Source organism: Oncorhynchus kisutch, linkage group LG15 (genome assembly GCF_002021735.2).
Source record: "Oncorhynchus kisutch isolate 150728-3 linkage group LG15, Okis_V2, whole genome shotgun sequence".
NCBI classification, from domain to species: domain Eukaryota; kingdom Metazoa; phylum Chordata; class Actinopteri; order Salmoniformes; family Salmonidae; genus Oncorhynchus; species Oncorhynchus kisutch.
In genome coordinates this window covers 51589954-51662042 of record NC_034188.2, presented here as the reverse complement: position 1 = coordinate 51662042, position 72089 = coordinate 51589954, and the positions used below count along the sequence as shown (strand labels likewise).

The window sequence follows — 72089 nt, the reverse complement described above, 5'->3', positions numbered from 1 at the left end:
ATTCGGCCCCCTTGAACTTTGCGACCTTTTGCCACATTTCAGGCTTCAAACATAAAGATATAAAACTGTATTTTTTTGTGAAGAATCAACAACAAGTGGGACACAATCATTAAGTGGAACGACATTTATTGGATATTTCAAACTTTTTTAACAATCAAAAACTGAAAAATTGGCCGTGCAAAATTATTCGGCCCCCTTAAGTTAATACTTTGTAGCGCCACCTTTTGCTGCGATTACAGCTGTAAGTCGCTTGGGGTATGTCTCTATCCGTTTTGCACATCGAGAGACTGCAATTTTTTCCCATTCCTCCTTGCAAAACGGCTCGAGCTCAGTGAGGTTGGATGGAGAGCATTTGTGAACAGCAGTTTTCAGTTCTTTCCACAGATTCTCGATTGGATTCAGGTCTGGACTTTGACTTGGCCATTCTAACACCTGGATATGTTTATTTTTGAACCATTCCATTGTAGATTTTGCTTTATGTTTTGGATCATTGTCTTGTTGGAAGACAAATCTCCGTCCCAGTCTCAGGTCTTTTGCAGACTCCATCAGGTTTTCTTCCAGAATGGTCCTGTATTTGGCTCCATCCATCTTCCCATCAATTTTAACCATCTTCCCTGTCCCTGCTGAAGAAAAGCAGGCCCAAACCATGATGCTGCCACCACCATGTTTGACAGTGGGGATGGTGTGTTCAGGGTGATGAGCTGTGTTGCTTTTACACCAAACATAACGTTTTGCATTGTTGCCAAAAAGTTCAATTTTGGTTTCATCTGACCAGAGCACCTTCTTCCACATGTTTGGTGTTTCTCCCAGGTGGCTTGTGGCAAACTTTAAACGACACATTTTATGGATATCTTTAAGAAATGGCTTTCTTCTTGCCACTCTTCCATAAAGGCCAGATTTGTGCAATATACGACTGATTGTTGTCCTATGGACAGAGTCTCCCACCTCAGCTGTAGATCTCTGCAGTTCATCCAGAGTGATCATGGGCCTCTTGGCTGCATCTCTGATCAGTCTTCTCCTTGTATGAGCTGAAAGTTTAGAGGGATGGCCAGGTCTTGGTAGATTTGCAGTGGTCTGATACTCCTTCCATTTCAATATTATCGCTTGCACAGTGCTCCTTGGGATGTTTAAAGCTTGGGAAATCTTTTTGTATCCAAATCCGGCTTCTTCTTCACAACAGTATCTCGGACCTGCCTGGTGTGTTCCTTGTTCTTCATGATGCTCTCTGCGCTTTTAACGGACCTCTGAGACTATCACAGTGCAGGTGCATTTATACGGAGACTTGATTACACACAGGTGGATTGTATTTATCATCATTAGTCATTTAGGTCAACATTGGATCATTCAGAGATCCTCACTGAACTTCTGGAGAGAGTTTGCTGCACTGAAAGTAAAGGGGCTGAATAATTTTGCACGCCCAATTTTGAAGTTTTTGATTTGTTAAAAAAGTTTGAAATATCCAATAAATGTCGTTCCACTTCATGATTGTGTCCCACTTGTTGTTGTTCTTCACAAAAAAATACAGTTTTATATCTTTATGTTTGAAGCCTGAAATGTGGCAAAAGGTCGCAAAGTTCAAGGGGGCCGAATACTTTCGCAAGGCACTGTATGTCCTGAAGTGTAGGGGACATACACTACACGGCCAAAAGTACAGTATGTGTCTCATTCCAAAATCATTGGCATATGGAGTTGGTCCCCCTTTTTCTGCTACTGTATAACAGCCTCCACTCTTCTAGGAAGGCTTTCCAGGAGATGTTGGAACATTGCTGCGGGGACTTGCTTCCATTCAGCCACAAGAGCATTAGTGAGGTCAGGCACTAATGTTGGGCGATTAGACCTGGCTCGCAGTCGGCGTTCCAATTCATCCCAAAGGTGTTTGATGCGGATGAGGTCAGGGCTCTGTGCAGGCCAGTCCAGTTCTTCCATGCCGATCTCGGCAAAACATTTCTGTATGGTCTCGCTTTGTGCGAGAAATGGCCTTTCCCATACTGTTGCCACCGAGTTGGAAACACAGAATTGTCTCGAATGTCATTGTATGCTGTCGTGTTAAGATTTCACTTCACTGTAACTAAGGGGCCTAGCCCGAACCATGAAAAACAGCGCCAGACCATTATTAATCCTCTACCAACCTATACAGTTGTCACTATTCATTCGGGCAGGTAGCGTACACCTGGCATCCGCCAAACCCAGATTTGTCCACGTGATTCATCACTCCAGAGAACGCATTTCCATTGGTTCAGAGTCCAATGGAGGTGAGCTTTACACCACTCCAGCCAACGCTTGGCATTGCGCATGGTGATCATAGGCTTGTGTGCGGCTGCTCGGCCATTCAAACCCATTTCATGAAGCTCTCGATGAACAGTTCATGTGCTGACGTTGCTTCCAGAGGCAGATTGGAATTCGGCAGTGAGTGTTGCAACCGAGGACAGACAGTTCTAACGCTCTACATGCTTCAGCACTCGGCGGTACCATTCTGTGAGCTTGTGTGGCTGAGCAACTGTTGCTGCTGGACGTTTCCACTTCACAATAACAGCACTTACGGTTGCCCGGGGGAGCTCTAGCGGGGCAGATCTAGCAGGGCAAAAATATGACAAACTGACATTTAGGAATGGTGGCATCCTATGACGGTGCCATGTTGAAAGTCAATGAGCTCTTCATAAGGCCATTCTACTGGCAATGTGTGTCTATGGAGATTGCATGGTGGCGTGCTCGATTTTATACATGTAGCTGAATTAGCCAAATCCACTAATTTGAAGGGGTGTCCACATACTTTTGTGTATATATAGTGGGGCAAAAAAGTATTTAGTCAGCCACCAATTGTGCAAGTTCTCTGTAATTTTCATCATAGGTACACTTCAACTATGACAGACAAAATTAGAAAAAAAATCCGGAAAATCACATTGTAGGATTTTTTATGAATGTATTTGCAAATTATGGTGGAAAATAAGTATTTGGTCAATAACAAAAGTTTATCTCAATACTTTGTTATATACCCTTTGTTGGCAATGACAGAGGTCAAACGTTTTCTGTAAGTCCTCACAAGGATGGGGAGGAGAGAAGGCCCTCACCTCAAGGAACCGAGATCTGTATGAGCTCTTAATAATCTTAAGCATGAGCGCCGGATTAGGACCACAACGCCGCCCTTGGCAGAGGTCACGACAAGTAACAATGCTGTCTTTAAAAATAAGATCCTCAAAGAAATCTGAACCAAAGGCTCCAACGGTGGTTCACACAACGCCAGGGTGTGAAAAGCAGGAAATCTCACCCCCCCCCCCCCCTTGGCGGTTTACGTTAGCCACTGTGGTCCAGTTGTCTGACCACACTAACAAATTGCGTCCTTGGACCATGGGTGTGAAGTGCAGTAACACCAATAGAACCATTTCCAGTTCCAAGAGCTTGAGGTGACACTCTGTTGTAGACCACACACCCCCCACTGCCAGAGCTTGACACTAGCCACCCCATCCCATCAGAGATGCATCTGTAAAGACTGGGATGTGCGAGGACACTCTGCCCATGGGAACACAGCACGTCAGAACATGTGGGTCTCTCCAACGATTCCGTTCTACACAGAAACACCAGAGGGACCACTGTGTGGGCCTCTGACATGAGACCCAGAAGAGACATGACAGAGTGCATCATTACCATGCACATTGGATGTAACCGGTTGAGGGTCGACAAGATCGCAGACTTCTGTGGATCCAAAAGCCAGGGTGTCATAGTCGCGGTGTCTAGTTGTAGACCCAGGTAGACAATCCGCTGACTCGGCCAAGGCGTGCTCTTTTTCCATTTCACTGCAAACCCAAGACGTGTGAGGTGAATCACCAGTCGGGCCAGTTCTGCTGACGGGGCGAGAACCAGCAGGTCATCCAAGTATCCAAGCCAGAATCCTGACTCCCTGCTGACGCAGCGGCTTCAATGCAGCCTCCGCACATTTGTGAAAGGTTCGAGGGGCTAAGGCATACACAAATGGCATTCTTGTGTACTCGTACACCGTTCCTTGAAAATCAAAACGCAGAAACTCCCTGTGACAAGGAAGCACCTGCACATGACAGTACGGGTCCCTCAGGTCGATGCTCGTGCATAAGGATATGGATATGGATACATTCCAACAGACATTTTGTCTGCATGCGAAAAGTCAGTTTGGCTACAGACTTGTTGAAAGTCCGCAAATCCAGAATCAGCCTCACGCCCCCGTCTTCTTTGGTACAAGAAAGTAAGGCGAGAAAAGCCTACTTCACGAGCAATTCTGCAGTCTCTTTGTTTAGAGCTTCAACCTTCCCCACAATCCCCATAAAGGGTGGAGGGGATCAGTAAAATTGAATGGCGTAACCCCGTCTCAACGTCTGGTCTGTCCAGGTGGACAGAGTACAGCTTTGACGCCATTCCCAATAATGCTCTGAGAGCGGGAAGCGCATAGCCAATGAGCATTCAGTAGGACATGTCTGTAGTCCTCCATGGCCCCCTCCACCGCTTGCCGCCGCCCCTTGGGTGGCTCCGGTGCAGGAGCGGAGGTGTGTCTCTGGTGGTCACCTGTCAGCAGGCACGACGGCGTCCCGACGCTCCGAGTCGTGGCCCGAGAAGAAGCGGAAGCATGGGGGGGGGGGGCTGAGTCTCAGTGCCGGGATGCCGCTCTTCTAAGAGGAAGGGTGCTTTAATAGCTCTCTTCCCTCCGACTTTTTGAAGCACTCCATGGTCTCCACGACAACGACTCCAAAGAGGCTGTTGTCAGAGATGGGAGCATTCAGAAGGGGCCTTTTTTTCAGCTTCTTTGATGGCTGTCATATAAAGGCGAAGGTGCCTCTGTTGGGGCGGAGCTCCACAGTTTAGAACTGGTAGGTCTTCGGGGATGGGGTTATGGGCCGATATTGAACTGGGTCATTGTGTTTTGTGACCTGGCATGAAGATGAGGCTGTGTCCATGTCCAGATGTGACCAATGATGACCATCACAATTTGCTTAGGTCAGATCGACTGTCGCCAGTAAGATATATCACCACTAGGTGTCACCAGATATCTCTGATCCATATCTCTAACTGGGCCGTTATAGAGGCACATATCTTCAGTGCCCACCTTCCTGTCCATATTTTCTCTGTCTTTATCAGAGAGTATATGTATAATTCCCATATCTTAGACACATTTGAGGATTCTAATAGATATGTTGTGAAGTGTATTTCTAGGATGTCATTCATTGCAGTCTGATGCACTGGACTGGATCCATATTGGACCTACAGAGATTGGCTTAAATGGCGGCCATATTGCATGTGGTTTGGACAGTACCCGAACATTGTGTTTTTGTCTGTGAGCTGTTGTTAGCCTCAGGGACTGCTAATCATTTGCGTCAGTCGCCATCTCTTTTTCCTGCTTCCTTTTTCAATCTCATCATCTCAACCCCCCCTACCCCCCATCTCCCTTCCCTCTTTCCCTCTGTCTCATGCAGAGATTCTCTAATGTATATATACATGCAGAAAAACAAGGGAGGGAGAAGAGAGAGCGAGAGAGAAATTAAGAGAGAGATGCGCATCGTACAGGACGAGGTAGCCCCCCCCCCTCTTCCTCAATACCCCTCCTCTTATTATCCTCCCTGGCTCATTTGAATATATTAACACCCCCTGACTTCTCGCTTAAGCCACCCCACCACCACACCCCTCACATTGGGCTGTAGGGACTGAGAGGCACCAGAAATATTCTCCGCTCCTCTGTGCTCCTGCATACACATGCACAGTGCTGTGCGGACATACAAGCTCTTTTATATCTAACAAAAAAACTTGGTTAAATGCATACGCGCATGGTGCCTTCCTTGAACGCGTTGCGGCAAAAGAGGCACAGTTCTGAGATTCATATTAGCCTAATGCAGATGAATCTAATCCAGCACACGACACAGCGGCAAGGCGTTCCCCTCACTGGAGCATGGAGAGATCTGCGGCAGGCAGTCTGGCAGAAACACTGACTGGGGGAGCTGAGCTGGAGCCTGGCTGGAGCAGGGAGGTGGTAGAGATGGGGAAGTGCACTAGGCATTCCTACTACCTGTTCACAATAGTCAACATTTTTTGATATTGTATCATTGTCGAGTCCAAATGGACATTCGTGTTAATGAAAGTGGGCCCTCCACAACATTTGATTATCCAGTGCCCATGTCATTACCTTCCCCCATCCCAACCCTCAGGCCTAACTGACCCAGTGGACCAGTGATGTGGTGTGTTCCCCTCCACCTATCCCCCTTTCCACCCACCAGCGGTGACCTTGCGTACTCCACGGGGGCTGGGGCTGTGCATTAATACCAGATACATTAGCACTAATATGATCCTAGCATGTAGTCATAGCCTGCGGGTCCCTCTGATTGGCTGAGTTTTAGCATTAGCATTAGCATTAACATTCACATTAACCCACCTGCCTCATCACTCTCTCTCTCTCTCTCTCTCTCTCTCTCTCTCTCGCTCTGAGCTTCTCCTTCTCTCACAGCCTCTCTTTCTCTCACAGCCTCTCTTTCCCTCATAGCCTCTCTTTCACTCACAGCCTCTCTTTCCCTCACATTCTCTCTTTCTCTCACATACTCTCTTCCTCTCTTTCTCTCACATCCTCTCTTTCTCTCACAGCCTCTCTTTCTCTCACAGCCTCTCTTCCTCTCACAAGCTATCTTTTTTCCTCTCTTTCAGACATATTTCTCTCTTTCTTTCTATCTTTCCACCAGCTTCTCCATAGCTGCTCGCTTACTTGGGCTCACGAGTGGCGCAGCAGTCTAAGGCACTGCATCTCAGCGCCAGTAGGTGTCACTACAGACACCCTGGTTCAAATCCAGGCTGTATCACAACCGGCCTGTGATTAGGAGTCCCATAGGGGAGCGCACAATTGGCCCAGCGTCGTCCGGGTTTGGCCATGGTGGAGGCCGTCATTGTAAATAAGAATTTGTTCTTAACTGACTTGCCTAGTTAAATAAAGGTTCCATAAATTATTTTTTTAAACTCTGTCTCAGCTGCTCTCTCTATCCTTGTTTTCCTTGTACCCTCTTTCTCTCTGCCTCCCTCTCTCTTTTCCTCACTCAGCCTGTGTATCTCCAGGCAACAAATGAAGAGGGAGAAAGAGGGGATGCAGATGAATCATGTGGTGCGCCGTGGACGGCTTGACTCTTGTCCAAAGCGATATCCAATGCTGGCTGGGAGCTTGCCATTTTACTGGATTGTCACATCACATGATGATCACCACTTGAAGTACACTATAACCTGCTTTGTGCTGTCAGAAAGGGTCAGATCAGACCTAAGTAGAGAGGATTGCAGCCTTTCCATGTGGTAACATAGCCTTTATGTCACTCACTGCCCACAGCAGGTTGGCTATTTCTGTGAATGGAGCTGGATCTGGTTATTGTGAAGTCCATGACTACTGTGGGTTGATGGGGAGATACAACTGGATCTAGAAGTGAGTCAGTGAAGTTGTAATAGGCCGGTTGAGAGGTGAGGGAAGGAGACAGACTTCAGTCCCCTGTACTAGTCAGATGATTTGAAACCCAAACAGTACATTTTCACTGGGTTACATTTCTCCAAGCCCACTCATGCATTTTATTTTGTAGTATTTACTTGACCATGGACACATAGAGTGTGTGTGTGTGTGTATGTGTGTGTGTGTGTGTGTGTGTGTGTGTGTGTGTGTGTGTGTGTGTGTGTGTGTGTGTGTGTGTGTGTGTGTGTGTGTGTGTGTGTGTGTGTGTGTGTGTGTGTGTGTGTGTGTGTGTGTGTGTGTGTGTGAGCGCTCTCACTAATCTGTACGTGGGAGTAGTTAGGTGGCGAACAGCGTCTCTCTCTCCACTTGTTACATAATGGAGAGAGGAGGCACAGTTGCTCGTTTGCTACGCTACAGGAGATGTTCTGTGGAAGCGACAGACCACAGCTAGTGTAAGCTCACATTTAGTTCAATCTAACAACTATCCTTTCCTATTTCTCCCACTGAGTCAAGCTTACATGTAGATTGACTAAGAGCCTGGTTACTCTTCTGTGACTGTTGTGGCGATTGCCACTGCAAAAGCCTTCACCTCCATTGCTGCAAATCCTTGTCTCAAATAGTGATGATGCTGAAGTCTCTGGGTCTGATCCATGCTGACCTGAAGACCGAAAACATTTTCAAGGTGACACATACAGTGCATTCGGAAAGTTTTCAGACCCCTTGATTTTTCCACATTTTGTTACGTTACAGCCATATTCTAAAATGTATTACATCTTTTCTTCCCCTCATCAATCTACACACAATACCCCATAATGAAAAATAAAAAACTGTTTTTTAGACATTTTAGCAAATATATATATAAAAAGTATAAGTATTCAGACCCTTTACTCAGTACTTTGTTGAAGCACCTTTAGCAGCGATTACAGCATTGAGTCTTCTTGGGTATGACGCTACAAGCTTGGCACACCTGTATTTGGGGAGTTTCTTCGATTCTTCTATGTAGATCCTCTCAAGCTCTGTCAGTTTGGATAGGGAGTGTTGCTGCACAGCTATTTTCAGGTCTCTCCAGTGATGTTCGACCAGGTTCAAGTCAGGTTCACTACTTTGCTCCGTTCATCTTTCCCTCAATCCTGACTAGCCTCCTAGTCCCTGCCGCGGAAAAACATCCCCACAGCATGATTCTGCCACCACTATGCTTCATCGTAGGGATGGTATCAGGTTTCCTCCAGACGTGAGGCTTGGCATTCAGGCCAAAGATGTCAATCTTGGTTTCATCAGGTGAGAAAATCTTGTTTCTCATGGTCTGAGACTCTTTAGGTGCCTTTTGGCAAACCTCAAGAAGGCTTTCACAACAAATCAAATCAAATGTTATTTGTTACATTAGCCGAATAAAACAGGTGGAGACCTTACAAGCCCTTAACGAACAACAGAGTTTTAAGGAACATAAGTGTTAAGTAAAAATAGATAAGTAAAAAATAGATAAGTAAAAAAATGTAAATAACAAATAAGCAGCAGTAAAATAAGAGTAGCGAGACTATATACAGGGGTTACCGGTACAGAGTCAATGTGGAGACTATATACAGGGGGTACCAGTACAGAGTCAATGTGGAGACTATATACAGGGGTTACCGGTACAGAGTCAATGTGGAGACTATATACAGGGGTTACCGGTACAGAGTCAATGTGGAGACTATATACAGGGGTTACCGGTACAGAGTCAATGTGGAGACTATATACAGGGGTTACCGGTACAGAGTCAATGTGGAGACTATATACAGGGGGTACCGGTACAGAGTCAATGTGGAGACTATATACAGGGGTTACCGGTACAGAGTCAATGTGGAGACTATATACAGGGGTTACCGGTACAGAGTCAATGTGGAGACTATATACAGGGGTTACCGGTACAGAGTCAATGTGGAGACTATATACAGGGGTTACCGGTACAGAGTCAATGTGGAGACTATATACAGGGGTTACCGGTACAGAGTCAATGTGGAGACTATATACAGGGGTTACCGGTACAGAGTCAATGTGGAGACTATATACAGGGGTTACCGGTACAGAGTCAATGTGGAGACTATATACAGGGGTTACCGGTACAGAGTCAATGTGGAGACTATATACAGGGGTTACCGGTACAGAGTCAATGTGGAGACTATATACAGGGGTTACCGGTACAGAGTCAAAGTGGAGACTATATACAGGGGTTACCGGTACAGAGTCAATGTGGAGACTATATACAGGGGTTACCGGTACAGAGTCAATGTGGAGACTATATACAGGGGTTACCGGTACAGAGTCAATGTGGAGACTATATACAGGGGTTACCGGTACAGAGTCAATGTGGAGACTATATACAGGGGTTACCGGTACAGAGTCAATGTGGAGACTATATACAGGGGTTACCGGTACAGAGTCAATGTGGAGACTATATACAGGGGTTACCGGTACAGAGTCAATGTGGAGACTATATACAGGGGTTACCGGTACAGAGTCAATGTGGAGACTATATACAGGGGTTACGGTACAGAGTCAATGTGGAGACTATATACAGGGTTACCGGTACAGAGTCAATGTGGAGACTATATACAGGGGTTACCGGTACAGAGTCAATGTGGAGACTATATACAGGGGTTACGGTACAGAGTCAATGTGGAGACTATATACAGGGGTTACCGGTACAGAGTCAATGTGGAGACTATATACAGGGGTTACCGGTACAGAGTCAATGTGGAGACTATATACAGGGGTTACCGGTACAGAGTCAATGTGGAGACTATATACAGGGGTTACCGGTACAGAGTCAATGTGGAGACTATATACAGGGGTTACCGGTACAGAGTCAATGTGGAGACTATATACAGGGGTTACCGGTACAGAGTCAATGTGGAGACTATATACAGGGGTTACCGGTACAGAGTCAATGTGGAGACTATATACAGGGGTTACCGGTACAGAGTCAATGTGGAGACTATATACAGGGGTTACCGGTACAGAGTCAATGTGGAGACTATATACAGGGGTTACCGGTACAGAGTCAATGTGGAGACTATATACAGGGGTTACCGGTACAGAGTCAATGTGGAGACTATATACAGGGGTTACCGGTACAGAGTCAATGTGGAGACTATATACAGGGGTTACCGGTACAGAGTCAATGTGGAGACTATATACAGGGGTTACCGGTACAGAGTCAATGTGGAGACTATATACAGGGGTTACCGGTACAGAGTCAATGTGGAGACTATATACAGGGGTTACCTGGTACAGAGTCAATGTGGAGACTATATACAGGGGTTACCGGTACAGAGTCAATGTGGAGACTATATACAGGGGTTACCGGTACAGAGTCAATGTGGAGACTATATACAGGGGTTACCGGTACAGAGTCATGTGGAGACTATATACAGGGGTTACCGGTACAGAGTCAATGTGGAGACTATATACAGGGGTTACCGGTACAGAGTCAATGTGGAGACTATATACAGGGGTTACCGGTACAGAGTCAATGTGGAGACTATATACAGGGGTTACCGGTACAGAGTCAATGTGGAGGACTATATACAGGGGTTACCGGTACAGAGTCAATGTGGAGACTATATACAGGGGTTACCGGTACAGAGTCAATGTGGAGACTATATACAGGGGTTACCGGTACAGAGTCAATGTGGAGACTATATACAGGGGTTACCGGTACAGAGTCAATGTGGAGACTATATACAGGGGTTACCGGTACAGAGTCAATGTGGAGACTATATACAGGGTTACGGTACAGAGTCAATGTGGAGACTATATACAGGGGTTACCGGTACAGAGTCAATGTGGAGACTATATAGAGGGGTTACCGGTACAGAGTCAATGTGGAGACTATATACAGGGGTTACCGGTACAGAGTCAATGTGGAGACTATATACAGGGGTTACCGGTACAGAGTCAATGTGGAGACTATATACAGGGGTTACCGGTACAGAGTCAATGTGGAGACTATATACAGGGGTTACCGGTACAGAGTCAATGTGGAGACTATATACAGGGGTTACCGGTACAGAGTCAATGTGGAGACTATATACAGGGGTTACCGGTACAGAGTCAATGTGGAGACTATATACAGGGGTTACCGGTACAGAGTCAATGTGGAGACTATATACAGGGGTTACCGGTACAGAGTCAATGTGGAGACTATATACAGGGGTTACCGGTACAGAGTCAATGTGGAGACTATATACAGGGGTTACCGGTACAGAGTCAATGTGGAGACTATATACAGGGGTTACCGGTACAGAGTCAATGTGGAGACTATATACAGGGGTTACCGGTACAGAGTCAATGTGGAGGACTATATACAGGGGTTACCGGTACAGAGTCAATGTGGAGACTATATACAGGGGTTACCGGTACAGAGTCAATGTGGAGACTATATACAGGGGTTACCGGTACAGAGTCAATGTGGAGACTATATACAGGGGTTACCGGTACAGAGTCAATGTGGAGACTATATACAGGGGTTACCGGTACAGAGTCAATGTGGAGACTATATACAGGGGTTACCGGTACAGAGTCAATGTGGAGACTATATACAGGGGTTACCGGTACAGAGTCAATGTGGAGACTATATACAGGGGTTACCGGTACAGAGTCAATGTGGAGACTATATACAGGGGTTACCGGTACAGAGTCAATGTGGAGACTATATACAGGGGTTACCGGTACAGAGTCAATGTGGAGACTATATACAGGGGTTACCGGTACAGAGTCAATGTGGAGACTATATACAGGGGTTACCGGTACAGAGTCAATGTGGAGACTATATACAGGGGTTACCGGTACAGAGTCAATGTGGAGACTATATACAGGGGTTACCGGTACAGAGTCAATGTGGAGACTATATACAGGGGTTACCGGTACAGAGTCAATGTGGAGACTATATACAGGGGTTACCGGTACAGAGTCAATGTGGAGACTATATACAGGGGTTACCGGTACAGAGTCAATGTGGAGACTATATACAGGGGTTACCGGTACAGAGTCAATGTGGAGACTATATACAGGGGTTACCGGTACAGAGTCAATGTGGAGACTATATACAGGGGTTACCGGTACAGAGTCAATGTGGAGACTATATACAGGGGTTACCGGTACAGAGTCAATGTGGAGACTATATACAGGGGTTACCGGTACAGAGTCAATGTGGAGACTATATACAGGGGTTACCGGTACAGAGTCAATGTGGAGACTATATACAGGGGTTACCGGTACAGAGTCAATGTGGAGACTATATACAGGGGTTACCGGTACAGAGTCAATGTGGAGACTATATACAGGGGTTACCGGTACAGAGTCAATGTGGAGACTATATACAGGGGTTACCGGTACAGAGTCAATGTGGAGACTATATACAGGGGTTACCGGTACAGAGTCAATGTGGAGACTATATACAGGGGTTACCGGTACAGAGTCAATGTGGAGACTATATACAGGGGTTACCGGTACAGAGTCAATGTGGAGACTATATACAGGGGTTACCGGTACAGAGTCAAATGTGGAGACTATATACAGGGGTTACCGGTACAGAGTCAATGTGGAGACTATATACAGGGGTTACCGGTACAGAGTCAATGTGGAGACTATATACAGGGGTTACCGGTACAGAGTCAATGTGGAGACTATATACAGGGGTTACCGGTACAGAGTCAATGTGGAGACTATATACAGGGGTTACCGGTACAGAGTCAATGTGGAGACTATATACAGGGGTTACCGGTACAGAGTCAATGTGGAGACTATATACAGGGGTTACCGGTACAGAGTCAATGTGGAGACTATATACAGGGGTTACCGGTACAGAGTCAATGTGGAGACTATATACAGGGGTTACCGGTACAGAGTCAATGTGGAGACTATATACAGGGGTTACCGGTACAGAGTCAATGTGGAGACTATATACAGGGGTTACCGGTACAGAGTCAATGTGGAGACTATATACAGGGGTTACCGGTACAGAGTCAATGTGGAGACTATACAGGGTACCGTACAGATCAATGGGAGACTTACAGGGGTTACCGGTACAGAGTCAATGTGGAGACTATATACAGGGGTTACCGGTACAGAGTCAATGTGGAGACTATATACAGGGGTTACCGGTACAGAGTCAATGTGGAGACTATATACAGGGGTTACCGGTACAGAGTCAATGTGGAGACTATATACAGGGGTTACCGGTACAGAGTCAATGTGGAGACTATATACAGGGGTTACCGGTACAGAGTCAATGTGGAGACTATATACAGGGGTTACCGGTACAGAGTCAATGTGGAGACTATATACAGGGGTTACCGGTACAGAGTCAATGTGGAGACTATATACAGGGGTTACCGGTACAGAGTCAATGTGGAGACTATATACAGGGGTTACCGGTACAGAGTCAATGTGGAGACTATATACAGGGGTTACCGGTACAGAGTCAATGTGGAGACTATATACGGGGTTACCGGTACAGAGTCAATGTGGAGACTATATACAGGGGTTACCGGTACAGAGTCAATGTGGAGACTATATACAGGGGTTACCGGTACAGAGTCAATGTGGAGACTATATACAGGGGTTACCGGTACAGAGTCAATGTGGAGACTATATACAGGGGTTACCGGTACAGAGTCAATGTGGAGACTATATACAGGGGTTACCGGTACAGAGTCAATGTGGAGACTATATACAGGGGTTACCGGTACAGAGTCAATGTGGAGACTATATACAGGGGTTACCGGTACAGAGTCAATGTGGAGACTATATACAGGGGTTACCGGTACAGAGTCAATGTGGAGACTATATACAGGGGTTACCGGTACAGAGTCAATGTGGAGACTATATACAGGGGTTACCGGTACAGAGTCAATGTGGAGACTATATACAGGGGTTACCGGTACAGAGTCAATGTGGAGACTATATACAGGGGTTACCGGTACAGAGTCAATGTGGAGACTATATACAGGGGTTACCGGTACAGAGTCAATGTGGAGACTATATACAGGGGTTACCGGTACAGAGTCAATGTGGAGACTATATACAGGGGTTACCGGTACAGAGTCAATGTGGAGACTATATACAGGGGTTACCGGTACAGAGTCAATGTGGAGACTATATACAGGGGTTACCGGTACAGAGTCAATGTGGAGACTATATACAGGGGTTACCGGTACAGAGTCAATGTGGAGACTATATACAGGGGTTACCGGTACAGAGTCAATGTGGAGACTATATAGAGGGGTTACCGGTACAGAGTCAATGTGGAGACTATATACAGGGGTTACCGGTACAGAGTCAATGTGGAGACTATATACAGGGGTTACCGGTACAGAGTCAATGTGGAGACTATATACAGGGGTTACCGGTACAGAGTCAATGTGGAGACTATATACAGGGGTTACCGGTACAGAGTCAATGTGGAGACTATATACAGGGGTTACCGGTACAGAGTCAATGTGGAGACTATATACAGGGGTTACCGGTACAGAGTCAATGTGGAGACTATATACAGGGGTTACCGGTACAGAGTCAATGTGGAGACTATATACAGGGTTACCGGTACAGAGTCAATGTGGAGACTATATACAGGGGTTACCGGTACAGAGTCAATGTGGAGACTATATACAGGGGTTACCGGTACAGAGTCAATGTGGAGACTATATACAGGGGTTACCGGTACAGAGTCAATGTGGAGACTATATACAGGGGTTACCGGTACAGAGTCAATGTGGAGACTATATACAGGGGTTACCGGTACAGAGTCAATGTGGAGACTATATACAGGGGTTACCGGTACAGAGTCAATGTGGAGACTATATACAGGGGTTACCGGTACAGAGTCAATGTGGAGACTATATACAGGGGTTACCGGTACAGAGTCAATGTGGAGACTATATACAGGGGTTACCGGTACAGAGTCAATGTGGAGACTATATACAGGGGTTACCGGTACAGAGTCAATGTGGAGACTATATACAGGGGTTACCGGTACAGAGTCAATGTGGAGACTATATACAGGGGTTACCGGTACAGAGTCAATGTGGAGACTATATACAGGGGTTACCGGTACAGAGTCAATGTGGAGACTATATACAGGGGTTACCGGTACAGAGTCAATGTGGAGACTATATACAGGGGTTACCGGTACAGAGTCAATGTGGAGACTATATACAGGGGTTACCGGTACAGAGTCAATGTGGAGACTATATACAGGGGTTACCGGTACAGAGTCAATGTGGAGACTATATACAGGGGTTACCGGTACAGAGTCAATGTGGAGACTATATACAGGGGTTACCGGTACAGAGTCAATGTGGAGACTATATACAGGGGTTACCGGTACAGAGTCAATGTGGAGACTATATACAGGGGTTACCGGTACAGAGTCAATGTGGAGACTATATACAGGGGTTACCGGTACAGAGTCATGTGGAGACTATATACAGGGGTTACCGGTACAGAGTCAATGTGGAGACTATATACAGGGGTTACCGGTACAGAGTCAATGTGGAGACTATATACAGGGGTTACCGGTACAGAGTCAATGTGGAGACTATATACAGGGGTTACCGGTACAGAGTCAATGTGGAGACTATATACAGGGGTTACCGGTACAGAGTCAATGTGGAGACTATATACAGGGGTTACCGGTACAGAGTCAATGTGGAGACTATATACAGGGGTTACCGGTACAGAGTCAATGTGCGAGGGCACCGTTTAGTCAAGGTAATTCAGGTCAAATGTACACTACCGGTCAAAAGTTTTAGAACACATCCTCACACCTCCTCCTCCATGCTTTACGGTGGGAAATACACATGCGGAGATCATCACTTCACCCACACCACGTCTCACAATGACACGGCGGTTGGAACCAAAAATCTCCAATTTGCTCGTGTTTCTAGGCCCAAGCAAGTCTCTTCTTTTTATTGGTTTCCTTTCGTAGTGGTTTCTTTGCAGAAATTCGACTAGGAAGGCCTGATCACACAGTCTCCTGTAAACAGTTGATGTTGAGATGTGTCTGTTACTTGAACTCTGTGAAGCATATATTTTAGCTGCAATTTCCGAGGCTGGTAACTGTAATGAACTTATCCTCTGCAGCAGAGGTAACTCTGAGTCTTCCATTCCTGTGGGGGCCTTTATGTGAGACAGTTTATTCATAGCACTTGATGGTTTTTGCGACTGCACTTGAAGAATTTTCCATATTGTCTGACCTTCCTGTCTTAAAGTAACGATGGACTGTCATTTCTCTTTGCTTATTTAAGCTGTTCTTTGCATTACGTGGACTTGGTCTTTCTCCAAATAGGACTATCGTCTGTATATCCCCCTACCTAATCACAACACAATTGATTGGCTCAAACGCATTAAGAAGGAAAGCCATTCCACAAATTAACATTCAACAAGGCACACCTGTTAATTGAAATGCATTACAGGTCACTACCTCATTAAGCTGGTTGAGAGAATGCCAAGAGTTTGCAAAGCTGTCATCAAGGCAAATGGGGATTATTTTAAGATTCTCAAATACAAAATATATTTTGATTTGTTTAACACTTTTTTGTTTACTACATGATTCTCCATATTTGTTATTTCATAGTTCACTATTATCCTACAATGTAAAACATAGTAAAAATAAAGAAAAACCCTTGAATGAGTAGGTTTTCTAAAACTTTTGACCGGTAGTGTACATGTAGGTAGTGTTAAAGTGACTATGCATAGATAATAAACAGAGTAGCAGCAGCGTAAAAGAGGGGGGGGGGGGGGGCATGCAAATAGTCTGGGTAGCCATTTAATTAGCTGTCCAGGAGTCTTATGACTTGGGGGTAGAAGCTGTTAAGAAGCCTTTTGTCTATGACTAGGGTGGCTGGAGTCTTTGACAATTTTAGGGCCTTCCTTTGACACTGCCTGGTATAGAGGTCCTGGATGGCAGGATGCTTGTTCCCAGTGATGTACTGAATCGTACGCAATACCCTCTGTAGTGCCTTGCAGTTGGAGGCTGATCAGTTGCCATACCCGGCAATGACGCAACCAGTCAGGATGCTCTCGATGGTGCAGCTTGTAGAACGTTTTGAGGATCTAAGGACCATGCCAAATCTTTCCAGTCTCCTGCGGGGGAATAGGCTTTGCCGTGCCCTCTTCACGACTGTCTTAGTGTGTTTGGACCATGATGTGATGTGGACACAAAGGAACTTGAAGCTCACAACCTGCTCCACTACAGCCCCGTCGATGAGAATGGGGACGTGTTTGGTCCTCCTTTTCCTGTAGTCCACAATCATCTCCTTTGTCTTGATCACGTTGAGGGAGAGGTTGCTATCCTGGCACCACACGGCCAGGTCTCTGACCTCCTCCCTATAGGCTGTCTCATCTTTGTCGGTGATTAGGCCCACGACTGTTGTGTCCCCTGAAAACTTAATGATGTTGTTGAAGTTGTACCTGGCCATTCAGTCATAAGTGAACATGGAGTACAGGAGGGGACTGAGCACACACCCCTGAGGGGCCTTCGTATTGAGGATCAGCGTGACAGTGTTACCTACCCTCACCACCTGGGGGCGGCCCGTCAGGAAGTCCAGGATCCAGTTGCAGAGGGAGGTGCTTATTCTCAGGGTCCTTAGCTTAGTGATGAGCTTTGAAAGCACTATGGTTTCATGTGCCTTTTACTGAGGAGTGGCTTGTGTCTGGACACCTTACCGTAAAGGCCTGATTGGTGGAGCGCTGCAGAGATGGTTGTCCTTCTGGAAGGTTCTCCCATCTCCACAGAGGAACTCTAGAGTTCTGTCAGAGTGACCATTGGGTTCTTGGTCACCTCCCTGATCAAGGCCCTTCTCCACCGATTGCTCAGTTTGGCCGGACTGGCCGGGCAGCCAGTCTTGGCTGTTCCAAACTTCTTCCATTTAAGAATGATGGAGGCCACTGTGCTCTTGGGGACCTTCAATGCTACAGATATTTTTGGGTACCCTTCCCCAGATCTCTGCCTCAACACAACCCTGTCTCGGAGCTCTACGGACTATTCCTTCGATCTCATGGCTTGGTTTTTGCTCTGATATGCACTGTCAACTGTGGGACATTATATAGACAGGTGTGTGCCTTTCCAAATGAGTTCAATCTTATTTTTATATTTTAATACATTTCCAAAAATGTATTGTGTGTAGATCGCTGAGAAACGTAAAATATTTAATCAATTTTAGAATGAAGCTGTAACGTAACAAATGTGGGAAAAGTAAAGGGGTCTGAATACTTTCCGAAGGCAGTGTAGGTGACATTGTAGTCTGAAGATGTCTAGCCTGTCCTTTCATATACAGTCACTAGGCGTGGTCCTGTGTTTTGGAGCTTGGTTTATTTGGTTCGTTCTGTATGTAGGCTTCAGTATGTGGGGGAGGAGGATGAGGGTTGACAGATATCAGGATTCATTTGTTTCTGGTGACTGTGCCTCGTATACCCTATAATCAATAACATTACAGTTCGTGTAGCTATTCGATAATTACAGGCGAGATGTGAAGTGGCGTGGATAGTGCCCACTGCGGAGGAACTGAGCGGACCAATGCAGAAGGCTACAGTGGAACCACTGAGGTATAGCTGGGTTTCTCTCTAGAAGTGCCTCCCAAATGGCACCCTATTCCATTTGTAGTGCACTTCTTTTGACCAGCGTCCCTAATAGGGGCCCTGGTCAAAAGTAGGGCACTGTATAGGGAATAGAGTGCCATTTTGGACAGATCCTATGTATTGTTGTAACTGGCTCAAAAAATGACATTCCACGACTGCAACAATAATTCTTTATGAAGCTATTCATCATCATCTTACAAATTAAATTACAGTAAATCAATGTCATTTTTTAAAAGTTATATTTGGACAAAAACTATGAAACAGTTTGTCTGATTTCATTATTCATTATTACACCCTACTTTTTGTTGAAAATGTGTAGACTGTGGTAATAAAACAATAACAGAATATATGTAATACGTTTGTGTGTGTGTGTGTGTGTGTGTGTGTGTGTGTGTGTGTGTGTGTGTGTGTGTGTGTGTGTGTGTGTGTGTGTGTGTGTGTGTGTGTGTGTGTGTGTGTGTGTGTGTGTGTGTGTGTGTGTGTGGACATGTTTAACCAGAAGGCCCCACAAGAATAGTAAATGAACACATATTTGACCAACTGGGGCTGTTTTGTTAGGTCCACGAGGTCAAATGCTATTTCTAGGGGATTTATGGTTTAGGTTAGAATTAGTTTTAGGGTTAGAATTACGTTAAGGGTTAAGGTTAGGCGCTAGGGTTAGGTATAGGGTTAGGGTTAAGGTTAGGTTTTTGGATTAAGGTTAGGGTTAGGGTTATGGTTATGGTAAGGGTAAGAGTACGGATTAGGGTTAGGTTTAGGGGTTAGGTAAAATTGAATTTTAAATGGGACTGAATTGTGTGTTTGGAGAGAGTGCGGCAGAATGTTGCCCACAGTCTCTAAGGACGCGCTGAGCCGTGTGTGGCTCCGCGTCTGTGCCAGAGCGAGCGAGAGTGAAAGAGAGAGAGAGAGATTCATTGTTTGATCTTCATATCGATCTGACAAAAAAAATGCTTCTTGAGTCTCTCAATTCTGCATATATTAGGCTACCCAAGCATAAAAAAATAGCACGCAAAAATAATAACACCTTTATCTTTAAAGTAGCCTACCAAACGTAAATGTATCTATATCCATTGTGCCAAGCTGACACAGTCACTGAATGAGTGAACTCCTTTGTGCGCAAAGTGGAGACGGATGTGAAGTGAAGACCCCAAAAGTCCACAGGTGCGCGCGTCCATGGACCTTTACAGATAAATAGCAAACCTATTCTATCACACCTCGAGAACCACACACCTGAGCCCCCATAAACAAACACCCACTGCTGCAGAATCATACACAAACCACCCCCCACAAAAGAAGCGCTCCATATTCCATAGCGCTCTGCCACGCCAAACCCCTCTCCCGGGCTCTCTGTGCTTGTGATCTTCGTACAGTAGATGCACTGCCTCACTTCTCCATCACCGCGCATCATTAGAATAGCAGGGGAGGGGCCCTCTCGGATGACAGTCCCGGCTAGGGGAGGGTGCGGGAGGCGGGACCAGATCAGTGGCCGTTCCACGGCGCTGGCGAGTCTGGGACTAGGGCTGGAGAGATCGCCGGTGAGCATCGTCACCACTCCAGCACCGAGCCTCGTCTGGCCGAACACTGCGCCGTGCACTCGTCGGGATTGCACAACATTCCTGAGAAATATACCTGCTATTTATGGCATGTGGCTGGTAACTTTATTCCTGCTGTACTCTTTCCAAGAAGGTACGTGAAAGACACGCAAACTTTTTCTCTCTCCAATGCAACGTTGAAGTTGTGGTGCATATAGTCTATTTGTGTTGAGTTGTGCTTCAATACATGAGATCGGGTTGGAATGCGCTAATTTACTAAAGTCACAACTTTAAATTCCCCCCTTTTTTTAAATGTCAGTTAAAGTCAATGGCCTATCTTCACTTGAAAAAAAAACTTGATTTGGATGGGCTTCATTTCTTTAAGCCCACTTAGGACGGAGGATGACAATTAGAAGCACTTTTCAGCCCCCAATCCCTCCTTTCAAATGTATTGATAAAACCAAGGACACATTATGCAGCTGCGAAAATATGTTGACTTTATTTCGAGAAGTAACAGACAGATTAGCAGTGTGGTCCATATCCCCCTGAACGCCGTCTGTGGCAGTTTCGATAGGGGAGGTAACACCATTTGCGTGTATGCACATCTCGAGTTGTCATGAATATGGAGACACAACAATAGGAGAGGAAGACATGCAGGCGCAAAGATTGCGAGCTGCATGCTGCTACATACTCCAACTGCGTCTCTGAGCTGTAGGACTTTTACCAGAAAAGTAGAAGGGTCGAGTGTACATGTGTTTGCACATGTGTTTGCTCTCTTTCCTCTGTCCCATAACAAATAACAGAATGTGTCAGGCTTATGTGTGATTTGTTAATATGGCTTCTTTGGCGTTCCAAATTAGTGCGTGTCTGTAAATGATCGTACATTTGAGTGTGTCTGTAAATGAGCGCACCTTTTTGTGTGTTTGTAAATGAGCGCACCTCTTAGTGTGTCTGTAAACGAGCGTATCCTTTAGTGTGTCTGTAAATGAGCGCACTTTTGAGTGTGTCTGTAAACGAGCGTATCCTTTAGTGTGTCTGTAAATGAGCGTAACATTTAGTGTGTCTGTAAATGAGCGCACAATAAGGGCAACAAAAAAATTGATAGGAGATGTGTAAACTGATGCTGGGGATATTGAACGCTGGGATTTTAGGCAGATAATGTCTCCACTGTTGGCAATTTGCTTCACTTTCTAGAATGACACGGGTCAGCGCATGCAGACACACTCGGATGTTATTATCAGTAGTGTAATTATGCATCCTCCATTTTTCTATGGCCCCAGATTCTACATACTGATTGGATGGAAAAATACTGCAGATCGAGAGGAAGGTTGAATATGGTTTTGATTAAATACTTGCTTCAGATTGAACGCTTGTCAACAATTTCAACAACTTGAACTTAATCTAGTCGATACAATTCAGTCATAAACCCCAAGATATGTTCAAATAAATAAATACATAAATAATTGTAAAAAAACAAACAAACAAAAAACGTAATTAGGTCTAGGACCACATGCAGATAGGCCCTATCTGTTCATTTTTGTGTGTCCATGAGTGGATGTTCTTTTAGACATCTGAAATACATGGCCTATATCCTTGCAGGCCAACAGTCGGGGATGGTGTGGTGTGTGTGTGCGTGGTGCTGCTGTTGTGACTAGGGCTTTTTGTGGTGTTTTTGTTGTGTTTAATTGGATTACAGGGTCTTTTTAGATGATGTACTGCACATCGCCTTGTCCCGTGACTGAACAAGATGTACTGTGTGTGTGTGGTGAAAGGAGGGAGGGAGGGGTGGGGGTTTCACCTAGGCAGTGGAGCGGAAAGAGTACAGGCAAGAGATGTAGATAACCAACTTCCATTTTGCATCGTTTTTTCCTTTATTCATTAATTTTTTTGTCAACAATCAATTTTGTATTGACTGACTATGCGATTTAACGTAACTCGTATTTGTGTTTTGATTTTAAAGATAAGAATTGATCAGAGAGACATTTTAACCAACAATCTCACATGCATATGCATTAGGACTGCGTATTTTCCTGAGTCGGCCGCGCCTCCATGATGGTTCTCACTTTCGTGGAACGGCACACAACACCCTGTGTTAAATTTGATGGATATCGCGTCCAAACATTCTTGCATGATTTGGTGTTTTCAGACATATACGTTTTCGTTGTAGTTGGTTTCCAGTAGGCTAATTAGTCATTTTAGTGCAATATGAATAACCAGATGTCCCTTAATTGGTGCGTCTCGGCCATACCAGCACACATCAACTGCTGGTTGGAAAGGGGGGGGGGGGGGGGGTTGCGCTCGTTCTTCTTTGTCATGATCTGGAGGGTCGCTTGTCATTTTATGGAAATGTGTGACACATGTGAGACACAAAACAAATCAGCAGGGAAAGATGCTATCCGTGCCATCTATTCATCTGGAACAATCAGGCCTATTGGTGATGGCAATTATTGTACATATTTGTTGCAATGTATTAACGTTAAAAAATAATTTGCGATAATTAAAGCCTACTGTTTTATCATTATTATGTCTACACAAATTCAAATCACCCAATATTCTGATCAAGACTACGGTTTGTAAAATAATGAGGGAGAGATACGCTAGTTATTTGATCAATTCATTGCTGATTCCGCTTTCCTCCAGTTCAGGCTGACAGGCCTCCAGTCGATTTTAAACCGAATATTGTCTGACTGTACAATTACAATTGATATGAATCATAGGATGAATGTAGGATATAAATAGATTAGTTCACACATCTAAACAGTAGGGTTTTACGCATGCATATTTCGTTACCCTTACCTTTTGGTAGGGGAGGGGGGAGGCAGAAATCTTTATTTTAAGGATAAGCACTAGTCAAATAAACAATGTGATGTATGTGGTTGCTGCGATATTATCTTGCCTGAGCCAGATTTTCTGAAGATTTGCCTAAATTAAAACACCTTCTATATTATTATTGTGGATATTATTATTGTAAAAAATTAATCATAATAATGATAATTATTATTATTCGTTTCATCAGTGTTTATTAATTTGTGATGTGTAAGCATTTTGTTACGCAAAATATATAATTGCATTCTTTATGCTGCATTTTGAGGCCATTTTCTAATCTCTGTAATGTCCCTCTCACACACCTCTTTCTCTCTACTCAGTCCCCTTACCGGATGCAATTTGAAAAATTGGTTTCTCTTCTTGTTTTACCCAAATGACCATCCCTTCCCAGCTGCGTAATTAGTAGGCTTTGGTTTAAACTGAAACCAAAGCCGGATTTTCAACTGATTTGCAAAAGTAAACCAGTCCATTGACTAGAGGACTGCACTTCTCCCTCCTCATTTGTGTTATGTTTGATGGGAAAGCCGTTTGTTGCCATCGTCTGGGCCAGATAGTTCTGACAACGGCGTGCTGCTCTCTGCTCTCCTTCATAACGTATTTTGTCAACCGTTATGGCACTCGTCTGATTTACCACCAAGGCCCGGTCCGGCGGCAGTGTCATTTTGGAATCAAATAAAATACACACAAACTGAGAGGTGAGACGGCAGCATGGGCGCGTAGTAATTGTCTTATGAGCCAGATTCAGAAATAGACTGCCTCGAATTTAATGTAGACCACTGCACTGCGTCGAGGGGTGTTGCGTCTGCGTCCCGGTGATAGGCTAGGCTACTACGTCGCCACGTGTGCCCATTTCCTCACGGTATTGTTATCTGACGCCAATTTATGTAATTGAATACACGTTTTTCAATGAAGTTTCTCATGTTGAATCCAATGATGTGGACTCGACCTTACCTGTCCTCTCCTTAGCCATGAGTTGTCCCGCAACAAGTCGTCTGAACCCCCCTCCCTCCTCCTCTCTCTCAATTACATTACAATTTAAGGTCTCTCTCTCTCGCTGAATATAATTGAGCAACAGTAGTCGATCTCTGCGGTTATACACATCTATTCTCCTAAATAACACCTTACCTATGAACTTGTTATTTGTCTATGAGAAGCACGGCCACAATAACACCACACTCGTGTTAACTCGCATCCCCTCCTCTTGCTCTGGCAAGCAACAGCTGTTTTTACCTTTGAGTGTTTCTGCTGGTGACTTGGCCGGTGAACAGAAAAGCCACGGAGCCTATTCCTCACATGCATGCATAATGTAGGCCTGGGCTAACTTAACCATATGGGGGAAACAGAAAAAAATGACACAGATAGAAAATGCTGCCTCTCTCCTCTGCTCCTACAATGGGTAACTCACCAATGCCTTTAAAAAAAACCACACACAAATATGAACACAAACGAACGCTCATTTTATGAAGTAAAAAACGATTTGACCTATTTACACTTGACTGTCCAATTGAGTTTGATGACTCTGATTGTCCAATTGAGTTTGATAACTCAACAGGTATTCTCTCCTGTCTCCACTTTCATAAGATCTGTTGCACCAGGAGAGGAGATGAAAGGAGAAGAGAAGGGGGGAGAATAGGAGAGAGGGGCGAGAGGAGAGGGGGGGGTAGATGGGTTGAGAGGAGAGGAGTTGGGTCATGTGGAGGATAATCTGCTTTAAAGTGACGTGGCCAACCTTTTCTTTTCCATCCCTCTTTTCTCTAGCCACCTTGCTTACTATCACTCTGCTTATCTCTGACAGAGAAGGAAGGATAGAGGGTGAAGGATAGAGGATAAATCACACCCCAAAATCTGACACTCACTCCACAACTGTGAAAGTCATTCCTTTGAAGAGGGAGAGTGTGGATCCTCAAATGCCGAAATGGTTCCTAATATTCTACTGACACTGCATAATATGGAGAAGGGGTGTGCGTGCGTGCGCGCGTGCGCACGTGCATGAGTACGGCAAGGTAATTTCAGTGTGATGCCAATGCATTATCCTTTTCAGTGTCTTTGTGTGTAAAATGGGTATCAAATAGCATTCACAATAATATCATTTCTTCTTGCTCTCCCATAATGGGTTGTACAACATCATTACTACGTTATTGCGGTGTTGTAACTGACCGCAATGACATTGGAGTTATGTTGCCTGAACATATCGAGTATTGTATTCTGTATGATTCACCAGACCCTTAACAGGAACTTTGGGCGTATCCTCGCTTGCCTCTGAGAATGTCTACGTGTATACGCGTGTGTACGTTATTGTGTGTGTGTGAGAGATTTATTGACCTGTGTGCATGGGATGGTATCAATCTCAGAGACGTGTGTGTACGTGTATGTGTGTGTGTGTGTGTGTGTGTCTGTGTGTGTCTGTGTGTGTGTGTGTGTGGATGAGACAGAAAGAGCTGCATTATGCATAGCGGTTCACCATAGGCAATATCCCTGCCTCTGTGGCATACATATTCATACGCCATTTTCATACTGCCCGCAAAAGGGGGGGGGGGGGGGGGTGGCATAGGAAATGTGCAAATGTGTCTGTGTGTGGAGGGAGGAGAGGCTTGAGTCAAATCTGTCACAGCAACAGAATAAGAGCAGGAGACGGAGTGAAGAGGCTTCGCCCAACAGGAGTGATGTTTTAGGGAACTCACCCAAATGACAATGACCTTCTCCTGTTGTAATCAATGCATTCAGGCTTGAAGAAGGAAGGAAAATATGCCTCTGAAATGGATGAGTGCGCCTAGCACCCTCTCTCGCTCCTTTCCTCCTCTGCTCCCTTTCTGCCCATGCCAGGGAAAAGGGCGGGCAGCCTGAGGGCATGGAGAACTGTGAGTTAGACGTCGCGTTGGACGTCTCAGAACAAAGAAAGGGAGAATTCGGGTTATTTCAGTCCTCTCTCCCCTCCTTATTTCCACCATTACTCCCTGTTGGATGGGGTACAGACTGGCCCCTTGCTCCAATCCTCAAATCCTCAAATCCCAAATCAAGCCCTAGCCTCTACCTCTCCCCCTAGGCATGTCTTGACTTCCTCCTGGTGAAGGCAACATTGTATCATCTCACGTAGCCCTCTGGAAGGTATGATGGATTTTCTGCCATCTTGTTTACATTCATCCATCTTTCAGGGGCTTGATATGGGATTGGGACGGGGCTTTTATATCCACTTTTAGGGTGGGGTGTTGTCTTTTCTTTCTTTGGTCTCTCTCTTCTCTTTGCAGTTGTGCTGACAGACCCTGTCAGTCTGGCGAGACACCCCCTGGCTCTCTCTCCCCCAGACCCCAACTGTGGGATTATATTATGACCGTCTTATTTGGGCCTTTCTGCTGGAGGCCACAATCTGTGCTGCATGATGGGAGTCCAGTCCACCACTGTACTGCCCTCTCTGTGTTGTACTGTGCTCAACTGACTGACCTGGATTCGCCAATAGGACAGCAGCACAACAGCCGCTTCATCCACAGTAGCCTGTTTGCTTCCTTCCCAATTAGTTCTATCTGGGAATACCTCCGACTTGTTTTGATGTCGCTCGGCGGCCACCATTTTTTTATGATGTCACAGCAGGCGTTCACTGTTGTTTATTAGTGGAAAGTCTTTCTGTTAGCTTTTAACATTAAGATTACAGTGATGCTCAATGATGATTCAAGGATTCATTTCTTAACCATTTTGGGCTTTTTCTTTGTTGTTGTAAAAAAAACTTTGGGCTAGTAACCGAAAGCTCGCTGGTTCAAATCCCCGAGCTGACTAGGTGACAAATCTGTCAATGTGCCCTTGAGCAAGGCACTTAACCCTAATTGTTCTGGATAGGAGTGTCTGCTAAATGACTAAAATGTAAATGTGAGACTGAAAAGCCAGTGTGGCCCTGTCCATGGTGCTGAAATGGTCTATCGCTCAGAACATGGGCAGAGAGTTGTGTTTTTATATGGCACATGATATGGGCCAAATTGCACTCAACCTAAATTACACCTTTTAGACACAGAGGAACTGCTCCATTTTGGATAGGAAAGGGACCTCACATACACATTCACACACACATGCACTTATGTGCACACAAGCACATGTACACACTCGCACGCTGTCACCTCTAATCTTACACCTCACACCCCTCATCACTGACCTGACACACTTCCAGCATAAAACTTGACCTTAAATACCAATCAGCCTTAACACTGACCCCCCCCCCCCCCCAACAAGCACACACACACACACAAACACACACACACACACACACACACACACACACACACACACACACACACACACACACACACACACACACACACACACACACAGTGACCCACCTGTACTCTGCTAGTACACCAGGGGAGTGGGAAAGAGTCCTTCCATGGTGGTTCGATTACCAGGGCGGAGAGACTGGAGGAGAGATGAAAGATATTGAGAGTGAGGAAGGGAGAGAACAAAGACGTTGCAAAGAATGAGAGGAGGAAGAGAAGGGGGAGAGGGATGAATGAATGGAGAGAGAGGAGCCACCCTTACCTACAGTGTCTTTGGAAAGTATTCAGACCCTTTGACTTTTCCCACATTTTGTTAGGTTACAGCCTTATTTTAAAATGTAAAAAAATATATATGTTTTTTCCCTCATGGATCTACACACACTACCCCACAATTCCAAATGGAAATATAAAATGTACGAAAGCATTCAGACCTTCACTCAGTACTCTGTGGAAGCACCTTTGCAGCGATTACAGACTTGAGTCTTCTTGGGTATGACGCTACAAGCTTGGCCCACCTGTATTTGGGGAGTTTCTCCCATTTTCTCTGCAGATCCTCTCAAGCTCTGTTAGGTTGGATGGGGAGCATTGCTGCACAGCTACCTTCAGGTCTCTCCAGAGATGTTCAATCGGGTCCAAGTCTGGGCTCTGGCTGGGCCACTCAAGGACATTCAGAGACTTATCCCGAAGCCACTTCTGCATTGTCTTGGCTGTGTGCTTAGGGTCATTGTCCTGTTGGAAGGTGAACCTTCACCTCAGTCTGAGGTCATGAGTGCTCTGTGGCAGGTTTCCGTAAAGGATCTCTCTGTACTTTGCTCCGTTCATTTTTGCCTCAATCCTTCCAAGTCCCTGCCGCTAAAAAACATCCCCACAGCATGATGTTGCCACCACCATGCTTCACCATAGGGGTGGTGCCAGGTTTCCCCCAGACATGATCCTTGGCAGGCCAAAGTGTTCAATATTGGTTTAATCAGACCAGAGAATCGTGTTTCTCATGGTCTGAGTCCTTTAGGTTTCTTCTGACAAACTTCAAGCGGGCTGTCATTTGCCTTTTACTGAAGAGAGGCTTCCGTCGGGCCACTCTACCATGAAGCACTGATTGCTGGAGTGCTGCAGAGATTGTTGTCCTTCTGAAAGTTTCTCCTATCTCCACAGAGTAAGTCTAGAGCTCTGTCTGAGTGACCATCTGGTTCTTGGTCACCTCCCTGACCATGGCCCTTCTCTACCGATTGCTCAGTTTGGCTGGGCGGCCAGCTCTAGGAAGAGTCTTGGTGGTTCCAAACTTCTCACATTTAAGAATGATGGAGGCCACTGTGTTCTTGGGATCCTTCAATGATGCAGAAATGTTTTGGGACCCTTCCCCAGATCTGTGCCTTGACACAATCCTGTCTCGGAGTTCTGCGGACAATTCCTTCAACCTCAAGGCTTGATTTTTGGTCTGATGTGCACTGTCAATTGTGGAACCTTATATAGACAGGTGTGTGCTTTTCCAATTCATATCCAATCAATTGAATTTACCACAAGTGGATTCCAATCAAGTTGTAGAAACATCTCAAGGATGGGAATAGGATGCACCTGAGCTCAATTTCGAGTCTCATAGCAAAGGGTTTGAATAGTTATGTAAATTTGTTTTTTCTGTTCTCTATTTTAATACATTTGCAAACATTTCTAAAAACCTGTTTTTGCGTTGTCATTATGGGGTATTGTGTGTAGATTGATGAGGGAAAAAAAATATTTAATCAATTTTAGAACAAGGTAGTAATTTAACAAAATGTGGGAAAAGTCAATGGGTCTGAATACTTTCCGAAGGCACTGCAGTGAGGGCTGTATCCCTATCTCAGCCTTTCAATACCCTCCCATCACGTGTGTCAAGTTTTTCATTCTGTTTGTGCTGTACCAGAGGTCCCTTGGCTTTTGTTTGTTAATATTTACACTATATATGCAAAAGTATGCGACCACCCCTTCAAATTTGTGGATTTGGCTAGTTCAGCCACACCTGTTGCTGATAGGTGTATACAATCGAGCACGCAACCATGCAATCTCCATAGACAAACATTGGCAGTAGAATGGCCTTCCTGAAGAGCTCAGTGACTTTCGACGTGGCACTGTCAAGTCAGTTAATCACATTTCTACCCTGCTAGAGCTGCCCCAAACAACTGTAAGTGCTGTTATTATACTCCTAATGATCGGCTAGGAAAAGCTATGAAAAGCTAACTAACATTTTCCCCTGAGGTGCTGACTTGCTGCACCCTCGACAACTACTGTGATTATTATTATTTGACCATGCTGGTCATTTATTAACATTTGAACATCTTGGCCATGTTCTGTTATAATCTCCACCCGGCACAGCCAGCAGAGGTCTGGCCACCCCCCATTGCCTGGTTCCTCTCTAGGTTTCATCCTAGGTTTTGGCCTTTCTAGAGGGTTATTCCTAGCCACCGTGCTTCTACACCTGCATTGCTTGCTGTTTGGGGTTTTAGGCTGGGTTTCTGTACAGCACTTTGAGATATCAGCTGATGTAAGAAGGGCTATATAAATACATTTGATTTGATTTGAATTTGATTTGTTATTGTGACGTGGAAACGTCTTGGAGCAACAACAGCTCAGCCGTGAAGTGGTAGGCCACACAAGCTCACAGAACAGGGCCATAAAAATCATCTGTCTTCAGTTGCAACACTAACTGCCGAGTTCTAAACTACCTCTAGAAGCAACGTCAGAACAATAACTGTTTGTCGGGAGCTTCATGAAATGGGTTTCCAGGCCGAGCAGCTGCACACATGCCTAAGATAACCATGTGCAATGCTAAGCGTCGGCTGGTGTGGTGGAAAGCTCGCCGCCATTGGACTCTGGAGCAGTGGAAACACGTTCCCTGGAGTGATGAATCATGCTTCACCATCTGGCAGTCTGATGGACAAATCTGACTTTGGCGGATGGCAGGAGAACGCTACCTGCCCCAATGCATAGTGCCAACTGTAAAGCTTGATGGAGCAGGAATAATGATCTGGGGTTGTTTTTCATGATAGACCCATTAGCTCCAGTGAAGGGAAATCTTAACGCTAGAGTATACAATGATATTCTAGATGATTCTTTGCTTCCAACGTTTGGCAACAGTTTGGGGAAGGTCCTATTTCAGCATGACAATGCCCCGTGCACAAAGCAAGGTCCATACAGAAATAGTTTGTCGAGATTGGTGTGGAAGAACTTGACTGGCCTGTACAGAACCCTGACCTCAACCCCACTGAACACATTTGGGATGAATTTGACTGCTGGCTGCGAGCTAGGCCTAATTGCCCAACATCACTGCCCAACATCAGTGCCCAACCTCACTAATGCTCTTGTGGCTGAATGGAAGCATGCCCCGCAGCAATGTTTCAACATCTAGTGGAAAGCCTTCCCAGAAGAGTGGAGGCTGTTATAGCAGGAAAGGGTGGACCAACTTCATATTAATGCCCATGATTTTGAAACGAGATGTTCGATGAGCACGTGCATGATTTGATGCTGTCCACGTCGCACTATTCTAAGAGAACCACTCTCCGAAACACAATGAAGACACACAAACAACAATAACAACAAAAACATCTGTAACAAACGGAAAACCAAACATCCATCTTGGTCCCCTCACTAACAATGAGACTTAGTGGTGGGCAGGCATCCCAAAGCCTTGGCCCCGCTCTTTTAAAAAGCCACTGGCAGACACACGCAGCAGCACAAACAGTTGCCAGAGTGACCCCTGTGCCCTATGCCAAGGTCACTGCTGTACTGCGCGTCATGTAGTGTATATAGGAGAGGTCCATAAACATACTAGGCTTAACTGTCACACATCAATTCATCTCTTTCCAATGAATCAGTGAAATCAATTTGGTGTGATCTGTAACATTTGTATTGTGTCAAAATGTTAAGTAAACCCCCTTGAATTCCCCACCCTCATAGCTCTTTTAATGATTTTCCTAATGCTAATTTGGTTCAACATCAATGCACAGGGCTAGCTGTAAGGTTATCTGCTGTGCTGTAGATCCCCTCCTAAATCTACCTTGATGAGGCTTCTAGCCGCCACTTCCATTCACTGCTATTCGTCCCGGGCCATTCAGAGTGAAAAAGATGGGGCTAATCCGGCCATTATCGACACAAACTGGGGAAGAGGATTAATTATATATCATTGACTCAGAAGAAATGATCCCTAAACCCCCCCCCCCCAACTCTAAAAAGACGTCTAGCTGCTTCCCAGGAGACACTGCCAGGGGGGGATGTTTTAGGGATGTAGCTCCCCTAAGGCGATTAATTGAAGCGGCAGCTTGTGAAAGCCATAGTGGTTGCAAAGCAGCCCTCCGGGGTTGTGGTTGGAGATATGCTGAAGGTTTCTCGGTGATGATATAGACGTGAGATGGGTTGAACTGGCAGACTAGGTATTGTTCTAACAGCCTCATGGCTTCTTCGTTTTGACCCATTTCACCTCCAAATCAGATGCCGGTTTAAGGAAGGGCTCTCTTTGGGCTCATCTTAGACGACTCATATTATGTTAATGCTTTGCAGAGGATTGTTCACTACTGTTTGGCAGTCAGGTCGCCCGTTTCGATTTAAGGTGGATCGGAGAGGCACACTTGAGTCACACGAACACAAACACGTGCGTGCGAGTCACGTGTCACCTGATCAAAGTCGATGCCCAGGTTAATTTGAATTATTATACAGAGCAACTTGCCAAATCAAGTGGACTGTGTTCATGAGCCTATAGCAGAGCGTCTAACTGTGGTTTGGCTTCGCTCCAGCTTATCATAACTGAGTTACATGTAGCTGAAAATAAATGATGAATATATTACGTCACGTCATTTGCCTAATGGAGAAATAGTAATTGATTCTATTTTTGGGAGCTGCTGTGCTGACCTGATGGAAATCTCTAGAAGATAACCTAGTTTGGAGATTGGCAGGTGGCTGCCCACACGTTGGCTGTGTGGGTGTGTGTGTATGTGTGTGTGGATGTGGCCCAGATACAGCTTTCCTTTGTGTGTGTGTATTATCTTGACCGTGTCTCTCTCTCCCCATCACAGTGAACAGTGAGGATGTGGTCTCGACGCGGCTGTACTTTGTAAACGCCTCCCTGCAGCGGGTGACCTTCTCCAGCTCGGTCGGGGTGTCCCTGCCCTGCCCTGCGGGCGGCGCACCCCATGCCGTCCTGCGCTGGTACCTGGCCACCGGCGACGACATCTACGATGTGCCCCACATCCGCCACGTGCACGCCAATGGCACCCTCCAGCTCTACCCTTTCTCGCCCTCCGCCTTCAACAGCTACATCCATGACAACGACTACTTCTGCACCGCAGAGAACCAGGCCGGCAAGATCCGCAGCCCCAGCATCCGCATCAAAGCAGGTCAGACTCAGACTGAACAGAAGCAGCCTCTTCCAGGGGAGCCTTAGACAGACATACATACAGATATACAGTACACACTTCTAGGGGAGCCTTAGATAGGACCAGACAAGGAGACACAGCTTCACCTGTACAACCCAACTGAACACTGTTCTGGGGGCAAACAGAAACACAGCGTCTTCACAAAGAATGAGAGGAGGATGAGCATAAGAGAAAGGCTGCCCGGGAAGAGGTTGGGAAACAAAAAGAAAATGCTTTCTCATATGGGTTGACGCTGTACTCTCAGCACTATTCTAAGAGAACCCACTCCCCAAACACTATTAATAAAAGACACACAAACAACACTAACAACAAAAACAGCTGTAGCAAACTGTAAACCCAACGGCGTCCATATTGGTACCCTAAATAACAGTAAGACTCAGTGGGGGGGGCGAGCGTCCCAAAGCCTTGACCCTGCTTCTTTAAAATGCCACTGGCAGACACACACACAGCGGCACAGACAATTGGCAGAGTGACTCCAGTGCCCTGTGCCAAGGTCACTGCTGGTCTGTGGGGCTGGCCCCGCTGCAATGGGAGATTTCACACATACACACCCGCGCACCCGCACACCCACACACACACACACACACACACACACACACACACACACACACACACACACACACACACACACACACACACACACACACACACACACACACACACACACACACACACACACACACACACACACACACACACACACCAGCCTGTCCCCTGCTTATGCCAGCAGGCCTCCTGTCTCCCAGTCTCTCCATCTGTCCATGGACTGGAAAGTCCCCCAACTACACACACACACACACACACCGTTTTTGTCAAGCTAGCTCTTCTGGGTAGCTGTGCCAGGGCTTTTACTGTAGCTGGGATGGGAATGAGTTTAAACATGAGGGATTGAACAGAGTTGCACTCGAGGTGAAATATTGTTGGTGTTTTAGCTCACGTTCAGCAACATATTCAATGAACAATCTGCGTCTTGAAAATCAGAACAACAGCCATTAAAAGATGTATGAGATCAAATCAAACAAATCCAATAGCGATTCAGTTTTTAACAGTTCGCTTGCCAAATTCATGGCCAAATGAAGACAACCCTCCCTCCCTCCCCCCACCACACCCCTTATGGTATTTCTGCCCAGAGGGACCCTCGTCCCATCGGCTGTAGAGTGACCTACCAACCAGCGTCTGTGTAGGGCAACCTTCCCTGCAAAATAATTACCCCAATTAATCAAATAAGTGCTGAGTCTGTGAACAACCACCAACCGTCACGCCCACACCCAACTCTGCAGCACCTCAACTGCAGCACTCAGGAGTCGCCTGTGTATTCTGCCACTACTGCCACACACCTTCACAGAACGCACACACACAAATGCACACACACACACACACACACACAAACACACACACACACACACACACACACACACACACACACACACACACACACACACACACTCACATTCACATCCACATACTGCAGTTGCCATGGGCGACGGGCAGGGCGTGAGCGGCAGGGTGTGGTGCGTCCCGTCTCAGGTGGCGTCGGAAACTGATGACAGCTGACAGCTCACAGTGTGACACCCTCCCTCCCTTCATCTCTCCACCCCCCCCCCCCCTCTCTAATTCCCCCTCCCTCCCGTGCATGCTGATTCTGTGCCAATAAAAGCACTGGTATCTGTGTGGACCGCTATACATTCATGAAAATCGCTGTTTGTTTTCTTTCTCTTGTTTCTCCCTCCCTCTCTTATCGTCAAAGTCCTGACCCCATATCCCTTGTCAAAGCCAGTCTCTCACATATTTTCATCATCGGCATTTGACAGACATATCTAATGATACTGAAGATGCTTCCATCAGTGGTTAAGGGCGCTGTACTGCAGCGCCAGCTGTGCCACCAGAGACTCTGGGTTCGCGCCCAGGCTCTGTCATAACCGGCCGCGACCGGGAGCGTCGCCCGGGTTAGGGAGGGTTTGGCCGGTAGGGAAATCCTTGTCTCATCGCGCACCAACGACTCCTGTGGCGGGCTGGGCGCAGTGCGCGCTAACCAGTGTTGCCAGGTGCACGGTGTTTCCTCCGACACATTGGTGCGGCTGGCTTCCGGGTTGGATGGCGCTGTGTTAAGAAGCAGTGCGGCTTGGTTGGGTTGTGTATCGGAGGACGCATGACTTTCAACCTTAGTCTCTCCCGAGCCCGTATGGGAGTTGTAGCGATGAGACAAGATAGTAGCTACTAAAACAATTGGATACCATGAAATTGGGGAGAAAAGGGGTAAAATTCCCCCCAAAAATGGCTCTCATAGGAGGCCTTCCCATCCATCGCTAGTCATGTAGCGCATCCCTATTCTGCTTTAAAACGTCCTCTCTTTCCTCGTTACACATTTGCTCCTCTTCTGCTCTCCGCCCCTCCTTGTCCTCACCTCGCCCCATGAACAGTGAATAGACACACCGAATAACATGACAAAACATGAACATTAGGCTTAGCCATCATATGACAGTTGACATTGATAAGTGTCATTAACCAGGTTTCCATCCAACCTTTTTACGCGAGATAAGTACATGTCAGGTAAAAAAAAGGTCATAACAGGTCTGGTGGTAACAGCAAATGTCGACCAAGTACGCCAGACAAGGTGGGATATTTTGTTGCCGGTTAAATGAATATACAGAGATATGGTGGTGGAGACACTTGTATGTGGAAATGTTGATATAATAACAATCATATTAACGTAAACTTGAAGTCACGCAATGACATATGTGGTCCTCCCACTATGACTCGGGAAAGCATGCAGTTCATTTGGATACAGATGAAATAAAGGATGATGAACTTCACAGGGTGGTGAAAGTGCACGGTGATGAGCTTGATGCTCCATTCCAATAAATGTCGAGGGCCTTATTCTGGTGACATGATGATACAGTAGATGCTTGGCTGCCTTTTGACAAACTCAAATAATCTCGCTCTTTTGTCCATTATAATCTGATTATGTAGGCTATACCCGCACTGTATCTGCGAGCTGTTGGCTAGAGCTCACGTGCCATTACCAGAGTGGGTACATTACTACATAATGCAATATTGTTTCGTGCCTAAACCATCAGTAGAGATGAAAATGTTGTTAATCATGCAGAGCGTTATGTCAAGATCGCAGATTTTAGAGAAACAACAAATGTCGGTACATCTACGTGTCTTTCATCGGCTGAAAGCTTAAATTCTTGTTAATGTAACCTCACTGTCAAATTTACACTAGCTATTACTGAGAAAAAATGCCATGCTATTGTTTGAGGAGAGCGACTAACAACAATACACTTTTTTTCACCGCGATAGGTTTGATAAATTCACCTCTGAAGGTGAGATGTGTACTTACGTTCTGAAATCTTGCTCTGATTTATCATCCAAAGGGTCCCAGAGATAACATGAAGTGTTGTTTTGTTAGAGTAAATAGTTTTTTTCATATCCTAAAAAGGTCCATATAGCATGCACGATAAATTTTGTATTTCCACTTGTTCAATTTGCATTGAAAGGAATCTGTGAAAATCTCACCATAAACGTTGTTTCAACGAGTCAAATCACGTTCATATGTATTCCTCAGAGATCCTAGAAGGTAACAAGACTTCACTATATCATTAGGGGTGTAGTATATCCTATACGACAGCATGCCTTTCCATTTTGGACAAAAATTACAAGGATATTCAGAGCTAAGAAGTTATGAAAACTGGTTGTTTTGCAAATGTTGAACTTATAATATGGCTACTAAAACTTGGAAAGCTAAATTAAAGTCCAAGTGCACAGATTTGACGGTATTCTTGCAGAAAAATGTAATATGAATGTGAATGTCTCCTTCACGATTTGCACAATTGTACCTGGGGACTCACTCATTCTTCAAGTTATCTATCTGAAACTTTGCACATACACTGCTGCCATCTTGTGGACACTATTGGAATTACAACCAGAGTAATGGCTAGAACTGGAACCTTTCTCTTGCATTTCAAAGACGGTGGTAGATGGCTAGAACTATTTTCTTCTACCAGATCTATTGTGTTATATTCTCCTACATTCAATTCACATTTCCACAAACTTCAAAGTGTTTCCTTTCAAATGGTATGAAGAATATGCATATCCTTGCTTCAGGGCCTGAACTACAAGCAGCTTAGATTTGGGTATGTCATTTAGGCAAAAATTTGAAAAAAGGGGGCTATCCCTAAGATTTTTTAAACCTCTAAAAATCTAAGCCTTAAGACCCCTATATATACACTGCTCAAAAAAATAAAGGGAAACACGTAAACAACACAATGTAACTCCAAGTCAATCACACTTCTGTGAAAACAAACTGTCCACTTAGGAAGCAACACTGATTGACAATACATTTCACATGCTGTTGTGCAAATGGAATAGACAACAGGTGGAAATTATAGGCAATTAGCAAGACACCCCCAATAAAAGAGTGGTTCTGCAGGTGGTAACCACAGACCACTTCTCAGTTCCTATGCTTCCTGGCTAATGTTTTGGTCACTTTTGAATGCTGGCGGTGCTTTCACTCTAGTGGTAGAATGAGACGGAGTCTACAACCCACACAAGGGGCTCAGGTAGTGCAGCTCATCCAGGATGGCACATCAATGCGAGATGTGGCAAGAAGGTGTGCTGTGTCTGTCAGCGTAGTGTCCAGAGCATGGAGGCGCTACCAGGAGACAGGCCAGTACATCAGGAGATGTGGAGGAGGCCGTAGGAGGGCAACAACCCAGCAGCAGGACCGCTACCTCCGCCTTTGTGCAAGGAGGAGCAGGAGGAGCACTTCCAGAGCCCTGCAAAATGACCTCCAGCAGGCCACAAATGTGCATGTGTCTGCTCAAACGGTTAGAAACAGACTCCATGAGGGTGGTATGAGGGCCCGACGTCCACAGGTGGGGGTTGTGCTTACAGCCCAACACCGTGCAGGACGTTTGGCATTTGCCAGAGAACACCAAGATTGGCAAATTCGCCACTGGCGCCCTGTGCTCTTCACAGATGAAAGCAGGTTCACACTGAGCACGTGACAGACGTGACAGAGTCTGGAGACGCCGTGGAGAACGTTCTGCTGCTTGCAACATCCTCCAGCATGACCAGTTTGGCGGTGGGTCAGTCATGATGTGGGGTGGCATTTCTTTGGGGGGCCACACAGCCCTCCATGTGCTCGCCAGAGGTAGCCTGACTGCCATTAGGTACCGAGATGAGATCCTCAGATCTTATGAGACCATATGCTGGTGCGGTTGGCCCTGGGTTCCTCCTAATGCAAGACTATGCTAGACCTCATGTGGCTGGAGTGTGTCAGCAGTTCCTGCAAGAGGAAGGCATTGATGCTGTTCCCCAGACCTGAATCCAATTGAGCACATCTGGGACATCATGTCTCGCTCAATCCACCAATGCCACGTTGCACCACAGACTGTCCAGGAGTTGGCGGATGCTTTACTCCAGGTCTGGGAGGAGATCCCTCAGGAGACTATCCGCCACCTCATCAGGAGCATGCCCAGGCGTTGTAGGGAGGTCATACAGGCACGTGGAGGCCACACACACCACTGAGCCTCATTTTGACTTGTTTTAAGGACATTACATCAAAGTTGGATCAGCCTGTAGTGTGGTTTTCCACTTTAATTTTGAGTGTGAATCTAAATCCAGACCTACATGGGTTGATAAAATTGATTTCCATTGATAATTTTTGTGTTATTTTGTTGTCAGCACATTCAACTATGTAAAGAAAAAAGTATTTCATAAGAATATTTCATTCATTCAGATCTAGGATGTGTTATTTTAGTGTTCCCTTTATTTTTTTGAGCAGTGTATATAAAATATATATACAGTACCAGTCAAAAGTTTGGACACACCTACTCGTTCAGACATATGGAATCATGTAGTAACCAAAAAAGTTTGAAATAAATCAAAATATATTTTATATTTGAGATTCTTCAAAGTAGCCACCCTTGATGAAAGCTGTGCATACTCTTGACATTTTCATAAATAGCCCCATAAATTAATACAGGTTTTGAAGTGTATGTCCTGTATCTATGAGATATAAGAAAGCTCAGGAAATATTTTTGTTTTTTGGACAAATATTTAACCCTTTTCTTTGTTGGTACAAAACTACCTCCATATGTTTGTTCTTTAATTTGTAAGGGTTACCTTCAGACAAGTCCTGTGACACTTGTGGGGGCCATAGAGCAAAATGGAAAACACCATTGTGTCCGTGGGAGAATTAGTAGCCCAAATGGTTTGGACGGTACAGGCGTTTTCTTGAGAAGACCGATTTTCAGGAGGCCTCCTGGTCTGACAAACAGCACTGTAGCTCTACCACCTTCCACCGCAGATGCGAAAGGCCAAAACAGGTGAATGTGGTGGATTGAGACACAGCCCAAGCATAAAACTCCATATCAATTTAATTCAATTCAAGGGGCTTTATTGGCATGGGGAACTTATGTTAACAATGCCAAAGCAAGTGAAGTAAGTAGATAATATTCAAAAGTGAATTGAACAATTAAAATGAACAGTAAACATTACACTCACAGAAGTTCCAAAAGAATAAAGACATTACAAATGTTGTATTATCTACTGTATATATACAGTGTTGTAACGATGTGCAAATGGTCAAAGTACAAAAGGGAAAATAAATAAACATAAATATGGGTTGTATTTACAATGGTGTTTGTTCTTCACTGGTTGCCCTTTTCTTGTGGCAACAGATCACAAATATTGCTGCTGTGATGGCACACTGTGGTATTTCATACAGTAGATATGGGAGTTTATCTAAATCGGGGTTGTTTTCGAATTCTTTGTGGATCTGTGTAATCTGAGGGAAATATGTGTCTCTAACATGGTCATACATTAGGCAGGAGGTTAGGAAGTGCAGCTCAGTTTCCACCTCATTTTGTGGGCAGTGTGCACATAGCCTGTCTCCTCTTGAGAGCCAGGTCTGCCTACGACGGCCTTTCTCAATAGCAAGGCTTTGCTCACTGAGTCTCTACATAGTCAAAGCTTTCCTTAAGTTTGGTTCAGTCACAGTGGTCAGGTATTCTGCTACTGTGTACTCTCTGTTTAGGGCCAAATAGCATTCTTGTTTGCTTAGTTTTTTTGTTAATTCTTTCCAATGTGTCAAGTAATTATCTTTTTAATTTCTCATGATTTGGTTGGGTCTAATTGTGTTGCTGTTCTGGGGCTCTGTGGGGTCTGTTTGTGTTTGGGAACAGAGCTCCAGGACCAGCTTGCTTAGGGGGCTTTTCTCCAGGTTCATCTCTCTGTAGGCGATGGTTTCGTTATGGAATCGCTTCCTTTTGGTGGTTGTAGAATTTAACGGCTCTTTTCTGGATTTTGATAATTAGCGGATATCGGCCTAATTCTGCTCTGCATGCATTATTTGGTGTTTTATGTTGTACACTGAGGATATTTTGCAGAATTATGCATGCATTGTCTCAATTTGGTGTTTGTCCCATTTTGTGAATTCTTATTACCATAAAGGGCAATGGGTTCTATTACTGATTCAAGTATTTTTTGCCAAATCCTAATTTGTATGTAAAATTGTATGTTCCTTTTGATGGCATAGAATGCCCTTCTTGCCTTGTCTCTCAGATCGTTCACAGCTTTGTGGATGTTACCTGTGGCGCTGATGTTTAGGCCAAGGTATGTATAGTTTTTCTGTGCTCTAGGGCAACAGTGTCTAGATGGAATTTGTATTTGTGGTTCTGGCGACTGGACCTTTTTTGAAACACCATTATTTTGGTCTTACTGAGATTTACTGTCAGGGCCCAGGTCTGGCAGAATCTGTGCAGAATATCTAGATGCTGCTGTCGGCCCTTCTTGATTGGTGACAGAAGCACCAGATCATCAGTAAACAGTAGACATTTGACTTCAGATTCTAGTAAGTGAGGCCGAGTGCTGCAGACTGTTCTCGTGCCCTCCCGCGTTCGTTGATATATATGTTGAAGAGGGTGCGGCTTAAAGCTACATCCCTGTCTCACCCCACGGCCCTGTGGGAAGAAATGTTTGTGTTTTTTGCCTATTTTAACCGCACACTTGTAGTTTGTGTACATGGATTTTATAATGTCGTATGTTTTTCCCTCAACATTACTTTCCATTCATTTGTATAGCAGTCCCTAATGCCAAATTGAGTCAAAATATTTTTTGGAAATCAACAAAGCATGAAAAGACTTTGCCATTGTTTGTTTGTAAATTATAGTGTGCAGGGTGAATACGTGGTCTGTCGTACGATCATTTGTTAAAAAGCCAATTTGACATTTGCTCAGGACAGCGAGTCCGCTGTTAATGATAATGCAGAGGATTTTCTCAAAGGTTGCTGTTGACGCATATCCCACGGTAGTTAATGGGGTCAAATTTGTCTCCACTTTTGTGGATTGTGGTGATCAATCCTTGGTTCCAAATATTGGGGAAGATGCCAGAGCTAAGGATTATGTTAAAGAGTTTTAGTATAGCCAATTGGAATTTGTAGTCTGTATATTTTATAATTTCATTGAGGATACCATCAACACCACAGGAATTTTTGGGTTGCAGGGTTTTTATCTTGTCCTGTAGTTCATTCAAGGTAATTGGAGAATCCAGTGGGTTATGGTAGTCTTTAATAGTTGATTCTAAAATTTGTATTTGATCATTTACAGTGCCTTGCAAAAGTTTTCAACCCCTTGTTTTTTTCCCATTTTGTTGCATTACAACCTGTATTTTAAATGGTTTTTTATTTTGATTTAATTTAATGGACATACACAAAATAGTCCAAATTGGTGAAGTGAAAAAATAAAAAAAACATTTATGCATATATATTCACCCCCTTTGCTATGAATCCCTTAAATAAGATCTGGTGCTACCAATTACCGCCAGAAGTCACATTAGTTAAATAAAGTCCACCTGTGTGCAATCTAAGTCTCACATGATCTGTCACATGATCTCAGTATATATACAAACCTGTTCTGAAAGGCCCCAGAGTCTGCAACAAGGAACCAGCGGAACTCATCCAACTTGAAGGAGCTGGAGCAGTTTTGCCTTGAAGAATGGGAAAAAAATCCAAGTGGCTAGATGTGCCAAGCTTATAGAGACATACCACAAAGTATTGACTTTTGGGGGGGGGGGGGTAAATAGTTATGCACGCTCAAGTTTTCTGTTGTTTTGTCTAATTTCTTGTTTGTTTCACAATAAAAAATATTTAGCGTTTTCAAAGTGGTAGGCATGTTGTGTAAATCAAATGGTACAAACCCCCCAAAAATCGTATTTTAATTCCATGTTGTAAGGCAACAATATCGGAAAAATGCCAAGGGGGTGCTTTTGCAAGCCACTGTATATGTTTTTGCTGTTTGTTCTTTGTTATAGAGCCAAAAAGATTGGAGAAGTGATTTACCCATACATCTCCATTTTGGATAGATAATTATTTGTGTTGTTGTTTTTTAAGTGTTTTCCAATTTTCCCAGAAGTGGCTAGTCAGGATTCTTCAATTACAGTACATTGAGCTCATTTCTGACTTGCTGCTACTTATTTTTCCATAGTGTATTTCTGTATTGTTTTAGGGATTCAGCACAGAGACCCAGGTTTTGGGATTCTAGTGGGGGGATATAAACTTTGTAAAGGGTTTAATCCAGCCACAGTGTCTGATTTCAAAAATGCTTTACAGTGAAAGCACCACAATGATTATGTTAGGTCATCACCAACTCACAGAAAAACACAGCCATTTTTGCTGCCAAAGAGAGCAATCACAAAAAGCACAAATAGAGATAAAATGAATCACTAACATTTGATGATCTTCATCAGATGACACTCATAGGACTTCATGTTACACAATACATGTATGTTTTGTTCAATAAAGTGCATATTTATATCAACAAATTAAATTTTACATTGGTGCATTACGTTCAGTAGTTCTAAAACATGCCGTGATTGTGCAGAGAGCCACATCTATTTACAGAAATACTCATCATAAATGTTGATGAAAATACAAGTGTTATACATGGAATTAGAGATATACTTCTCCTTAATGCAACCACAGATTTCAAAAAAACTTTACGGAAAAAGCAAACCATGCAATAATCTGAGTACAGCGTTAAGACATCAAAGCAGCCAAAAAGATATCCGCCATATTGGGTACTCAACATTAATCATAAATAGCATTATAAATATTCACTTACATTTGATGATCTTCATCAGAATGCACTCCCAGGAATCGCAGTGTGACTAGGGTGGGCATTCTAGTTTCTTTATTTCTATCTTTTGTATTTCTTTGTTTTGGCCGGGTGTGGTTCTCAATCAGAGGCAGCTGTCTATCGTTGTCTCTGATTGAGAATCATACTTAGGCAGCTTTTTCCCACCTGTGTTTTGTGGGTAGTTGTTTTCTGTTTAGTGTTCTGCACCTGACCAGACTGTTTCGGTTTCGTTTCTCTCTTTGTTATTTTGTTCTAGTGTTCAGTGTTAATAAAAATCATGAACACTTATGACGCTGCGCTTTGGTCCAATCCTTCATGCAACGACGACCGTTACACGCAGTTCCACAATGCATGTTTGTTTTGTTCGATAATGTCCATCATTTATGTCCAAATAACTTCTTTCGTTAGTGCGTTTGGTAAACAAATCTAAAAGCACGTTCAGTTCCAGCCAAACGTAGGACGAAAAGTTCAAAAAGTTCCGTTACAAGCCCGTAGAAACTTGTCAAACTAAGTATAGAATCAATCTTTAGGATGTTTCTATCATAAATCTTCAATAATGTTCCAACTGGAAAATTCCTATGTCAAAAACTACAACACTCAGATTTCCCACTTCCTGTTTGGATTTTCTCAGGTTTTCGCCTGTCATATGAGTTCTGTTATACTCAGACATCATTCAAACAGTTTTAGAAACTTCAGAGTGTTTTCTATCCACTACTACTAATAATATGCATATATTAGCATCTGGGACAGAGTAGCAGGAAGTTTACTCTGGGCACCGTATTCATCCAAGCTACTCAATACTGCCCACCTGTCACCAAGAAGTTTTTAAACATTGTTTCCCATGCTTGCTCAATGAACCATGAACAATTAATGAACATGCACCTGTGGAACGGTCGTTAACCTCTCTAGGATAGGAGGACAGTCGCGTCTCACTTGGCCAAAAGCCAGGGAAAATGCAGAGTGCCAGATTCAAATAAAATTATATAAACATCAAACTTTCATTAAATCACACATGTAAGATACTATAATATGCATATCTTATATTCTTGGCATGAGTAGCAGGAAGTTGAAATTGGGCACGCTATTTATCCAAAAGTGAAAATGCTGCCCCCAATCCCAAAGAGGTTTTAAGACACTAACAGCTTACAGACGGTAGGCACTAGGACACTAAAGAGGCCTTTCTACTGACTCTGAAAAACACCAAAAGAAAGATACCCAGGGTTCCTGTTCATATGCATGAATGTACCTTAGGCATGCTGTAAGGAGGCATGAGGACTGCAAATGTGGCCAGGGTAATGAATTGCAATGTCCGTGCTATGAAACGCCTAAGACAGCACTACAGGGAGACAGGACGGACAGCTGATCGTCCTCGCAGTGGCAGACCACACGTAACAACACCTGCACAGGATCGGTACATCTGAACATCACATCTGCGGGACAGGTACAGGATGGCAACAACATCTGCCTGAGTTACACCAGGAACACACAATTCCTCCATCAGTGCTCAGACTGTCCGCAATAGGCTGAGAGAGGCTGGACTGAGGGCTTGTAAGCCTGTTGTAAGGCAGGTCCTCACCAGACATCACCGGCAACAATGTCGCCTATGGGTACAAACCCAAACCCAAAATCCCGGATCTCAATCCCACTGAGCACCCCTCGGACCTGTTGGATGGGAGTGTGACGGTTAGGGCCGTTCCCCCCAGAAATGTCCACGAACGTGCAGGTGCCTTAGTGGAAGAGTGCGGTAAGATCTCACAGCAGAACTGGCAAATCCGGTGTTGCCCATGAGGAGGAGATGCACTGCAGTACTTAATGCAGCTGGTGGCCACACCAGATACTGACGGTTACCTTTGATTTTGACCCCCCTTTGTTCAGGGACACATTTTTCCAACTTGTTCAGTTTATGTCTCAGTTGTTGAATCTTGTTATGTTCATACAAATATTTACACAAATAAACGCAGTTGACAGTGAGAGGACATTTGTTTTTTTGAGTTTAGCTAAACTGTCCGATTTTGATGAGGATTTTTTTATTATGTCAATTAGATTGACTGTTAAAGGACCATTTAACTTATATTTTATTTTTCGGTACATGGGAATTTAACCACAAAACGTCTTTTTATGTGCACTATGTCACCACGCACAGACATCCACAACAGGTCAATTTGATCGAAACACATCTCTGGTGTATGTTTTATTTATGCAAGATTTTAGAATATTCACATTGGAAATCTGTCACGAATTGGATGGAAATCTAGCTACTGGATGCGATGCTCTACTAAGTAAATATTGGACCCAGACAGAGTTTCTGACCTCTCGAAACACAGTCTGAATGAATTACCGGTGTGAGCATCACACTTGAGACCTAGCTCATCCTTCCACCTCTCAGTGGCCATCAGGGGGGAGAGACAAGATAATGCAAGCCATTTCACAGTAGAGACAAAGACCCGAAAAGAAAGGAGAAAAACAAAGTCAGTCAACAGAACTGGGACATAGCTGCTGCTGTAGAGCAGTCAATCATGTTGGATTGCTTTGCAGGCAGACCTTGTCTGGTCCCACTGCCTGCCTGCAGTTTGGAGCCTATTCTTATTCAAGCTCTGGTAATGAGGACTTCCTGCCTGTGTGCTCATTGAGATCAAGTGATGATGGAGCGCATCTCATTTGGGCTCTGGCTGCCTGCTCAGCGCTCCTCACACCTGTCAAATGCCTGCTGTCCTCTCCCACACACATGCATGCACGCAACACGCACGCACAACACACACGCAAACGCACACTGCACAGACGACTGATGGCGTGGGAGACTATTGGATAACTTTTTATTTATTTTTGCCTGACATTCTGAGTAAGTGTCAATTTCCCGTCTCTCAACATTGGACCAGAGAGGGTATACTCCGTAAAAACAAGAAAAACATATGCAGTCTCAGAAATACATATATTTTTTGTTGCCATTCCACTCTGATGGTCTCTGTGACCTTTGCCAAGGTCACATGACTATTTCAGGGGGACGTTGTGTAATCAATGCTAGGCCGATGGCTATGTCCTACTCCTTCATCACACGGCAATAGAGTTACACAAAACAGGGTAGATCTAGAGTGAACTGGGATCAGCTGTTCAGTGAGCTCACCTCAGCTCCCCTTTCTACCAACACAAACACACAGAGTTAAGACTGAGCACAATGGACTGGGAGAGCAGGTCCACTGCTGCCCGGTACGCTCCCCGGCCTGGCCGCCCCTCCTTTGTATCTCTGGCCTTATAGATCCTTTTGCCACAGATGGAACCTGCTAGCAAGGTGTTGTTTACTCCCATTCATTCATTAAGGTGCACAATACAGTACATCCATTCAGTTGTCCCTACGTTTCGTTATTTTCTTCTCTCTTTATGCTGCTTCATAAATAAGTAAATAGTGTATTTGATTTCCCTGTAGTTAATTATTTAGGCAGCGGTGATACAGGCCTCTCCTCCCAGTGCGCGGAGAGAGCGCCAGAGCCATGTTTTAGCCCGTTCCTAGGCAACCGGGTGGATATAGTCAGGCATCAGTAACGTCCTAATGACGGTGTGCATGCGAGGAGAGTGCAATTTATGCATTAACACTGGGCTACCATTTGCATGCACTTGCAAGGGCTTAATGAAACAAATGTGGCATTTTCTGCACCTCTCGCCTCGAAACTGGAACGTGTAATATCACAATGCTGTCACAATTGTTAGTCTACTTCTGGTTTAAAGCCTTTATCGAGTATGTAAGTGAAAAGAATCCGTGATGTTTGCTGTCAGTTGTTGTGGCCTCAAACAGTCTCATAGAGGTTAAATGGTCATGTGGCAATTTAGCTCTGCGTGATGAGACGCAGGGTCAGTCAAGGGGTAAATAAATGATTGAACGTATTGGCTAGGCTGCGAAAGGGGCTACTTAATCGATTCAGCCCATTGATCCAGAGATGGTCGGCTGTGATAATAAAAGGGAGCATTTAAATGAAGAATTGGAATGAAGACCTGATTGGAATTGTTTGGCCTTTTTTCGATTTGTTACAAAATTAGTCTCCATAATATATTAGGCCACTGAGTGCAAAGGCCAAATAGTTATAGGGCTTGGCTACGGTTGCTCGAAGCGTGTCTTGTGGTTACATTACGTTTGGGGTAGGCCCACACCACAACGTTAAGGTTAACGACTTGAGTATTCTGACAAGGACATTGGCTCTGGTTTCAGTGGGTGACACTGGCGGCTGGCATTAAGCATTATTAATGACCAAGGAAATTCACCTCCAGGCTAGGCATTAATTGTATCGCTAGAGAACTTGTAGAGAAAGAGCACATGCAGTCAAGGTGTGTGTGTGTGCGTGAGTACGTGTGTACGCGTGTGTGAGTGTGTGTGTGTGTGTATTGTCGACTTCACGTGGTTAAACAATTACTTCCCTGATTGGTATGAGAGAAGCCTCATAGAATTAGCTGTGATTAGATTGCGGTGCCACGGAGTCCCCTCGCCACGTTCTTTTCCAGCTGATTTTTGTCGACATTGTAATCCCATTTGCATCGACATGTTGGAAATGCCAAACGCCCATGCTTTTGTCTTGTGTTAGTAGCTAATACATTTTTTTGAGATTACACTGTTATTACGCTTGAAATGAATATACAATTACATTTCATTCACACCAGCTCTGCTATCGTCTTGTGATGTTGCCGTAAACTGTGGGCCAATTTCAATCCAATCCACACTGTACCCTTAGTGTTGACATTTCTTATTTGTCTGTGCAATGTCCAGGTTCCTGTGCGTCAGGTGCAAAGGGCACCCCTTTTCGTGACTGCCCCGCACCCAGTCATTCCGCGCCGTCTCTTAGAATTGCCTAGGTGTTTCTTTAAAAGGGTAATCGCCATTCGCACCAGCTCCGTCTCAACACAACTGGGTGTCACTTCTTTTTACAATCAGTTTCTCCATTGCAGGATTAAAGCGAAAACGACATTGACTTGATGTTGTTTAACAGTCCACCAACCGAGTTTACATGTGGGCTACTCTTAGCGTCTCTCAGTGAATTATAGGCCAGGAACAATGTCAGCTCTTGTATATCAGTAAGAGAGGTCCTTGTTTTACATTGAGTAATAATTTGGGGCACAAGCTAGGCCATGTCTTGCATGTGGCTTGTATGATAAGCAACCTTAACTTTAACAGGAAGGCTTGTGTTAGCTTTCCGAAACTAATGCATTAGCTTTAGATCAGCTGACTAACACAGTTTAGTGCAGAATAACCAACTTTGTTCCACTCTAACCACCCCTCTCCTCTGTCTCTCGTCTCCAGTGTTCAGGGAGCCCTATACGGTTCGGGTGGCAGACCAGCGGTCCATGCGGGGCAACGTGGCCGTGTTCAAGTGCCTCATCCCCTCGGCCGTGCAGGAGTATGTCAGCGTGGTGTCCTGGGAGAAAGACACCGTCTCCATGGTGCCAGGTAGGAGCATCTCAGATTTAGACCTGAATGAATGGAAATGGGGAAAATGGGCTGTCTGGTTGGCTGGTTGGTTGATTGGATATAATGAGCATGAAAATGGCAATATTTTTGGGCCCCCAAAAAAGTACAACTGTTATTTCCAACGCGGGATGGACATCCATCAACAAACACATTCGCACTTTGAAAAGAAACTTCACAACCAATCACCAATGCATGTAAATGGGATTGCTTAGTTGATTGGCTGATTGCTTAGTTGATTGGCTGATTGCTTAATTGATTGGCTGATTGATTGGTTGATTACATGAGAATGAACATGACAAACATGGCAGATTTTGGCCCAAAGGATGAAAGGTGTTAAACAACTGTTATTTCTGTACATTGACTGTGGGATGAACATTCACTTGCAAACACATCCACACAGGGAAATAAAAACGCATTCCATAAAAAGTCACAGCGAACAGACTCTGGACTGTACCACCCACTGGATTGTTGTGTGTGAGCATAATGGTTTTTGAATGTTGATTTTGGGCTCCTGATTTAAATGAATATCACACCCTGTTTTTTTTCCCGATATTGCTGGTTAGACCCTCAGACCCCTGTTGAGGTCGCTTGGAGTTCTGTTTATCAGCACTAATCTGTTTTGTGGTTTTTAGTGCCGTGTCCCATTTTGCCTGGACCAAAGTGTCAAATGATTCAAAATGGAGTCTCATGAAATGGCCTCTCATGGGGTGATCTGTGGCTCGTCACTCATTGCCGTTTTTAATAGCAGTGTGAGGGGGATAAATCAGACATTAGAGCTGACGAATGTGTGTGTTTGCGTGGGTGTGAGCTTGTGGGTGTGAGCGTGTGTGTCTGAGTGTGTGCCTGCGCACCCACGTGCGTGTGCGTGTGCGTGTGCGTGTGTGTGTGTGTGTGTGTGTGTGTGTGTGTGTGTGTGTGTGTGTGTGTGTGTGTGTGTGTGTGTGTGTGAAGAAGCTGCAATTCAATGACATTGCCTCATTGTAACTCATTGGATTGATGGAGTGGACCTGTTTACCCATTGATCACATTCAGACCATAGAAAACAAGCCATGACACACAAACTGTCTTTATATTCTGCCTATGTCACTATCTTTGTCCTACATTTGAAGGGATGTGCTGTCAATTTTCCTGCAATATTAAAATATCTAGGTTTCTATTTGCGTCTGTGTTATAACTGCTAACATGCTGTTACAGAATGTGGATATATGTGTGTGTGTGTGTGTGTGTGTTGCGCTGTGTGTAGATGCCTATAGTGCTAAAGGTCGCTCTGCGGTCCAGTAGTAAATGAAGGGGTGTCAGAGAAGACTGCTCAGGTCAGATGACACACAGGTCGCTCGCCTCGCTCCAGCTCTCACCACCTTCTGATACTCCCCTTTCACCTCTCTCAATGTTGTTGTGTGTGTGTCTACGTTTGTGTGCGTGTGGCTCTGTCCTTCACACTGGAGCACTCATTGATCCAGTGCAGCTGCGTTTTGTATGTGTGTGAACAGGGCCCGAGGGAGGGAGGGGGGGGGGGGGGCTGAATCGATAAAGCTTGCTGTCGGATTCCCCTCTCCCTTGTCACGGATACCCTCAGTGTGAGTGGTGAGACCCAGTCGGTCTGTGTGAGTGATGGATGGAGAGATGGATGGATGTGTGTGTGTCTGCCTGCCTATGTGTGTGTATTTCATTAACATATGTATTAGCTGTCAGGCCTTGTATGTCCTCTAATGATTCAAATCTCCATACCATGGCTTTGTGCACATACAGGGACATGCTGGTGTTGGTTTAGCAGATGGTTGTACTGCTATAGACTATAACACCAGTTCATTTCACACCCACGGAATTAGGGCGATGTGACTCTCTGCACCACTGAGCATGGGGGAGGGCAGATCATCAATGCTGAACTGACGGAGTCACATGGCAGTGGAAGGCAATAGAACCTCTGCCCTCCATAGCTGACTATATCCCCATTCTGAAGTCTTCGACTACTATTATAGGTAATTGGATAAAGCTGATAGGATATGGTGGTTATCTCTCTCTCTCTCTCTGTCTTGTTCTCTCTCTCTGTGTCTTGTTCTCTCTCTCTCTCTCTCTCTCTCTTTTTTTCAGATTCAGATAAGCCCTACAAGGTGGTCGAAAGCGTTCCACAGGGATGCTGGCCCATGTTGATTCCAATACTTCTTACAGTTGTGTCAAGTTGGCTGGAAGTACTTTGGGTGGTGGACCATTCTTCATGGGAAACTGTTGTGCGTGAAGAACCCAGTAGCGTTGCAGTGTTCACCTGAATTCACATGGTCAGTCTATGTCATGGAAATGTTCCTAATGTTTTGTGCACTCAGTGTATATCGATACAATGAGACTATGCAGTGCGTGCATGCATCAACATTGATTAGGAACAATGAGATACAATGAGATCATCTATGGAATGCAGACGTGCTTGCAGGTGTCAGTGTGTGTGTGTGTGTGTGTGTGTGTGTGTGTGTGTGTGTGTGTGTGTGTGTGTGTGTGTGTGTGTGTGTGTGTGTTTGTGAGTGTGTGCACACATACATATGCAAGCACACACACACACACATTCTGATTTGTGCACATGGTATTGTATGGGTGTGTGTGTACATGTAGGAGTGTGTGGATTAGTGTATGACATGTTTTTATGTATAATTTCATGTGTATTTAGAGTGCATTACATGAGGTGTTGTAAGTATTTACATGAATTCAATTATAAAAAAAGAATCCAATAACTATCAAATCAAAAAAGAACAAAAACATAACACAATGAAACAAAACAGTCTGTCCCATTTCTCTGTGGTTGTGGCACATGGTGACACATTTAGCTGCCAGCTTAGTTGACTGTTGCAGAATGGGGAGTTTATGTACATCAGGAATCTGTCTAAAGTTTGCTATCTATTTTTCAAAAACTGGGAAATATGAAGTGAATCTCAGTTTGTACTTCCTGTAAATCACAATACCGACATATTCTCAGATCTCTTTAGAAGCCAAGATTTAAGGTGTCTTCTTCTTTCAATTCCTAGACTCAAGTCTCTCAGTCTGTATGTTTCTGACATAATTTAAATGCCCTTTTCTGCACTTGAATGTGTAGAGGGAAAAGTCAAAGTTCTGACCTGCAGGCGCTCTTTTGAGTATTTCGGTGGACACCGGAAATACTTTACAAAATTTGAACTGAAATTTCTCAATGGGGGCTTTTTCCCATTTGCCGAAGTTGAGAGATGGGTCCCCATACTTCGCGACCATACAGTATTACCGGGGTCAGAATGAAATTGACCATTTTAACCACATTTTTATAAGGGTATTTGTTTTGCTGAATTTGTATTTAATATCATAGAATGCTTTTCCGTTTTTTTCACTAAGGGCCTTTGTAGCTAGGCTGAAGATCCCTAGTGAACTTATCTCCAGGCCCCGGTAATTATAGCTGGTACTGTGCTTTAGCGTAGTTCCACTTTAGGTAAACTGGTAGCTGTTTCACTGGGATCTGACTTACTTCTGAAAGACCACGATTGAAGTATTTTCTAAGTTTACTGTTGGTGCCGATCTTTGGCGGTACTGCTCTACAAGGGATAGGCTCTATTGTAATCCTTGTTCTGTGGGTGACAACAAAACTAAGTTGTCAGCATGCAACAGGCACTACCAAGTCTGTGTGTCATTTACAGTACTCACACCCCTTGACTATGTCCACATTCTGTTGTGTTACAGCCTGCATTTAAAATGGATTCAAATGAGAGTTTGTGTCACTGGCCCACACACAATGAGCCATCATTTCAGAGCGTAAAAAGTTTGATTTCAGATATTCAAATTGAAAAGCTGGCATTTTTTAAATGAATAAGTATTCAACCCCTTTGTTATGGCCTAAAAGAGTTCAGGAGTAAAATGGTGCTGCACAAATCACACAATACGTTGCGTGCAACAATAATGGTGATTAAATGAAAACGATTTTTGAACGACTACTCCATCTCTGTACCGTAAGGTCCCTCGATTGAGTAATGAATTTCAAGCTAAGATTCAACCACAAAAGGTAGTTCACTGCCTCACAAAGAAGAACACTGATTGGTAGAAGTGTACAAAAAAATAAAAAGAAGACGCTGAATATCCCTTTGAGGATGGTGAAGTTATTAATTACACTTTGGATGGTGTATCAATACACCCAGCCACTACAACAACATACAGGCATCCTTCCAAATCACTTGCCGAAAGGAAGGAAACCGCTTAGGGAAAACAGTTACAAAGATAATGGCTGTGATATAAGAGAACTGAGAATGGATCAACAACATTGTAGTTACTCCACAACACTAACCTACACGACAAAGTGAAAAGAAGGAAGCTTGTACAGAATAGACATATTTTAACACACACATCCTGTTTGCAACTAGGCACTTAAATAATACTGCAAAAAAAAATGTGGCAAAGAAATACACTTTTTGTCCTGAATACAAAGAGTTATGTTTGGGGTAAGTCCAACACAACACATCAATTAGTACCACTCTTCATATTTTCAAGCATGGTGGTGGCTGCATCATGTTATGGGTATGCTTGTCATTGTTATTTTTTTTTTGGATTAAGCCAAGCACAGGCAAAATCATAGCGGAAATCCTGGTTCAGTCTGCTTTCCAACAGTCACTGGGAGTCTTTCAGCAGGACAATAACCTTAAACACGAGGCCAAATCTAAACTGAAGTTGCTTACCAAGACGACATTTAATGTTCCTGAGTGGCCTAGTTACAGTTTTGACCGAAACCAGTTTGAAGATCTATGGCAAGACTTGGAAATGGCTGTCTAGCAATGATCAACAACCAACTTGACAGAGCTTGAAGACTTAAAAAAATAATAATAGGCAAGTATTGTACAATCCAGGTTCTACAAGGTTTTGACTCAGGGGTGTGAATACTCCTATAAATAAGATATTTCTGTGTTTAATTTGCAATAAGTTACAAGTTTTTTTTGTTGTCGTTGTATAATTCCCAGAATTAATTTTGATCAATGGCCTCAGGCAATTTGATAATGTTTTATTTCCATATGCTTTTCTTTTTTTTCTTGCGCAGGAGTTGTTTGTATGCTTTCATTGTATATGAGGGGTTTCGGCTCAACTCCTCAGGGGTTGTTTGTATGCTTTCATTGTATATGAGGGGTTTCGGCTCAACTCCTCAGGAGTTGTTTGTATGCTTTCATTGTATATGAGGGGTTTCGGCTCAACTCCTCAGGAGTTGTTTGTATGCTTTCATTGTATATGAGGGGTTTCGGCTCAACTCCTCAGGGGATGTTTGTATGCTTTCATTGTATATGAGGGGTTTCGGCTCAACTCCTCAGGGGTTGTTTGTATGCTTTCATTGTATATGAGGGGTTTCGGCTCAACTCCTCAGGAGTTGTTTGTATGCTTTCATTGTATATGAGGGGTTTCGGCTCAACTCCTCAGGGGATGTTTGTATGCTTTCATTGTATATGAGGGGTTTCGGCTCAACTCCTCAGGGGTTGTTTGTATGCTTTCATTGTATATGAGGGGTTTCGGCTCAACTCCTCAGGGGTTGTTTGTATGCTTTCATTGTATATGAGGGGTTTCGGCTCAACTCCTCAGGGGTTGTTTGTACGCTCTCATTGTATATGAGGGGTTTCGGCTCAACTCCTCAGGGGTTGTTTGTATGCTTTCATTGTATATGAGTAGTTTCGGCTCAACTACTCAGGAGTTGTTTGTATGCTTTCATTGTATATGAGTAGTTTCGGCTCAACTACTCAGGAGTTGTTTGTATGCTTTCATTGTATATGAGTAGTTTCGGCTCAACTACTCAGGAGTTGTTTGTATGCTCTCATTGTATATGAGGGGTTTCGGCTCAACTCCTCAGGGGTTGTTTGTATGCTTTCATTGTATATGAGGGGTTTCGGCTCAACTCCTCAGGAGTTGTTTGTATGCTTTCATTGTATATGAGGGGTTTCGGCTCAACTCCTCAGGGGTTGTTTGTATGCTTTCATTGTATATGAGTAGTTTCGGCTCAACTACTCAGGAGTTGTTTGTATGCTTTCATTGTATATGAGTAGTTTCGGCTCAACTACTCAGGAGTTGTTTGTATGCTTTCATTGTATATGAGGGGTTTCGGCTCAACTCCTCAGGGGTTGTTTGTATGCTTTCATTGTATATGAGTAGTTTCGGCTCAACTACTCAGGAGTTGTTTGTATGCTTTCATTGTATATGAGGGGTTTCGGCTCAACTCCTCAGGGGTTGTTTGTATGCTTTCATTGTATATGAGGGGTTTCGGCTCAACTCCTCAGGGGTTGTTTGTATGCTCTCATTGTATATGAGGGGTTTCGGCTCAACTCCTCAGGGGTTGTTTGTATGCTCTCATTGTATATGAGGGGTTTCGGCTCAACTCCTCAGGGGTTGTTTGTATGCTTTCATTGTATATGAGTAGTTTCGGCTCAACTACTCAGGAGTTGTTTGTATGCTTTCATTGTATATGAGTAGTTTCGGCTCAACTACTCAGGAGTTGTTTGTATGCTTTCATTGTATATGAGTAGTTTCGGCTCAACTACTCAGGAGTTGTTTGTATGCTCTCATTGTATATGAGGGGTTTCGGCTCAACTCCTCAGGGGTTGTTTGTATGCTTTCATTGTATATGAGGGGTTTCGGCTCAACTCCTCAGGAGTTGTTTGTATGCTTTCATTGTATATGAGGGGTTTCGGCTCAACTCCTCAGGGGTTGTTTGTATGCTTTCATTGTATATGAGTAGTTTCGGCTCAACTACTCAGGAGTTGTTTGTATGCTTTCATTGTATATGAGTAGTTTCGGCTCAACTACTCAGGAGTTGTTTGTATGCTTTCATTGTATATGAGGGGTTTCGGCTCAACTCCTCAGGGGTTGTTTGTATGCTTTCATTGTATATGAGTAGTTTCGGCTCAACTACTCAGGAGTTGTTTGTATGCTTTCATTGTATATGAGTAGTTTCGGCTCAACTACTCAGGAGTTGTTTGTATGCTTTCATTGTATATGAGGGGTTTCGGCTCAACTACTCAGGAGTTGTTTGTATGCTTTCATTGTATATGAGTAGTTTCGGCTCAACTCCCCAGGGGTTGTTTGTATGCTCTCATTGTATATGAGGGGTTTCGGCTCAACTCCTCAGGGGTTGTTTGTATGCTTTCATTGTATATGAGTAGTTTCGGCTCAACTCCTCAGGAGTTGTTTGTATGCTTTCATTGTATATGAGTAGTTTCAGCTCAACTACTCAGGAGTTGTTTGTATGCTTTTATTGTATATGAGGGGTTTCGGCTCAACTCCTCAGGGGTTGTTTGTATGCTTTCATTGTATATGAGTAGTTTCGGCTCAACTACTCAGGAGTTGTTTGTATGCTTTCATTGTATATGAGTAGTTTCGGCTCAACTACTCAGGAGTTGTTTGTATGCTTTCATTGTATATGAGGGGTTTCGGCTCAACTCCTCAGGGGTTGTTTGTATGCTCTCATTGTATATGAGTAGTTTCGGCTCAACTCCTCAGGGGTTGTTTGTATGCTTTCATTGTATATGAGTAGTTTCGGCTCAACTACTCAGGAGTTGTTTGTATGCTTTCATTGTATATGAGGGGTTTCGGCTCAACTCCTCAGGGGTTGTTTGTATGCTTTCATTGTATATGAGTAGTTTCGGCTCAACTACTCAGGAGTTGTTTGTATGCTTTCATTGTATATGAGGGGTTTCGGCTCAACTCCTCAGGGGTTGTTTGTATGCTTTCATTGTATATGAGGGGTTTCGGCTCAACTCCTCAGGGGTTGTTTGTATGCTCTCATTGTATATGAGTAGTTTCGGCTCAACTCCTCAGGGGTTGTTTGTATGCTTTCATTGTATATGAGTAGTTTCGGCTCAACTCCTCAGGGGTTGTTGTATGCTTTCATTGTATATGAGTAGTTTCGGCTCAACTACTCAGGAGTTGTTTGAATGCTTTCATTGTATATGAGTAGTTTCGGCTCAACTCCTCAGGGGTTGTTTGTATGCTTTCATTGTATATGAGTAGTTTCGGCTCAACTACTCAGGAGTTGTTTGTATGCTTTCATTGTATATGAGGGGTTTCGGCTCAACTCCTCAGGGGTTGTTTGTATGCTTTCATTGTATATGAGGGGTTTCGGCTCAACTCCTCAGGGGTTGTTTGTATGCTCTCATTGTATATGAGGGGTTTCGGCTCAACTCCTCAGGGGTTGTTTGTATGCTCTCATTGTATATGAGGGTTTCGGCTCAACTACTCAGGAGTTGTTTGTATGCTTTCATTGTATATGAAGTAGTTTCGGCTCAACTACTCAGGAGTTGTTTGTATGCTTTCATTGTATATGAGTAGTTTCGGCTCAACTACTCAGGAGTTGTTTGTATGCTCTCATTGTATATGAGGGGTTTCGGCTCAACTCCTCAGGGGTTGTTTGTATGCTTTCATTGTATATGAGGGGTTTCGGCTCAACTCCTCAGGAGTTGTTTGTATGCTTTCATTGTATATGAGGGGTTTCGGCTCAACTCCTTAGGGGTTGTTTGTATGCTTTCATTGTATATGAGTAGTTTCAGGCTCAACTACTCAGGAAGTTGTTTGTATGCTTTCATTGTATATGAGTAGTTTCGGCTCAACTACTCAGGAGGTTGTTTGTATGCTTTCATTGTTATATGAGGGGTTTCGCTCAACTCCCTCAGGGGTTGTTTGTATCTTTCATTGTATTGAGTAGTTTCGGCTCACACTCAGGAGTTGTTTGTATGCTTTCATGGTATATGAGTAGTGTTCGGCTCACTACTCAGGATTGTTGTGTATGCTTTCATTGTATATGGAGTATAGTGTTCGGCTCAACTACTCAGGAGTTGTTTGTATGCTTTCATTGTATAGAGTAGTTTCGCTCACTCCCCAGGGGGTTGGTTGTATGCTCTCATTGTATATGAGGGGTTTCGGCTCAACTCCTCAGGGGTTGTTTGTATGCTTTCATTGTATATGAGTAGTTTCGGCTCAACTCCTCAGGAGTTGTTTGTAATGCTTTCATTGTTATATGAGTAGTTTCAGCTCAACTACTCAGGAGTTGTTTGTATGCTTTATTGTATATGAGGGGTTTCGCTCAACTCCTCAGGGGTTGTTTGTATGCTTTCATTGTATATGAGTAGTTTTCGGCTCAACTACTCAGGAGTTGTTTGTATGCTTTCATTGTATATGAGTAGTTTCGGCTCAACTACTCAGGAGTTGTTTGTATGCTTTCATTGTATATGAGGGTTTCGGCTCAACTCCTCAGGGGTTGTTGTATGCTCTCATTGTATATGAGTAGTTTCGGCTCAACTCCTCAGGGGTTGTTTGTATGCTTTCATTGTATATGAGTAGTTTCGGCTCAACTCCTCAGGGGTTGTTTTGTATGCTTTCATTGTATATGAGTAGTTTCGGCTCAACTACTCAGGAGTTGTTTGTATGCTTTCATTGTATATGAGGGGTTTCGGCTCAACTCCTCAGGGTTGTTTGTATGCTTTCATTGTATATGAGTAGTTTCGGCTCAACTACTCAGGAGTTGTTGTATGCTTTCATTGTATATGAGGGGTTTCGGCTCAACTCCTCAGGGGTTGTTTGTATGCGTTCATTGTATATGAGGGGTTTCGGCTCAACTCCTCAGGGGTTGTTTGTATGCTCTCATTGTATATGAGGGTTTTCGGCTCAACTCCTCAGGGGTTGTTTGTATGCTCTCATTGTATATGAGGGGTTTCGGCTCAACTCCTCAGGGGTTGTTGGTATGCTCTCATTGTATATGAGGGGTTTCGGCTCAACTCCCCAGGGGTTGTTTGTATGCTCTCATTGTATATGAGGGGTTTCGGCTCAACTCCTCAGGGGTTGTTTGTATGCTTTCATTGTATATGAGTAGTTTCGGCTCAACTCCTCAGGAGTTGTTTGTATGCTTTCATTGTATATGAGTAGTTTCGGCTCAACTACTCAGGGGTTGTTTGGTATGCTCTCATTGTATATGAGGGGTTTCGGCTCAACTCCTCAGGGGTTGTTTGTATGCTTTCATTGTATATGAGGGGTTGCGGCTCAACTCCTCAGGAGTTGTTTGTATGCTCTCATTGTATATGAGGGGGTTTCCGGCTCAACTCCTCAGGGGGGGTTGTTTGTATGGCTCTCATTGTATAGAGGGGGTTCGGCTCAACTCCTCAGGGGTGGTTTGTATGCTCTCATTGTATATGAGGGGTTTCGGCTCAACTCCTCAGGGGTATGTTTGTATGCTTTCATTGTAATATGAGGGGTTTCGGCTCAACTCCTCAGGGGTTGTTTGTATGCTTCATTGTATATGAGTAGTTTTCGGCTCAACTACTCAGGAGTTGTTGTATGCTTTCATTGTATATGAGGGGTTTCGCTCAACGCCTCAGGGGTTGTTTGTGATGCTTTCATTGTATATGAGTAGTTTGGGCTCAACTACTCAGAGTTGTTTGTATGCTTTCATTGTATATGAGGGGTTTCGGCTCAACTCCTCAGGGGTTTGTTGGTATGCTTTCAATGTATATGAGGGGTTGCGGCTCAACTTCCTCAGGGGTTGTTTGTATGCTCTCATTGTATATGAGGGGTTTCGTCGGCTCAACTCCTCAGGGGTTGTTTGTATGCTCTCATTGTATATGAGGGGTTTCGGCTCAACTCCCAGGGTTGTTTGTATGCTCTCATTGTATATGAGGGTGGGTTCGGCTCAACTCCTCAGGGGTTGTTTGTATGCTTTCATTGTATATGAGTAGTTTCGGCTCAACTACTCAGGGAGTTGTTTGTATGCTTTCATTGTATATGAGGGGTTCGGCTCAACTCCTCAGGGTTTGTTGTATGCTTTCATTGTATATGAGGGGTTTCGGCTCAACTCCTCAGGGGTTGTTTGTATGCTCTCATTGTAGATGAGGGGTTTCGGCTCAACTCCTCAGGGGTTTGTTTGTATGCTCTCATTGTATATGAGGGGTTTCGGCTCAACTCTCAGGGGTTGTTTTGTATGCTCTCATTGTAGATGAGGGGTTTCGGCTCAACTCCCCAGGGGTTGTTTGTATGCCTCTCATTGTATATTAGGGTTTCGGCTCAACTCCTCAGGGGTTGTTTGTATGCTTTCATGTTATTGAGTAGTTTCGGCTCAACTCCTCAGGAGTTGTTTGTATGCTTTCATTGTATATGAGTAGTTTCGGCTCAACTACTCAGGGGTTGTTTGTATGCTCTCATTGTATATGAGGGTTTCGGCTCAACTCCTCAGGGGTTTGTTTGTATGCTTTCATTGTATATGAGGGGTTTCGGCTCACTCCTCAGGAGTTGTTGTATGCTCTCATTGTATATGAGGGTTTCGGCTCAACTCCTCAGGGGTTGTTTGTATGCTCTCATTGTATATGAGGGGTTTCGGCTCAACTACTCAGGGGTTGTTTGTATGCTCTCATTGTATATGAGGGGTTTCGGCTCAACTCCTCAGGGGTTGTTTGTATGCTTTCATTGTATATGAGGGGTTCGGCTCAACTCCTCAGGGGTTGTTTGATGCTTCATTGTATATTGAGTAGTTTCGGCTCAACTCCTCAGGAGTTGTTTGTATGCTTTCATTGTATATGAGTAGTTTCGGACTCAACTACTCAGGGGTTGTTGTATGCTTCATTGTATATGAGGGGTTTCGGCTCAACTCCTCAGGGTGTTTGTAGCTTTCATTGTATATGAGGGGTTCTCGGCTCAACTCCTCAAGGAGTTGTTTGTATGCTCTCATTGTATATGAGGGGTTTCGGCTCAACTCCTCAGGGAGTTGTTTGTATGCTCTCATTGTATATGAGGGGTTTCGGCTCAACTCCTCAGGGGTTGTTTGTATGCTCTCATTGTATATGAGGGGTTTCGGCTCAACTCCTCAGGGGTTGTTTGTATGCTTCATTGTATATGAGGGGTTCGGCTCAACTCCTCAGGGGTTGTTTGTATGCTTTCATTGTATATGAGTAGTTTCGGCTCAACTACTCAGGAGTTGTTTGTATGCTTTCATTGTATATGAGTAGTTTCGGCTCAACTACTCAGGATGTTGTTTGTATGCTTTCATTGTATATGAGGGTGTTCGGCTCAACTCCTCAGGGGTTGTTTTGTATGCTTTCATTGTATATGAGTAGTTTCGGCTCAACTACTCAGGAGTTGTTTGTATGCTCTCATTGTATATGAGGGGTTTCGGCTCAACTACTCAGGGGTTGTTTGTATGCTCTCATTGTATATGAGGGGTTTCGGCTCAACTCCTCAGGGGTTTTTTGTATGCTTTCATTGTATATGAGTAGTTTCGGCTCAACTCCTCAGGGGTTGTTTGTATGCTTTCATTGTATATGAGTAGTTTCGGCTCAACTACTCAGGAGTTGTTTGTATGCTTTCATTGTATATGAGGGGTTTCGGCTCAACTCCTCAGGGGTTGTTTGTATGCTTTTCATTGTATATGAGTAGTTTGGGCCTCAACTACTCAGGAGTTGTTTGTATGCTTTTCATTGTATATGAGGGTTTTCGGCTCAACTCCTCAGGGGTTGTTTGTATGCTTCATTGTATATGAGGGGTTGCGGCTCAACTCCTCAGGGGTTGTTTGTATGCTCTCATTGTATATGAGGGGTTCGGCTCAACTCCTCAGGGGTTGTTTGTATGCTCTCATTGTATATGAGGGGTTTCGGCTCAACTCCCCAGGGGTTGTTTGTATGCTCTCATTGTATATGAGGGGTTTCGGCTCAACTCTCAGGGGTTGTTTGTATGCTTTCATTGTATATGAGTAGTTTCGGCTCAACTCCTCAGGGAGTTGTTTGTATGGCTTTCATTGTATATGAGTAGTTTCGGCTCAACTACTCAGGAGTTGTTTGTATGCTTCATTGTATATGAGGGGTTTCGGCTCAACTCCTCAGGGGTTGTTTGTATGCTTTCATTGTATATGAGTAGTTTCGGCTCAACTACTCAGGAGTTGTTTGTATGCTTTCATTGTATATGAGTAGTTTCGGCTCAACTACTCAGGAGTTGTTTGTATGCTTTCATTGTATATGAGGGGTTTCGGCTCAACTCCTCAGGGGTTGTTTGTATGCTTTCATTGTATATGAGTGGTTTCGGCTCAACTCCTCAGGGGTTGTTTGTATGCTTTCATTGTATATGAGTGTTTCGGCTCAACTCCTCAGGTTGTTTTGTATGCTTTCATTGTATATGAGTAGTTTTCGGCTCAACTACTCAGGAGTTGTTTGTATGCTCTCATTGTATATGAGGGGTTTCGGCTCAACTCCTCAGGGGTTGTTTGTATGCTTTCATTGTATATGAGTAGTTTCGGCTCAACTACTCAGGAGTTGTTTGTATGCTTTCATTGTATATGAGGTTTCGGCTCAACTCCTCAGGGGTTGTTTGTATGCTTTCATTGTATATGAGTAGTTTCGGCTCAACTACTTCAGGAGTTGTTTGTATGCTTTCATTGTATATGAGGAGTTTCGGCTCAACTACTCAGGAGTTGTTGTATGCTTCATTGTATATGAGGGGTTCGGCTCAAACTCTTCAGGGGTTGTTTGTATGCTTTCATTGTATATGAGGGGTTTTCGGCTCAACTCCTCAGGGGTTGTTTGTATGCTTTCATTGTATATGAGTAGTTTCGGCTCAACTCCTCAGGAGTTGTTTGTATGCTTTCATTGTATATGAGAGGTTTCGGCTAAACTCCTCAGGGGTTTGTTTGTATGCTTTCATTGTATATGAGTAGTTTTCGGCTCAACTACTCAGGAGTTGTTTGTATGCTTTCATTGTATATGAGTAGTTTCGGCTCAACTCCTCAGGAGTTGTTTGTATGCTTTCATTGTATATGAGGGGTTTCGGCTCAACTCCTCAGGGGTTGTTTGTATGCTTTCATTGTATATGAGTTGTTTCGGCTCAACTCCTCAGGAGTTGTTTGTATGCTTTCATTGTATATGAGTAGTTCGGCTCAACTCCTCAGGAGTTGTTGTATGCTTTCATTGTATATGAGTAGTTTCGGCTCAACTACTCAGGGGTTGTTGTATGCTCTCATGTATATGAGGGGTTTCGGCTCAACTCCTCAGGGGTTGTTTGTATGCTTTCATTGTATATGAGTAGTTTCGGCTCAAACTACTCAGGAGTTGTTTGTATGCTTTCATTGTATATGAGGGGTTTCGGCTCAACTCCTCAGGGGTTGTTTGTATGCTTTCATTGTATATGAGGGGTTTCGGCTCAACTCCTCAGGAGTTGTTTGTATGCTTTCATTGTATATGAGGGTTTCGGCTCAACTCCTCAGGGGTTGTTTGTATGCTTTCATTGTATATGAGGGGTTTCGGCTCAACTCCTCAGGGGTTGTTTGTATGCTTTCATTGTATATGAGGGTTTCGGCTCAACTCCTCAGGGTTGTTTGTATGCTTTCATTGTATATGAGTAGTTTCGGCTCAACTACTCAGGAGTTGTTTGTATGCTTTCATTGTATATGAGGGGTTTCGGCTCAACTCCTCAGGGGTTGTTTGTATGCTTTCATTGTATATGAGTAGTTTCGGCTCAACTCCTCAGGGTTGTTTGTATGCTTTCATTGTATATGAGGGGTTTCGGCTCAACTCCTCAGGGGTTGTTTGTATGCTTTCATTGTATATGAGTAGTTTCGGCTCAACTACTCAGGAGTTGTTTGTATGCTTTCATTGTATATGAGGGGTTTCGGCTCAACTCCTCAGGGTTGTTTGTATGCTTTCATTGTATATGAGGGGTTTCGGCTCAACTCCTCAGGGTTGTTTGTATGCTTTCATTGTATATGAGTAGTTTCGGCTCAACTCCTCAGGGGTTGTTTGTATGCTTTCATTGTATATGAGTAGTTTCGGCTCAACTCCTCAGGGGTTGTTTGTATGCTTTCATTGTATATGAGTAGTTTCGGCTCAACTCCTCAGGAGTTGTTTGTATGCTTTCATTGTATATGAGGGGTTTCGGCTCAACTCCTCAGGGGTTGTTTGTATGCTTTCATTGTATATGAGTAGTTTCGGCTCAACTACTCAGGGTTGTTTGTATGCTTTCATTGTATATGAGGGGTTTCGGCTCAACTCCTCAGGGGTTGTTTGTATGCTTTCATTGTATATGAGGGGTTTCGGCTCAACTCCTCAGGGGTTGTTTGTATGCTTTCATTGTATATGAGGGGTTTCGGCTCAACTCCTCAGGGGTTGTTTGTATGCTTTCATTGTATATGAGGGGTTTCGGCTCAACTCCTCAGGGGTTGTTTGTATGCTTTCATTGTATATGAGGGGTTTCGGCTCAACTCCTCAGGGGTTGTTTGTATGCTCTCATTGTATATGAGGGGTTTCGGCTCAACTCCTCAGGGGTTGTTTGTATGCTTTCATTGTATATGAGGGTTTCGGCTCAACTCCTCAGGGGTTGTTTGTATGCTTTCATTGTATATGAGTAGTTTCGGCTCAACTCCTCAGGAGTTGTTTGTATGCTTTCATTGTATATGAGTAGTTTCGGCTCAACTCCTCAGGGGTTGTTTGTATGCTTTCATTGTATATGAGGGGTTTCGGCTCAACTCCTCAGGGGTTGTTTGTATGCTTTCATTGTATATGAGGGTTTCGGCTCAACTCCTCAGGAGTTGTTTGTATGCTCTCATTGTATATGAGGGGTTTCGGCTCAACTCCTCAGGGGTTGTTTGTATGCTTTCATTGTATATGAGGGGTTTCGGCTCAACTCCTCAGGGGTTGTTTGTATGCTTTCATTGTATATGAGGGGTTTCGGCTCAACTCCTCAGGGGTTGTTTGTATGCTTTCATTGTATATGAGGGGTTTCGGCTCAACTCCTCAGGGGTTGTTTGTATGCTTTCATTGTATATGAGTAGTTTCGGCTCAACTCCTCAGGAGTTGTTTGTATGCTTTCATTGTATATGAGTAGTTTCGGCTCAACTCCTCAGGAGTTGTTTGTATGCTTTCATTGTATATGAGGGTTTCGGCTCAACTCCTCAGGGTTGTTTGTATGCTTTCATTGTATATGAGTAGTTTCGGCTCAACTCCTCAGGAGTTGTTTGTATGCTTTCATTGTATATGAGGGGTTTCGGCTCAACTCCTCAGGGGTTGTTTGTATGCTCTCATTGTATATGAGGGGTTTCGGCTCAACTCCTCAGGGGTTGTTTGTATGCTTTCATTGTATATGAGTAGTTTCGGCTCAACTCCTCAGGGGTTGTTTGTATGCTTTCATTGTATATGAGTAGTTTCGGCTCAACTCTCAGGAGTTGTTTGTATGCTTTCATTGTATATGAGGGGTTTCGGCTCAACTCCTCAGGGGTTGTTTGTATGCTTTCATTGTATATGAGTAGTTTCGGCTCAACTACTCAGGAGTTGTTTGTATGCTTTCATTGTATATGAGGGGTTTCGGCTCAACTCCTCAGGGGTTGTTTGTATGCTTTCATTGTATATGAGGGGTTTCGGCTCAACTCCTCAGGGGTTGTTTGTATGCTTTCATTGTATATGAGGGGTTTCGGCTCAACTCCTCAGGGGTTGTTTGTATGCTCTCATTGTATATGAGGGGTTTCGGCTCAACTCCTCAGGGGTTGTTTGTATGCTTTCATTGTATATGAGGGGTTTCGGCTCAACTCCTCAGGGGTTGTTTGTATGCTTTCATTGTATATGAGTAGTTTCGGCTCAACTCCTCAGGGTTGTTTGTATGCTTTCATTGTATATGAGTAGTTTCGGCTCAACTACTCAGGAGTTGTTTGTATGCTTTCATTGTATATGAGGGTTTCGGCTCAACTCCTCAGGGGTTGTTTGTATGCTTTCATTGTATATGAGTAGTTTCGGCTCAACTCCTCAGGAGTTGTTTGTATGCTTTCATTGTATATGAGTAGTTTCGGCTCAACTCCTCAGGAGTTGTTTGTATGCTTTCATTGTATATGAGGGGTTTCGGCTCAACTCCTCAGGGTTGTTTGTATGCTTTCATTGTATATGAGTAGTTTCGGCTCAACTCCTCAGGGGTTGTTTGTATGCTTTCATTGTATATGAGTAGTTTCGGCTCAACTCCTCAGGGGTTGTTTGTATGCTTTCATTGTATATGAGTAGTTTCGGCTCAACTCCTCAGGAGTTGTTTGTATGCTTTCATTGTATATGAGGGGTTTCGGCTCAACTCCTCAGGGGTTGTTTGTATGCTTTCATTGTATATGAGTAGTTTCGGCTCAACTCCTCAGGGTTGTTTGTATGCTTTCATTGTATATGAGTAGTTTCGGCTCAACTCCTCAGGAGTTGTTTGTATGCTTTCATTGTATATGAGTAGTTTCGGCTCAACTCCTCAGGGGTTGTTTGTATGCTTTCATTGTATATGAGGGGTTTCGGCTCAACTCCTCAGGGGTTGTTTGTATGCTTTCATTGTATATGAGTAGTTTCGGCTCAACTCCTCAGGGGTTGTTTGTATGCTTTCATTGTATATGAGGGGTTTCGGCTCAACTCCTCAGGGGTTTGTATGCTTTCATTGTATATGAGGGGTTTCGGCTCAACTCCTCAGGAGTTGTTTGTATGCTTTCATTGTATATGAGGGGTTTCGGCTCAACTCCTCAGGGGTTGTTTGTATGCTTTCATTGTATATGAGGGGTTTCGGCTCAACTCCTCAGGGGTTGTTTGTATGCTTTCATTGTATATGAGGGGTTCGGCTCAACTCCTCAGGGGTTGTTTGTATGCTTTCATTGTATATGAGTAGTTTCGGCTCAACTCCTCAGGAGTTGTTTGTATGCTTTCATTGTATATGAGGGGTTTCGGCTCAACTCCTCAGGGGTTGTTTGTATGCTCTCATTGTATATGAGTAGGTTTCGGCTCAACTCCTCAGGAGTTGTTTGTATGCTTTCATTGTATATGAGGGGTTTCGGCTCAACTCCTCAGGGGTTGTTTGTATGCTTTCATTGTATATGAGTAGTTTCGGCTCAACTCCTCAGGAGTTGTTTGTATGCTTTCATTGTATATGAGTAGTTTCGGCTCAACTCCTCAGGGGTTGTTTGTATGCTTTCATTGTATATGAGGGGTTTCGGCTCAACTCCTCAGGGGTTGTTTGTATGCTTTCATTGTATATGAGTAGTTTCGGCTCAACTCCTCAGGGTTGTTTGTATGCTTTCATTGTATATGAGTAGTTTCGGCTCAACTCCTCAGGGGTTGTTTGTATGCTTTCATTGTATATGAGTAGTTTCGGCTCAACTCCTCAGGAGTTGTTTGTATGCTTTCATTGTATATGAGGGGTTTCGGCTCAACTCCTCAGGGTTGTTTGTATGCTTTCATTGTATATGAGTAGTTTCGGCTCAACTCCTCAGGAGTTGTTTGTATGCTTTCATTGTATATGAGGGTTTCGGCTCAACTCCTCAGGGGTTGTTTGTATGCTTTCATTGTATATGAGGGGTTTCGGCTCAACTCCTCAGGGGTTGTTTGTATGCTTTCATTGTATATGAGGGTTTCGGCTCAACTCCTCAGGGTTGTTTGTATGCTTTCATTGTATATGAGTAGTTTCGGCTCAACTCCTCAGGAGTTGTTTGTATGCTTTCATTGTATATGAGTAGTTTCGGCTCAACTCCTCAGGGGTTGTTTGTATGCTTTCATTGTATATGAGGGGTTTCGGCTCAACTCCTCAGGGGTTGTTTGTATGCTTTCATTGTATATGAGGGGTTTCGGCTCAACTCCTCAGGAGTTGTTTGTATGCTTTCATTGTATATGAGGGGTTTCGGCTCAACTCCTCAGGGGTTGTTTGTATGCTTTCATTGTATATGAGGGGTTTCGGCTCAACTCCTCAGGGTTGTTTGTATGCTTTCATTGTATATGAGGGGTTTCGGCTCAACTCCTCAGGGGTTGTTTGTATGCTTTCATTGTATATGAGGGGTTTCGGCTCAACTCCTCAGGGGTTGTTTGTATGCTTTCATTGTATATGAGTAGTTTCGGCTCAACTCCTCAGGAGTTGTTTGTATGCTTTCATTGTATATGAGTAGTTTCGGCTCAACTCCTCAGGAGTTGTTTGTATGCTTTCATTGTATATGAGGGGTTTCGGCTCAACTCCTCAGGGGTTGTTTGTATGCTTTCATTGTATATGAGGGGTTTCGGCTCAACTCCTCAGGGTTGTTTGTATGCTTTCATTGTATATGAGGGGTTTCGGCTCAACTCCTCAGGGTTGTTTGTATGCTTTCATTGTATATGAGGGGTTTCGGCTCAACTCCTCAGGGGTTGTTTGTATGCTCTCATTGTATATGAGGGGTTTCGGCTCAACTCCTCAGGGGTTGTTTGTATGCTTTCATTGTATATGAGTAGTTTCGGCTCAACTCCTCAGGGTTGTTTGTATGCTTTCATTGTATATGAGGGTTTCGGCTCAACTCCTCAGGGGTTGTTTGTATGCTTTCATTGTATATGAGGGGTTTCGGCTCAACTCCTCAGGGTTGTTTGTATGCTTTCATTGTATATGAGGGTTTCGGCTCAACTCCTCAGGGGTTGTTTGTATGCTTTCATTGTATATGAGGGGTTTCGGCTCAACTCCTCAGGGGTTGTTTGTATGCTTTCATTGTATATGAGGGGTTTCGGCTCAACTCCTCAGGGGTTGTTTGTATGCTCATTGTATATGAGGGGTTTCGGCTCAACTCCTCAGGGTTGTTTGTATGCTCTCATTGTATATGAGGGGTTTCGGCTCAACTCCTCAGGGGTTGTTTGTATGCTTCATTGTATATGAGGGGTTTCGGCTCAACTCCTCAGGGGTTGTTTGTATGCTTTCATTGTATATGAGTAGGTTCGGCTCAACTCCTCAGGGGTTGTTTGTATGCTTTCATTGTATATGAGTAGTTTCGGCTCAACTCCTCAGGGTTGTTTGTATGCTTTCATTGTATATGAGGGGTTTCGGCTCAACTCCTCAGGGGTTGTTTGTATGCTTTCATTGTATATGAGTAGTTTCGGCTCAACTCCTCAGGAGTTGTTTGTATGCTTTCATTGTATATGAGGGGTTTCGGCTCAACTCCTCAGGGGTTGTTTGTATGCTTTCATTGTATATGAGTAGTTTCGGCTCAACTCCTCAGGAGTTGTTTGTATGCTTTCATTGTATATGAGGTTTCGGCTCAACTCCTCAGGGGTTGTTTGTATGCTTTCATTGTATATGAGGGGTTTCGGCTCAACTCCTCAGGGGTTGTTTGTATGCTTTCATTGTATATGAGGGGTTTCGGCTCAACTCCTCAGGGGTTGTTTGTATGCTTTCATTGTATATGAGGGGTTTCGGCTCAACTCCTCAGGAGTTGTTTGTATGCTTTCATTGTATATGAGGGGTTTCGGCTCAACTCCTCAGGGGTTGTTTGTATGCTTTCATTGTATATGAGGTTTCGGCTCAACTCCTCAGGGGTTGTTTGTATGCTTTCATTGTATATGAGGGGTTTCGGCTCAACTCCTCAGGGGTTGTTTGTATGCTTTCATTGTATATGAGGGGTTTCGGCTCAACTCCTCAGGGGTTGTTTGTATGCTTTCATTGTATATGAGGGGTTTCGGCTCAACTCCTCAGGGGTTGTTTGTATGCTTTCATTGTATATGAGGGGTTTCGGCTCAACTCCTCAGGGGTTGTTTGTATGCTTTCATTGTATATGAGGGGTTTCGGCTCAACTCCTCAGGGGTTGTTTGTATGCTTTCATTGTATATGAGTAGTTTCGGCTCAACTCCTCAGGGGTTGTTTGTATGCTTTCATTGTATATGAGGGGTTTCGGCTCAACTCCTCAGGGGTTGTTTGTATGCTTTCATTGTATATGAGGGGTTTCGGCTCAACTCCTCAGGGGTTGTTTGTATGCTTTCATTGTATATGAGTAGTTTCGGCTCAACTCCTCAGGGGTTGTTTGTATGCTTTCATTGTATATGAGTAGTTTCGGCTCAACTCCTCAGGGGTTGTTTGTATGCTTTCATTGTATATGAGGGGTTTCGGCTCAACTCCTCAGGGGTTGTTTGTATGCTTTCATTGTATATGAGTAGTTTCGGCTCAACTCCTCAGGGGTTGTTTGTATGCTTTCATTGTATATGAGGGGTTTCGGCTCAACTCCTCAGGGTTGTTTGTATGCTTTCATTGTATATGAGGGGTTTCGGCTCAACTCCTCAGGGGTTGTTTGTATGCTTTCATTGTATATGAGGGGTTTCGGCTCAACTCCTCAGGGGTTGTTTGTATGCTTTCATTGTATATGAGGGGTTTCGGCTCAACTCCTCAGGAGTTGTTTGTATGCTTTCATTGTATATGAGGGGTTCGGCTCAACTCCTCAGGGGTTGTTTGTATGCTTTCATTGTATATGAGGGGTTTCGGCTCAACTCCTCAGGGGTTGTTTGTATGCTTTCATTGTATATGAGGGGTTTCGGCTCAACTCCTCAGGAGTTGTTTGTATGCTTTCATTGTATATGAGGGTTTCGGCTCAACTCCTCAGGGGTTGTTTGTATGCTTTCATTGTATATGAGTAGTTTCGGCTCAAACTACTCAGGAGTTGTTTGTATGCTTTCATTGTATATGAGTAGTTTCGGCTCAACTACTCAGGAGTTGTTTGTATGCTTTCATTGTATATGAGTAGTTTCGGCTCAACTACTCAGGAGTTGTTTGTATGCTTTCATTGTATATGAGTGTTTCGTCTCAACTACTCAGGAGTTGTTTGTATGCTTTCCATTGTATATGAGGGGTTTCGGCTCAACTACTCAGGAGTTGTTTGTATGCTTTCATTGTATATGAGGGGGTTCGGCTCAACTCCTCAGGGGTTGTTTGTATGCTTTCATTGTATATGAGTAGTTTCGCTCAACTACTCAGGAGTTGTTTGTATGCTTTCATTGTATATGAGGGGTTTCGGCTCAACTCCTCAGGGGTTGTTTGTATTGCTCTCATTGTTATATGAGGGGTTTCGGCTCAACTCCTCAGGGTTGTTTGTATGCTTTCATTGTATATGAGTAGTTTCGGCTCAACTCCTCAAGGGGTTGTTTGTATGCTTTCATTGTATATGAGTAGTTTGGGTCAACTACTCAGGAGTTGTTTGTATGCTTTCATTGTATATGAGGGGGTTCGGCTCAACTCCTCAGGGGTTGTTTGTATGCTTTCATTGTATATGAGGGGTTTGCTTCAACTCTCAGGGGTTGTTTGTAATGCTCTTCATTGTAATGAGGGGTTTCGCTCAACTCCTCAGGGGTTGTTTGTATGCTCTCATTGTATATGAGGGGTTTCGGCTCAACTCCCCAGGGGTTGTTTGTATGCTCTGCCATTGTATATGAGGGGTTTCGGCTCAACTCCTCAGGGATTGTTTTGTATGCTTTCATTGTATATGAGGTAGTTTCGGCTCAACTACTCAGGAGTTGTTTGTATGCTTTCATTGTATATGAGGGGTTTTCGGCTCAACTCCTCAGGGGTTGTTTGTATGCTTTCATTGTATATGAGTAGTTTCGGCTCAACTACTCAGGAGTTGTTTGTATGCTTTCATTGTATATGAGTAGTTTCGGCTCAACTACTCAGGAGTTGTTTGTATGCTTTCATTGTATATGAGGGGTTTCGGCTCAACTCCTCAGGGGTTGTTTGTATGCTCTCATTGTATATGAGTAGTTCGGCTCAAACTCCTCAGGGGTTGTTTGTATGCTTTCATTGTATATGAGTAGTTTCGGCTCAACTCCTCAGGGGTTGGGTTGTTTGTATGCTCTCATTGTATATGAGGGGGTTTCGGCTCAACTCCTCAGGGTTGTTTGTATGCTCTCATTGTATATGAGTAGTTTCGGCTCAACTCCTCAGGGGTTGTTTGTATGCTTTCATTGTATATGAGGGTTTCGGCTCAACTCCTCAGGGGTTGTTTGTATGCTTCTCATTGTATTATGAGTAGTTTCGGCTCAACTCCTCAGGGTTGTTTGTATGCTTTCATGTGTATATGAGGGGTTTCGGCTCAACTCCTCAGGGTTGTTTGTATGCTTCATTGTATATGAGGGTTTCGGCTCAACTCCTCAGGAGTTGTTTGTATGCTCTCATTGTATATGAAGGTTTCGCTCAACTCCCAGGGGTTGTTGTATGCTTTCATTGTATATGAGGGGTTTCGGCTCAACTACTCAGAGTTGTTTGTATGCTTTCATTGTATATGAGGGGTTTCGGCTCAACTCCTCAGGGGTTGTTTGTATGCTTTCATTGTATATGAGGGGTTTCGGCTCAACTCCTCAGGCGTTGTTTGTATGCTTTCATTGTATATGAGGGGTTTCGGCTCAACTCCTCAGGAGTTGTTTGTATGCTCTCATTGTATATGAGGGGTTTCGGCTCAACTCCTCAGGGGTTGTTTGTATGCTCTCATTGTATATGAGGGGTTTCGGCTCAACTCCTCATGGGTTGTTTGTATGCTCTCATTGTATATGAGGGGTTTCGGCTCAACTCCTCAGGGGTTGTTTGTATGCTTTCATTGTATATGAGGGGTTTCGGCTCAACTCCTCAGGGGTTGTTTGTATGCTTTCATTGTATATGAGTAGTTTCGGCTCAACTACTCAGGAGTTGTTTGTATGCTTTCATTGTATATGAGTAGTTTCGGCTCAACTACTCAGGAGTT

The 72089-nt window shown here is 44.1% G+C and overlaps 1 protein-coding gene across 1 annotated transcript; it reads left to right on the top strand.

Annotated features, from left to right (window-relative positions):
- Positions 1–20575: 20575 nt before the first annotated feature.
- On the top strand, positions 20576–50113 carry LOC116353731 (Down syndrome cell adhesion molecule-like protein 1 homolog). Its single transcript, XM_031791468.1, has 3 exons — positions 20576–20734; positions 32702–33022; positions 48482–50113. The coding sequence occupies exons 1-3, from the start codon at positions 20692–20694 to the stop codon at positions 48859–48861; spliced, it is 744 nt and encodes a 247-aa protein (XP_031647328.1). The 5' UTR covers positions 20576–20691; the 3' UTR covers positions 48862–50113.
- Positions 50114–72089: the final 21976 nt, after the last annotated feature.

Bases quoted from the DNA above. Each gene is read 5' to 3' on its own strand.
- LOC116353731 (XM_031791468.1), top strand. From the start codon at position 20,692: ATGTGGCTGGTAACTTTATTCCTGCTGTACTCTTTCCAAGAAG. The intron at 20,735-32,701 runs GTACGTGAAAGA...TCCCCATCACAG, and splicing joins GCTGTACTCTTTCCAAGAAG to TGAACAGTGAGGATGTGGTC. The intron at 33,023-48,481 runs GTCAGACTCAGA...TCTCGTCTCCAG, and splicing joins CAGCATCCGCATCAAAGCAG to TGTTCAGGGAGCCCTATACG.